General features: G+C 41.0%; 5 protein-coding genes across 11 annotated transcripts in view; 3 read left to right on the forward strand and 2 right to left on the reverse strand.

The window, feature by feature from the left end:
- The first annotated feature begins 773 nt into the window (after positions 1-773).
- Positions 774-5,359, forward strand: cotl1 (coactosin-like F-actin binding protein 1). The gene is made up of 4 exons (XM_027009680.2): positions 774-1,115; positions 1,443-1,525; positions 4,029-4,186; positions 4,481-5,359. Exons 1-4 carry the CDS (start codon positions 1,039-1,041, stop codon positions 4,589-4,591), a joined length of 429 nt encoding a protein of 142 aa, XP_026865481.1. The 5' UTR covers positions 774-1,038; the 3' UTR covers positions 4,592-5,359.
- Positions 5,360-15,059: 9,700 nt separating this feature from the next.
- On the forward strand, positions 15,060-18,609 carry meak7 (MTOR associated protein, eak-7 homolog). The gene is made up of 7 exons (XM_027009659.2): positions 15,060-15,484; positions 15,646-15,873; positions 16,353-16,497; positions 16,771-17,169; positions 17,276-17,394; positions 17,527-17,709; positions 18,027-18,609. Exons 1-7 carry the CDS (start codon positions 15,320-15,322, stop codon positions 18,138-18,140), a joined length of 1,353 nt encoding a protein of 450 aa, XP_026865460.2. The 5' UTR covers positions 15,060-15,319; the 3' UTR covers positions 18,141-18,609.
- A 309-nt stretch (positions 18,610-18,918) lies between these two features.
- Positions 18,919-35,547, forward strand: plcg2 (phospholipase C, gamma 2). Of its 7 annotated transcripts, XM_027009668.2 has the most exons (35): positions 18,919-19,116; positions 19,428-19,467; positions 19,865-19,948; positions 20,338-20,534; positions 22,322-22,471; positions 22,770-22,863; positions 23,058-23,105; positions 23,229-23,313; positions 23,454-23,537; positions 23,701-23,744; positions 24,084-24,156; positions 24,305-24,406; positions 24,519-24,637; positions 24,786-24,871; positions 25,035-25,152; positions 25,351-25,519; positions 25,848-25,943; positions 26,083-26,166; positions 26,289-26,467; positions 26,719-26,937; positions 27,316-27,435; positions 29,948-30,128; positions 30,265-30,333; positions 30,770-30,879; positions 31,084-31,180; positions 31,316-31,382; positions 31,593-31,759; positions 31,944-32,046; positions 32,211-32,414; positions 32,723-32,862; positions 33,233-33,347; positions 33,498-33,677; positions 33,768-33,856; positions 34,223-34,419; positions 35,327-35,547. In XM_027009668.2, exons 4-35 carry the CDS (start codon positions 20,357-20,359, stop codon positions 35,406-35,408), a joined length of 3,849 nt encoding a protein of 1,282 aa, XP_026865469.2. In that variant the 5' UTR covers positions 18,919-19,116; positions 19,428-19,467; positions 19,865-19,948; positions 20,338-20,356; the 3' UTR covers positions 35,409-35,547. The 7 variants fall into 7 exon arrangements, with proteins under 7 accessions (XP_026865469.2, XP_026865470.2, XP_026865464.2 ...); XM_027009669.2 differs by lacking the exon at positions 19,428-19,467; XM_027009663.2 differs by lacking the exons at positions 18,919-19,116; positions 19,428-19,467; positions 19,865-19,948 and adding an exon at positions 19,955-20,036.
- Positions 35,548-38,872: 3,325 nt separating this feature from the next.
- Positions 38,873-60,595, reverse strand: cmip (c-Maf inducing protein). Its single transcript, XM_027009672.2, has 21 exons — positions 59,733-60,595; positions 49,165-49,290; positions 48,658-48,708; positions 48,194-48,355; positions 47,472-47,513; positions 46,951-47,013; positions 46,594-46,674; positions 45,994-46,097; positions 45,596-45,700; positions 44,527-44,898; positions 44,035-44,100; positions 43,505-43,531; positions 41,541-41,589; positions 41,297-41,404; positions 41,101-41,217; positions 40,866-41,006; positions 40,484-40,531; positions 40,122-40,268; positions 39,881-39,986; positions 39,474-39,544; positions 38,873-39,268 (listed from the first exon to the last, which is right to left on the reverse strand). The coding sequence occupies exons 1-21, from the start codon at positions 60,054-60,056 to the stop codon at positions 39,215-39,217; spliced, it is 2,364 nt and encodes a 787-aa protein (XP_026865473.1). The 5' UTR covers positions 60,057-60,595; the 3' UTR covers positions 38,873-39,214.
- A 4,026-nt stretch (positions 60,596-64,621) lies between these two features.
- The window catches only part of gan (gigaxonin), a 10,542-nt gene continuing 4,277 nt past the window's right edge, over positions 64,622-70,886 (reverse strand). The window contains exons 5-11 of the mRNA XM_027009687.2: positions 70,421-70,542; positions 69,624-69,736; positions 68,926-69,078; positions 68,678-68,814; positions 68,205-68,339; positions 67,999-68,108; positions 64,622-67,062 (exon numbers count right to left, since the gene is read on the reverse strand). Of these exons, the coding sequence (XP_026865488.1) occupies positions 66,881-67,062; positions 67,999-68,108; positions 68,205-68,339; positions 68,678-68,814; positions 68,926-69,078; positions 69,624-69,736; positions 70,421-70,542 (952 nt within the window). The 3' untranslated portion in view covers positions 64,622-66,880. The remainder of the gene's footprint in view (positions 67,063-67,998; positions 68,109-68,204; positions 68,340-68,677; positions 68,815-68,925; positions 69,079-69,623; positions 69,737-70,420; positions 70,543-70,886) is intronic.

A 70,886-nucleotide genomic window follows, 5' to 3' on the forward strand; every position in this document is an offset into this window, starting at 1 on the left:
TTTATTTTATATTACCAAGTACATATGACACAATGGATAATGAAGTCTTGAGATGTGCCAGATAATTTTTGGTTTTCGAATATATATCCCGAGACAGGAGGGCTCGTTCCATTTTTGATTTTGTAGATCCTGTCCTTTGAAAACTGAGGCTATTTTGGTAAAGTCTAATCACCTTTCCACAGATACAAAATGGTAAGAGCTTTTAAAAATACTAAAATAATGAAAGCAAGATATGTTTTTGGTTCATTGTCTTAGGCTTATTATAGTTTAAATAATCATGTTGATCTGTTAAGTAGAGAGAGAACCCACAGCAGTACTGCATTATGACAGCAGCACAGCCTTCTGCAGCTTCAAAACAGCATGTGTGTGTCCGAGAGAGAGAGAGAGAGAGAGAGAGAGAGAGAGAGAGAGAGAGATTTAAACGCATATGATAAATATTGCTATATATCCAACAGTAAATAATTTTACCTGCAAGTACATATTTGGCTTTGACCATTGTTCGTTCAGATATTTAGATTATAGCGTTATGGTTACTATTCAAGTTCCAATATAAATCTGAAATTATGACATCAAAAGACTGTAAATCTGCATTGTTCTCAAGCACATAAATAAGACGGGCCATTATCCACAAGATGGCAGAATAACTCACGTAGTTGACACAATAGAATTGGGTGGATTTAATTTAGCCAAATCCTCTACTTGGCCATTAGGAGGAGGTGAGCCCTGGTAGAGAGCACCCCGATTCATTTGAACAAGCATGACTGACAAATTTCACCAACGCCCATAAACTGGCAGTAGGAAATGAATCGTGTAGGCAAAGTAGTCTCTTTTCCGTAGCCTCCAGCTGAGAGAAGACTCTACTCCGGGTACCTCTCCCGATAGTGCAACACTGTCATCGGTTTTTGTCTATTGCAACCGCTTACTCTCATCTGGCTCCTTTTAGGATTTGAACTACTCTTCACGCTGTAGAATTATTTTCTCTTGCGTGCGTTTTATTCATCCTCGGTTTAATTCATTCGTTCCTGGACGCCTGTCAAAATGGCAACACGAATCGACAAAGAGGCTTGCAGAGAGGCATACAACCTCGTCCGAGACGACAACACAGACATAACTTGGTGAGTGAGAGCTATAGTAGAATTTATTGATCAGAACGTTGAGACCTTCGGCTTCGCGTCTCAGCAGACAGCAGCAGTTGCTTAATCTTTTTGAGACGACTGAAAGCAGTTTTAGAAAACTGTAAATAACGCCACAATTTTACCCCAAACTGAAATGGTACCTGATCTGTCAGAATTGCAATCTATGCATAAACTGTCTTTGTTTTAGGGAGCTTCCATGACACGCTCCACGCTCTTGGTTGTAAATGAACGGTAAAATGACTTGACTTGTCGTTATACATTTTGCAAAGAGCATTTGAATTAATATATCAAATCCGCTGTTCAAAGGGCATCTTTCAAGTATGAAGGCTCTACGATTGTTCCAGCAGGACATGGAACCGATTACGCGGAGTTCAAAAGCCAATGTACAGGTAAACCCGCTCAAATGTGTACATTCTCCAAATTCCAAATGATATTTTTGACCTATTTCACAAAAGTGAATCAGATAATAAGAACTACCAATCTGGTACAAAATTAGCAGACCACATCAATAGGGCTTGCTTTGCTTGCCTTTCTCTAGTAAAGTTAGCCAACTCATCGTTTTCAAAATCATGACGCGCACTCAGATTATAAACTTAATTCTGCTCAAATCCCCTATTTGTGATAATTGTATTAACTACGTGTGATTTCCTGGACTCTGTTCAAATTACTAGCTCTATTACTTTTACACTTGATAGCTGCAGACCATACGGAAGTATCCGTTTACAAAGAAGACGTCGGCTACCTTATATGGTTACATGAGCTAGAACGAATTGTTGCAATAAATCAGCTGCGACCTAGAGTGGGCAAATGATGTAATTAACAGGGTTTATCATCTGCACCTGTCAAGCTTGCGAAAGTTAATCTTTGCATCTCAAACCAAAATGTAGGCTACGTTTACTCTGATTGGTTGATTTAATAACGGGGGACTAGGGGTAGCCTGGAGCTGTTCGTCTGAGAGAGAATGATGTCATTGTACCCTATTACCAAGTTGGATTTGGGCGTGGCGCAGCTCCAGAATGAACGCTGCAGCGAAGCTCACCTACGAGAACACCATGATGGTGTTAAGGGCCTTAATTACATGAAAGATCCTTCGCTTAATCGTTTAACTTGCTAATAGTACTATTAGTGTTTAGTTATTTGAATCCTGATCATAAAGTGAAGACTGGGGACCCCTGTTTATATTAAAATGGATGAACTTGCACACAGTTTGTTTATACACAACCTAAGTAGTGTTTGCAGTACATAATTGATTGATATTGATTAGTTGCTTAGCTAGAAGGCTTTCAGACCTTTTGACCAAAAACATATTTTAATTTGATCTGGTATATCAATTAAAATACAATGAGAGAGGACATCTGGCCTAAGTTTGCTGAATGTTTTTGGCTTTCTGTTGTCTGCTAAAGCCTTGGCTAAACTAAACATTTTCCACTCATTGTAGAGGAGGTTATAGTTCCTAAGACTTACCAAGCTGTGATTTCCCCCCCCCCCCCCCCCCCCCCCCCCATCTGAGCATCATAAGAAGGGGTAAAATCATTTGCATTTGTCTTTACTTCATCACCATTGCACTGTTGATATAAAGACAGACTCTGTGTCAACACTTTTCCAAACCATAGCTTTTCGAAAGAAGCAGAACCACAGAAAGCAATGTAGAGGAACAGGAGCCTTTTCAAATAATGGTTATAGAACAAAAAGTGACTGTTTCTTAATTGCAGTCCCTCTCCAATATGTGCTTTTATGGACTTGATCATTTTGAGGTTTAGTTTACTGGTGCTGTGCATTGGATGCTTCCTGGTCTTCATTCAAGTTTGTTGTACAAGTTCTCTCTACAGTGGTGGTCATCTTTGTATTTTCAGGGGTAAATTATGAAGTTGCTGTTCACCCTATGACCTGTTTGTCATCTGTTAGGCTTGTTAACATGGAATTCTGGTAATGAATCACAATATTTCATGTCAGACATACTGCCGTGGGAAGTGGTGCCAGGGTTGCACATCAGACAGGATGCTTCTTGGCAGTAACAGCCAGCCAGATACTTATAAACTGTGGTGGGCATTGATGGGCAGAGCTCAGCACAAAAGATGTTATCATGAGCTAATGTGAGCCAAGCACCTTTTCCTCACATCAGCTCTGTTCCAAGTGTCTACATTCACCATGTACAACTAGTGGTACATTTTGCATAATTTACCAATAACCTTTGTGGATATTTGAATGAAATAAATTTGTTCTTACAGTAATCTGTAGATGCCTTTTAATTCAGTACTGTCTTCAGTGAGCCAGCCGGCTGTGCAGGAGAGAGAAGTTTGCAGGACTGTTTTGTGCAAGATATGAATATTGGCTTTAGGGTGGTGTGGGAAAGCAGCTGGTTCAGATTCCCCTAGTAGCACTGAGGGGGATTTCATCTTTCCTGAACTGAGTCTCAAAGCCCCTGCAATGCAGTACCAGTGTAGAAGGCTGATGGTCAATGTTTAATGTGTCTCAAGTCAGAGAGAGCAATAGAGAGGAGTTATTCATAGTTCTTGCACTTGTAATTCTCTAGTTTAATGACAGGTACCTCTTTCTCTTGCTCATCTTTTTTTCCTCAGTGTTCCCTATTTGAGTTTGGCATATTGCCAATGATTTGTCATTTTCAAAAGCCAGCAGCACTCCTGGGTTCATGCTTATTACACTTCTAAACTGCCTTTGTCCCTTCTCCCTTTACACAAGATATATTATCAGCAACACCTGCACTTATAGCAGCTCCATGTGGAGCACTTTCACAGGACTATAAATAAGCAAACACACACCCTTCAATATCATCTGATTGTCCAGCACACAGGCCAATATCCAATCTTGTTGCAGACCATTCCTTCATGTCCAATGGCAAGCTGCGTTTCTCAAGCTCTGCTTGTCTTGCAGATGACGCGCGTCTGTTTGGTTTTGTGAGGATCCAGACAGGAGATGCCATGAGCAAGCGGGCCAAGTTCACGCTCATCACTTGGATTGGAGAAAACATAAGTGGTCTGCAGAGGGCGAAGATCAGTACGGATAAAACGCTGGTGAAAGATGTCATACAGGTGGGTCTCAAACCTTGCTATAAGTAATCGGAAAGTTCTCCAAGTGTGGTATAAAGCTTGGGTTTATTATAAAGCTGGACAATGCAAGATCAGTGTGCCTCATGCTGTAAACTGATCTGCTGTTACTCCCAAATGCTTCGGGCTTCTGCTCATGCTGTATGAACATGTATAGCTTTAGGATAAACCCAGACACAGTTCAGGTCTCTTGCCCTGTTCTCCTATTTTGCAAATGTGCAGTTAAAGGAGTTCTTAAATGATAGCAGGTTGTAATTGGATCCTCCCTTGTCCTTGCAGAACTTTGCTAAAGAGTTTATGGTCAGCGATATTCGGGAGCTGGAGGAAGACTACATACGTAACGAGCTGAAGAAGGCTGGCGGTGCCAACTATGATGCCCAGGCAGAGTAGAGTTTACCATGGCACACAGAGAGGAATGGAGAGGGGGTCACTTCATCTCACACACCTCCTCAAACACACAGACACAAACACACGCACACCAACATATAAACAAGCACTCCATATCCCTGTCTCCAGTGAGGTCATGACTGATTTATCTGCTGTACTGTGCATCATCTTGCACTCATCTCGACTGGGCTGTGATCATGGACCTCATTTTCTTCTGGGATGTCTTTGTTTTGTATGCTAACTGGTAACTGGAGCCATTAGAGTTTGATGTGAAGAGGCCGTCTAGGCTTTTGATCGGACCTGGTTATATCACATCAGTAGTGAAGTTGAATTATTTTCCACTTTTTTTTTTTTTCTATCTCCGTTTCCCTGGCTACTTCCTCAACGGAGACCACTGTTTACGGCCTTCGTCTCCCGTGGGGAGAGGGGCATCACTGGATGTATGCTTATGTGTGTATGTGTTTGTGTTTGCAGACATTGCACTGTGACTCACTAGGCTCCAAGCAGGGGTGGGATTTAAAGCAGTCTGTAGCTTGTCACTCACCCCAGCTGTGAAGTCACCATTTCTCTAGTGTAGCCTTCCTTATAGTCATTTGAATTGAAAACCCCCAAGAATGTTTCTACAGCAAGTTTTATTTACTTTTGAAATTTTATCCAGAATTTTCCATAGAAATGAATGTCATCAAAGAACCAACAATACAAAAAAATTAAAAAAATACATGGGCACAAACAAATCGAGTCATTTCAGAATAAAAATGTTTTTTCAAGAAATGTTCTTGTACATCATGTCTGTTTTTGAGTGACTGTGTGTATATGTAGCACTCTACTGAGTAATACGTCTTTGACTAGGGCCAGTTCAGGCTGTATTTGAGGTTGGCACTGGCTTAGGTAATACAAGCTGCCCGTCACAATACAACTGCTCACTTCTTCTAACTGCCTTGGGGGACTTGAGGGAGTCCCATGGGTTGTCATGGTCACCACTGCTGTCTAGGTGACATCTAATCACATCTTAAGGCCAAGTCGCTCTGTCTCAAAGTCTGTCAATAAAGACCCCCCTTTTCCTTTACTATCCTTCTACCCATTGATCTGTCACTTCTCCCCCATTTCTTTCTTCCCCCAAACCTCATTTGTGCTCTTCCAGTCTACTGTTTAATATAGCAGATGTGAACTTGGGTGCCTAATTGCTTAATCTATAATCTATAAGCCTCTTGCAGTCTGTAATGCAATAGATGGAGTTCAGATGCTTGCAGAGTTGAAATGACTAGAACCAAGTTAAAAACTGGAGAGAACAGTATATGGAGAGCAGCAAACATAGTCCAGGAGGCAAAGTGGGTCTTAAGTCAGGAAGGCAAGCATAGAGAACACGCAGTACGTTAATGATAATACTTCAAAAATACTAGCACACATAATGTTTAAATAGCCTGAAATAACTGGTTACAGATGGAATTAATAATCAATAGAGGTATATCGTTGGATCACTGGGTGGAAGAGAGATGACAGGGTATGACATGCCCGCCCCCCACCCCCCAGGCAAGGACTGAGGTCAGCTACGGTGATGACCAACCACGCTCTCGGAGGAGGCACAGGAGCAGCGTGCAGGAGCATTGCCAGGCTGGACAGATGAGCTTGAGTGAGAGGGTGAGGAGGGGCAAGGAAAGAGCCTTCTGGGACGGCCTCGTTGGTGGGGTGCAGGACATTCTGGACAGAGTCGGCAGTAGTCAGCCACTAACCCTGGATCCAGGATATCCCATGCCAGTACCCAGCTTCGTTCTTCTATTCCTCCTTTTTCAAAAGGTATAAACCTAACTCCATGGGAGAACCTGTCTACAGTAGTAAGGATGGTGGTGAAGGCTGAGCTGGAGGAGGGTCATTGATAAAATCTACTGCAAGGTGAGACCGTGGTCTTGAAGGACCTGGTAAATTGACTTACTTTCCAGCTGTTAGGGCTTTGGGAATTTTACACTGGGATCACACTCTGCATGTTGCTATGGAAGAGTGTATATCTGGGAGCATGTGCTCCCACCAATACCTTCTGGATAAGAGTTGCTGTGTTCTTGTCTCTCCAGGGTGACTGGAGGATTGGAATGAGTGGGCCCATGTGATAAGTCAGTCTCAACAAGACTGGGGAACATAGTGTTTGTCTGGAGGACATTGCAAGGAAATCATGACTTTCTCTAATTCTTTGTCAATCTCCTATCTGATGGATGATATTATGCAGTCAGAAGGGAGGATAGAGGGGATGACGTTTTTCAGAATTGTTGTGAACCCATGATAATGTGTCTGCTTCAGTGTTGTGTGTGCCTGGGCGATAAATTATTATGAACCAGGATCTGGAGAAGAAATGGGACCAGCGAGCATGATGTGGGTTGACGCATTTAGTGTTTTTCAGATATTCCTTAGTTTATGTGATCTGTTAGTATCTGAAAGGGATGGTCAGCTCCCTTTATCTAATGCCTCCATTCCTCAAGAGTTAGCTTTATAGTGAGGAGTTCCTGGTCTCCAATGCCATAGTTTCTTTCTGTAGGAGTGAGTTTATGGGAGTAGAAAGCAACAGTATAAAGTTTAGGATCTCCAAAATGTTGTGACAATACTCCCCGAGTGCCACCACCTGAGGCATTAACTTCAGCTACAAATGATTTGGAAGGATCTAAGAATTTCAGAATGGGTACCCCAATGCTCTTTTCAGAGATGCAAGTACTTCTTCAGCCTGGGCATTCCATTCCGTCCTCTTTGGAACTCCTTTGAGTAATGTAGTCAGAGGGGCTACTTTGCTATTGTAATTTTTGATGAACCTTCTGTAGAAATTTGCAAAACCTGAGAACTGTTGGAGGTCTTTAACTGTGACTGGGGTATGCCATTGGGTGACAGCCTCAGTCTTTCTATCATGCATGGTTACTCCTTCTTGGCTTATGACATAAGCCCAGGAAGGATACTCTCTGCAGGTAAAACTCACATTTCTTGGCCTTAACATAGTTGTTTCTCTAATAGCCTAGTTAGAACCTGGTGAACATGATAGAGATGACTGTTTAGATCTGGGGGAATCAAACAAAATGTCATCAATGTATGCTATGACCTAACATATTGACAAATGCCTGAAGGGGCATTTCATAGGCCATAAGGCATTACCAAATACTTGTAGTCGTAGAGGAGGTAACAGTTTTCCATTCATCCCCCTCCTTGATACAGATGAGGTTATAAGCACTTCTCATGTCCAGGTTAATTAAGTTTTTGGCTCCATGGAGCTGTTCATGAGCTACCAGAACTAGAGGTAGGGGATAGAGGTATTTTTTGGTAACAGAAGCTGGAAACCAGAAACTGCAGGAGAAGTGGATGGCCTAATTGAAGCCCCAAGCTAGTGCCTCCTGCATGTAAACTTCCATTGCCCTTTGTCCTTCCTGTGTAAGGGGGTAAACTCTATAATTGGGGAGAGTTGCATTATCAGTAAGGTCAATTGCATAATTGTACGGGCGATGTGGTGGAAGTTGAGTGGCATTCTTTTTATTGAAAACTTCCATAAGGTCAGAATAGTCAGAGGGTATGTGAACATGACCTACATATTTAGGGCTTTTTATGGTAGATTATAAGGACAAAGAGTGGCATATCAGACAATTATCAAAACAATGAGGGGACCAGGATTGGATCTCTAGAGTAGGCCAGGTGATCTGGTAATTGTTTTTGTAGCCAGGGAAGACCTAAAATCACTAAATATTCAGATGAATCTATGAAAAAAGTAAATATACTCTGAAAGAAGGGCACTGATTTCCATTCACATTGGTTCTGTTATAGTAGATATCAATCCTTTCCCTACTGGCCTTTCATCCAAGGTGGATAGTCGCATGGGTTTTACAAATTTGTTTGTGGTGACACCTATTTGCTCAGTGAGGTGGGCATGAATGAAATTCTCCTCTGTGACAGAATCTGTTAATGCTGGCATATGGATAGGATCAGGGCAATACAAAGTTACAGTTCACTCAAAGGATTTACATCAGTGGCCCAATATAATGCTGCTTTACCTGCCAAATGAGAAATTAAATATGTGAGAAGTGCTTGATCTGAACTTGGTGGCGACTTAGCAAAATACAAGAAACAATGTAGAAAGAATCCCTTCCAGTCAATTAGGATCTTCGTGATATTTATCGGGTTTGTTCTCCAGGAAGACAGTGACTGCTCGGATAGTCATTGAGGAAGGATTCAGTGAGCTGGGAGCCGCTTCTGGTGTACACGTCGCCAGTACTGCAACAACGCTCAGCTGTTTCTCTTATTCATTTTGCTGTTAGGTGAGATTTAACACTGATTGTTTAAATTCCTCAAACCACTGTTGATGCTGTCTAAGTTGTCTCCCTTGGCTAGCCACTACAGAATTCCAAGTATGGAAATCCACCATCTGCATGTTGGTGAAGCATTCTGTGATGCAATAGATGGAGTTCAGATGCTCACAGATTTAAAGTGACATTGCAGTTTTATTATAGATGGGAATATCCATGGATGTGGTCAATTAGCAGAAACTAGTCAAAAAATGGAGAGCAGAATATAGAAAGCATGCAAACATACAGAGTTGGCAGAGCACAAATGTAATCCAGGAGGCAAAGCAGGTCTTAAATCAGGAAGGCAAGCAGAGCGAATACTAATGATAATCACGGCAATACTTTGCAAAGGTACTAGGACACATGACTTAACTGGAGACAGGTGGAATTAATAATCAGGAGAGGTAGATTGTTGGATTGGTGGGAGTGACTGGTGTGTTGCAATCACTAGGCTAAAGGGAGATAGAATCAGGTACAGGGGGAGTGACACAGACTGCTTTTATGACACCAACATACAATGTTAAATGTTTGAGTTCTGTTCAGGGGAAAACACAACAGGCAATAGTGGACCCATATTGCACTAGGACACTTTAAAAAGGCTGTTGACCAACTGTACATTTTACCATTTACATCTAGTGAGCTGTGGAACATGTCTTCTTTCTAAACATTTGATAACCAACCCAAAGAACATTTCTTTCTATATTTTGACCAACATAATGAGCATGTGTTTTGTGTGTGTTTGAATAAGCTGGGATGGAGCTGTGATTAAGGGTGGGACAGATGTTGCTGAGTGCTTGTTAGAACTGTAGATTAGATTAGTGACTTTTGGGGCTTGATACGTCTTGTCTCAGTGTTGTAAGCTGTGGACTAACTCTGCTTCACACACAGACAAGGCAGACTACTTCTAATTTCCCTGTTTGGTTGCAGTGATACTAGGTTACATGTCCAGACAGCTCCACTGTTTCTACCAAGAGCTTTGCTTGTTTGCTGTTTGATTCCCTCCTTCCTTAAATCCGTGTGTGTGTGTGTGTGTGAATTCATTGCAAAATCTTGCTTAGTGTCTTTTTCACAAAGATTCACAAGGAAGTCCCTGCTAGCTGTTCTGCTCAGATCCTTCCTGCATTCCAGAGGCCTCCCAGATCACAAATATTTTACACCCCACTCACATTGCTGTAGTCTTTTGTGTTGTGTGTGTGTGTGTGTGTGTATTTGTGCATTAGGTAGTGACAATATATTTGTGAGCTTGTCTGTTAGCTCACTAATTGCATCATTGCACACATACTGAGTAGATACTAACAGGTTATTTGAATCTAATGTGTACATTTTATGTGTAATTTATTTAAATTAGCATTCATATTGAGATGTATTTGGTGGGGAATGATTGGAATGAGCTCAGTCCTCTTGTCTTTTCTAGCTGAACTGACCATCCCACACAGAGCTTGGCTGCTGTGCATTTGTTATTGTTACTTGTGCAGCTTTGCAATTCTTAACCCTTGGCATGCACGGGGAATTTGCATGCATCCAAACACATGCATTTACATGTCTTTCGCCTTGGTGAGCAACAGGATGCTCGAAGCGTGTCTGTGCAGGCTCAGGATGCTCAGGGCTACTAAAGAGTTCTGCACAATGGGCTAAAGGGGCAGCCCATGGCAAAGGGAGAGCTGGAGTCTGTTTTGGTTGTGCTGAGGCTTCACAGTGAACCATGGGGGAGTGGAGAGGCTGCTTGGGTGGGGATAGTGCTGGGGGCAGGGGACTTTTTAGGCCCAGTGAAAGGGGGGAAAATTCCAGTGTGAATGGGTCAATTCCCAGTGCTATGGCACAGCACTGCCTTTGTGAGAGGCTAATGAGACTCGCTGTAGCATACCACCTCACTGTCACCAACCTGCTGCTGCTAGGGACTCATCCTCAAAGAGGGACTGCAGACATTTCCAGACAAGGCTGACTGCATTCCTGTAAGAGAAACTAACCAAGCAGAAGTAGCCCATCCTCATTGTCCTACTGAATATTGTTAATCACACCTGCTCTGTATTTATTTAACCTTTAACACCTGAATGACAACAAATATGATTTAGTCTATGAGCTTCAGTAATAGTTTTTTTCTCTTGTCTCTAATGCTGATTCATGTGGCGCAAGGTTTAACTTAAAGTATGCTTATTGGTGGCATAGTTCAGCTCAGCTGGGCATAAAACTTCACAATAAGGAAGCACACTGCACAAACAAATGTTTGAATAACAAATGTGCTAACTAATAAGTAGTACTGAAACGAAGCACAGCAGCCAGACATGCAGTCTACTTATAGCACTCTCTTCAAGCCTGCTCCCTGGCCCCCAGATGCTTGTGGCATTTTCAGCCCTTCCTGGTTAAGACGTTGATCATAAACCTCGTTTAGGTAATACATTGTGTTGGAGTTGCAGAAACGATGACCAGTTTTAGGGAACTTGCCAAAGTGTGGCCTCCTTTGGTCTCATGAATGCCTTGTAGATATGCAGTCAGTGATCACAATAAGGTGATGAGAGGCCAGGAGAAATTTACATTGGAATAAAACAGTCTAGCCTATATACACAGGAAATATGTTTTTCTGTATACTGTTTAAGTCCCCATTCACACAGTCCTCCATCAACACACATACACACAAACAGTTTTATTGCACTGCACATTGCTCATTAAATTAAGATGTAACTTGTGTGTATGGATCAGTTGGCTTGTTGAAAATGCCATTCATTTATTGATTATGGCCATGCTTGTGCACTAATAAGATATGAGATATGCAACACAATGAAAGGTCACAGGCAAATCTAGTAGACAAAGGTCAGGTTTTAGGGTCCTGCAGGCATTTGTGGGATTTGATTAGAGATATGTAATACCACTTTAAATAATGTAATAACATCATACATCACCTTACATTGAGTGAGGTCAGAATGTTTTTTGATTTTTAGGGTTTAATTTGTGAGTCACAGTATTGTCACTAAGGGGCCTTAGGCAGCACATGTAAGAACACAGTTGTATACTCATTAACCGAGGACTGTATTTACAGAGTACTGATAAGAATGTGTAAAAAATAGGTTCCAGGGTTTGGCTGAAGACACTGTTGGTAGTGCAAGTGACAAACTGTGACTTTTCATTTTGTTAACCTTGGCATAGTGCAGCTATTTGTATTGGTTCAGTGTTTCATTCAGAGACCCGAGTGCTTTGACGCTTCTGTGCTACATCAGTATGAGGTGTGCTAAGACAGACATCACATTACATCATAGAGATTTGCAATACAAATGGCTTTTCCAAGTTAAGACTCTACCTGAAAGTGAGATCCTGAATGAGACACTAGTCATGCCATAGTCACATTGCGGTACATATTAGGAGCACTCTTAGAGATGTTTGTATTATTTTTGACTAACACTCAGACAAACAATGCAATACGTTTCGCAAGCAGATAGGGTTTGTAAAAAATATAGCATATTATACTGTGTCTGCGATAAGGGACACAAGACTGTTTAAACCAGATAGACAGAAAATGGGAGCTGATGTGAGACAAGAGAGGTCCTAAAAGTTATATGTTGTTAACATGAGAGATGTTATCTCCCACTTTGAACTTGCAGTGGACAGTCTTCAGTGAAAAGATATCTGGTGTCTGGTCAACACTGTTTGTCCCATAATAAATGCAAATCAGCACACAGTGTTTGTGTTTGTGTTTAAATATAAATATTAACATACACGTATGTGCATGAATGTATATTCATGTATGTATATTCACAGCACCTGTAGCTGTGTTTGCATTTGCATTTTATGTCTCACACGATTGCGTGAGCGTGGGTGCTTCACTGTTTCCTGTACGTTCATATTGCTAAATGCCTTTTACCATATAGGGCTGTGGAGAGAAGGGGGCAGGCGAGGGAAGAAAGAAGAAGTGAAGAAAAATAAGTCTCATGTCTCGGCTTGCACACTGGTGCCGGTGAGAGCAGTGACTGGGGGGCCTCTGTCACAGATACGCATCAAGACAACAATGTTTGTGCTCTCATTCATGTGCGGAGCTGAAATCCTGTGTTTCATTCTGTCTGTACTTGCATGTCACCTGGAGTCAGTGTAGAAAATGTCACCGAGCCATTTTACTGCCTAGCACTAACTTACAATGGCTTAGCAGATAACATTCTCAGTATGTTAGTTTGTTTTAAATCAATGCGTAGTGCAGCATTGTTAAAGCATGAATAATATTTAAATATAGGAAATGTAGAACAGGCTAATGAAATGTTTAAAGGGTTACAATGAGGATATTTAAGTACATTTAAGTGTACGTGCATATATGGGTTTATGGGAACAGATACAAAGTGATTGTAGTATGCAAGGTGTGACTATTACATTATGATAAATAATACACTATTTAGTTAAGTCTTTTGATGTTGGCCAATCATGCGTACTGTCTGTGTAGTCAGTCATTTCTGTCAGGCAGCAAATACAGTACTTTCTCTTCCCTGCATTGTTAGTAAAACACAAAGCTTGTGTGGGTATGACGCATATCATTTGTTTCAGTTTCACTGAAAGTTCTGCTCTGCTCCTTATTGGATATCTGTTCCATTAGCACAGTCATGTTCAGGCATACTCTAGATGACCATTTGCGAGGAGGAACAGTTGCAAGGAGGAACAATGAAAGTGAAACAGAGGCTCAACCTCCTGTACATTATTTGCATGCAACAATGCTAGTACTGTACTGCACAGGTGATGTGGTTTTACCAGGCATGAAGCACTGAGAGACTTCACCTGACATGCCAGACTGATGGCCAGACTCTTCTTGGGTCCTCTTTTTTTAAAAAGAAAGAAAGAAAGAAAGAAAGAAAGAAAGAAAGAAAGAAAGAAAACAAACATTGCATATTAATTCTAATTACTAGAAAGTTTCTAGACCAAACATAATAGATGTTGGGAGGGACCTTTTGTATAGGCTGGAACAGAATGTTGTTAGTGCAGTGTCAGCTGTTCTACAGCAGGTATGTGGACCAGATCAGGTCTCACTTGTCTGCAGTCATATTACAGGCAAATAGGGAATCCTCCCTTCATGGCAAATCTCAGGCCAAATCAAGATTACATACTAAGAGGATGTTTTACATCCCATATAAAATGTCAAAAGTGCTTCAGTAAATTGTAGAAGTTCTAATCTCATTACGCCATGCTAGCTGGACTATTTATAACACGGTATTTTTAAGATATATTTTAAAAATAAAATGTATAGAGTAGGCATAGAGTTTATAGAATATCTGTAGTTAATGTTGCATTTTTAAAAATTTTATTAAACTGTATATTGAACTGTATTTGTATATATCGTTAAAAGCTGTGTTTTATTGGACCTTAGAAGGCTCAAGTCTGCTGCAGTTATTGTACTGCTTTGTAACTCTTTATCACGCCCAGCTCGACACCATATTTCATGCCCTTAAAAGGCATTTTTTTTTCACCGTCTGTCGTTTCGAGGAAAAGCACCGCAATGAACGCTAATAATGAGGACAGCACACCCGTCGCACTGCTTGCACAAATCTGCTCCCTTATGGTGGAGCAGCAGAACTACAAGGGGGAGGAGCCTTTGGAGGCGAATAAATGCTAGCCAATATACAATTTATTTAAATATTTGTATCCTCATAAATATATGGCCAAAGAAAGACAATAAATCTTGCTGTAGGGACGCTACCTTTCAGTATTTCCACTTATACATTTAGCTTTTTAATGTCATATACACCACCTAGGTATTTTTGTAATACTTTCTTTAATCGGGTAAAACCGTTCTGTGATTAGAACTGAAACCAGACAAATCCACTTATATTTCACATATAGAAAAGGATGCACATAAAATACAGAAACGTAACCTACAGGAATATAAACAGGGAATAAAAAAAGTTCTTTAGCATACAGCTGTTACCACGTATCTAAATTTCCAACCTCCCGAAAATTTTATATTTTTATATCTCCTAAAACCAAACAGTATACTATTAAAGGTACTACTTGACATATTTATCATTTATTTAATATCCGAAACTGAAGATAACATCTGAGTACTTGTGCGGACAATCATAATTATCAATGTAATTACGTGGGCTATTGGACATTGACTTGTCAATCAAAATGCGATGTCGATTGCCCCTATTCTTATTGGTTTTACGAGAACAACGTGGTGTACTAATCCGGAAGTGGCTATGTTTACATCACAGGATAAGTTTAGCTTGGTTACTGTTCCAACATAATCTTAGTTTGCTATAATATATGACATTTTCCACTGCTTTTCATCATACGATACATCTTAATTTCTCTACTGTTAATTTGACTTCCAGTCATATAATCTGCAAAAGTCGTACTACTGCTGGTTATATGCTGTGTTTGCCAACTAGCTAGCTAGCTTTCTATTTAGCGAAATATAGTTTAGTTGTGCATATTTCTTGCGTTTCCCTCATGAACGATGGGAAACGCAGACAGTGTTGTAGCACAGAAACGTCTAGACCGCTTTCGCCCAGATGAGCGACCTGTTATAGAGAAGGTCTTTGACAAACTTCAAGATGCCAGCTCCTCTGGAACTTCTGGAAAGGCATTCGGAGGGAAGGTTTTGCTCATAGACACCCTCAAGGTTTAAATGAATTACATTACATATGTAGACCTTGCACGATATCATGGCAAAATACCCTACATGCAATATGACTGGTAATTCGTTAACAGTTAAAAGAAACAGAAAAATTATTTATCGAAATGTAAAGGATTAATGCTAACTAACGATGTGATGCTTTATAGGTAACTATGGATAAAATTGCTCCCGAATCAATGATTTTAAGAGTCTTTGAGGGAATTCGTTGCATTGACCCTGGGGTGCCACTGCCATCTGGTGGTGGGGTGTGTCGAGAACAGCTAGTCATTTTCCTGGCAGATACTCTTCGAGGGACAGCAGAGGAGCGGGCACCACTTGTTATAGCGATGTCACATGGGACAAAGATGACTGCTACTACTGATCAAATTAGAGCGGTAATTATCTTCTATTGTTTCAAAAGATCGTCCTAGTGACACTGATTGGATCACATCTGACTCATCAGATAAAATCTCGGCTGTCTGAAGGCTCCAGTGGGCTATTAAGTTGAGCTGATTAGGTTTAATTAGGACAGAATCACCAAGCGAAGAACTTCAAACTAATGCTCATTACGCAGCAGCTATAAACGTCAGCCAGAAGTTCAGACTAGTACTTGCCTTGCTTATGGAGACGTCAGGAGCTTGGTGTTCTCTTGAATGCATGGAAGGGTTGGGGGTGGGGTGTTCCATTGCAAAATACAGGGAAAATAAAATTAGGCTACATTTAAACTTGGAGAAAATGATAATTTTGACATTTTTCAAACAAGTAAAACTGGCTAGAGAAATCATATTTAGGATCTGATGTTAATTAATAGTAGAGATCTCTTTTGCTATGCCAAAAACATAATGCTGACTAAAAAGTGACACTTTTCCTACAGTTCTTAGAAGACTTGATTTCAGCTGTAGTTCAGACATTGACACACAGGGGGCGCCTTCGAGGTTGGAGACCAGATCACATGGGTGACAGTGCCCAAGGAGTGAAACTGTTGGCAGAGCAGCTGAGCTCAGAGTTAAAACCCTTGGGTTAGTAATCAAACTTGGGTCTGTGGCCACAGTGTTTCCAGTGACCATTTTGACGAAACACCTGATTAAAGAATCTATGCTGTCTACTAGTTGAAATCTAGATTCAAATAATTTTTACTGTTTTGCAGACCTACATTTTGCATCAGAATGATGCATTTAAAATTTATTTTAACAATTTGCAGATAGAGCTAACACTTATGTATCTTCTGAATCATATTTATATTTCACAGTATGTCTGGGTATCTGACTGATTCTCCTGTTTGCACTCTGCAGATAAAAATGTATGTGATGCTGCTTGTCTAGAGCAATGGCTCTTACGAGTCTCAGGTGTAGCTGCATTCTTGGAGCTCCTGATTGGTGAGGGTCTGGAGGTTGGGATGACCTCATGTCCACTACCCACTCTACTGCCCCTGTGTCGAGATGCTCCCTGGGCCAACTTGCACTGTCTGCTTGATCTACCCCTACTTATGTTCCTGACCCCTCAGCTGCCTACAGGAGACTGTGCACCTTGGAGATTGTTGTTCTCCACAAGTTTACACGGGGAGAGTTTTACCCGTCTGGTTGGCAATTGCAAAAGCCAGGGCCCCTCTGTCTTACTGGTGAAGGACACCAAGGGACACATATTTGGAGGCTTTGCTTCTCACAGCTGGGAGATCAAACCTCAGTTTCAGGGTGAGTCAAAGGAAGAGATTACAAGCATATTCGCTATGTGGGTTTGTTCATGATATCTCTTTGCTGCGTAGGTCTGCCAGACCTTTTGCTTATCTTTTTTGGCCAGGTGATTCCAGGTGCTTTCTGTTCTCGGTGTACCCATATATACAAGTGTTCACATGCACAGGATATAACCAACACTACATGTACCTAAATCAGGGTCAACAGACTATGCCCAATGGTCTGGTGAGAGTTCATTTATGTCTATTCTCCAGTTCTCTAATATATTTATGTACTAGGGCTCATTGGTGGTGCTAAGCAAAACTCTAGGGATTTTGTCTTGTCTCAACAATGTCATCCCTCACTGACTTGTCTCAGGGTATGGGTGGTCAGCATGGCTACTTTGGTCTGTGGCTGGACTGTGATTTTGGCCGTGGTCACAGCCGAGCTCAACCACGCTGCACCACATATGGTAGCCCTCAGCTCTCGGGGGATGAGGTTTTCACACTGGACACAGTAGAGGTTTGGGGAATTGGCCTGCCCCCCAAGGAACAGGAACAGGTCAGTGACCTGCCTACAATACCACACATACTGTTACTTTGATTTATTCCTTACCGTTGTGTGTCACTTGAGCACTTAATGCCCCTTTAATCATCTTTCCAAGCCAGCTTGCTTTTCCCTTCTCCAGACGCAGCGCATAATCTTAATTTTTGTCATGCCTTTAACTCTTTTTCTCCCACTTTATTTGTAGTAGTATTTGATGTTCCTATTGACTTCCCAGCAAAACCTGTATATCTCTGTGAGGATGTGGGATTACTGAAGTCTATTTATCTAGTCTGTATTCACTCTAACGTGTGTGTTTTGGTTGGGGTTTACAGGATGAGAATAAGAAGAGTATTCTGGATGTAGATCCTGAGGCTCAGATCCTACTGGAGATGGCTGGGAAAAGTATGCATAGCCAAGGCCTCAGAGAACCTGAAGATCAGGATTGAGTAGATGAAGAAACAACACAAAAGATGGAACTGTTCAATACAGGAAAACGTAAACTGATCAGTAGTACTGCTTTTAGATCAGCAGGTTGGTGATTTGAAGACGCTGGATCTTTTTGTTTGTTTTGGGGCTTCTTTTTTGCACAGTTGAATCATTAAATCATTTGAGTACCCTGGTGTTATGAACACATTTGTCTGAAATTGTATAGCTGTTGAACCAAGTTTTACAACCGAATACATAGTCATTGGTGATGTCATACTACTTTACAAAAGACTTGAGCTGGTTTCCTACTGTGTGAATGACTGCAGAAGACTTTAGTCAAAGTGTAAACCATGGAGAAGTTATTGACTAATGATTAATGTGTTAAGAAAAACATTTCTCTCTGTGAGTAAGCCTAAAGCAGAACTGTGTTCTGTTTTCTGTCTTATGAGGTGCTGTATTGATTAAAGGTAAATAAATTGATAAACGCAACTCTGTGGTGTCTGTATAGATATTAATTAACTACTTAGAATATTAACTTTTCAGCAGTAGTCCACATACATATGCATGATTGATTGTTTATTGCAGCCTGCATGTCTTTTTTTTTTTTTAAATGTCGCCACCAACATCTGAACGTAATAGGACCGCATTACTTTTTGGTTCATATTTCACTTGTCCTCACTAGTCAGTACTCTCTTTTGGCTGACCCTTCATTCAAATCATGGAGAGAGTGACGTTAGAGATGTAAATCGCGAGTTACATACTGACAAGAAATTTACATTGTGACGCTTCACTTTCAGCGTGGTTTCCTATTGCAAGATTACACCTTTCTCGTTATTTTCTAATGAAATGTGGGGGATATTCTGGCTAGCCTTCTAGGATCCTCATTTTCGGACGACCCGATTTCTTTATTGAATATACTGTGAAACACTGGGACAATTAGAGCTTTCATTTTCACATCCCTTCTATAAGAACTTCAGATCGAGTATAGGAAGCCGGGTAAATGATGCGCTTCGTTAAATCCAATTTCTGCTTTTACTCTTAAGGCACGTTTTATGAGGGACTTTAAATAGGTGCTGAGGATTAAACTCTAAGACTTGCATACCGCCTTTTTTGTCCTTTAGGACTTTGCATTGATAATATCTTCACTTCCGTGTAGTTTATTAAGGCTATTCTTACACTGTTCACTTTACTTCCTTGTGTTTAGAGAATAGAGGAACTGACCACTTTGAAACTAAGTTGATCATGTATTTTTTTTGCAATATTTTGCCTCTTTTCATTAAGTTAAAAATATGAATTCATTTGTTCAGAAGGAGTGTATTTTCGATGTGAGAATATATCCTGATTTGGGTAAGTTTCAATTGAAGTGTGTTTAGACTTTTGCAAAAGGGGAAGGATAATTTATTGTCGGCTGCATGCTGGGCAGCCTGTACATATTGGACATGTCGGAGCTTTTTCATATGTTAGGAGAGTGGAGTAAGATTATGGGTATTTATTTAACCATGCAAAACATTTAACAGAGAAACCGTTAGTTTCATGATTTTTCTCTGTAATGTGTGGTACGATATGGTTTCGAGGCTGAGGTAAATACAGAGTAACAGTAATGCAAGACGAAACGCTGTTTGTGTATGGATTTCGCGAGTACATTTCAGATAGACAGGTTCTTTTGAATAGTTTGAATTTTGAATGTCATGTAAAAGGACAAATTTATATGATCTCTCTCTCTCCCTCCCTCCTTCCCCTGCAGAGTGGTTTTCTACAGGCATAACATTGAGTTCACTGTGTTAATGCTTTACTAAAACTGAAGGACTCTAATCTTCCTACTCTCTGGGTCAGTCCCTCCATGATTAGCAGTTCTTATCCATTTGCATTGCAAATACCAGCATCTGTAGTTTTTTCATGCCATGGTTAAACATTAGGTAAATATATCTCTTATGGATATGTAATGTTGATGATATATTTCTGTAGAAATTATAAGTAACTGTGTGGTAAGATATCTTGATACATTGGTTTTTATTATCACAGTTGCCAGCAACATGATGAGTTGTGTTATTCTTTAATATCTCATTTTGAGTAGTTTATATATATCCTTCTTTACTTCCAACATAATTTCAAGCAAAGCATTTTTCTTTGTTATCAATCTTTATGTTGCCAAGGGACAACCTGTGAATCTGTGTGGTCTGTGTGTGTGTATGTGTGTGTGTGTGGGGGGGGGTGCAGTGCGTGGCCAGAAACAGACATGGCGGCCCGTCACAGAGAACTCACAGAGTACAAGAAGAGTCTCATAAAACGAGACTTGGAAATGGGAATCGTAATGACTGTGTACAGGCAGAAGATGGAGAGGCTCACTGTTCAGGTCATTATGGAGACCAGGCAGGTGGCCTGGACACGCACTGCTGAGAAAACAGATGGAGTATGTGAGTAACCTGTGCTGGATTTGATGACAACCGGACTCAACTCTTGATTTAAGATTAGTGTGGACTAGGTTAAAGTAAACCAGATTTAACCTTGGTGTGAATTAGGGTAAAGAATATCTGATTTAACCTTGTTATGAACTGGGGTAAAGAATATCTGATTTAACCTTGTTGTGAACTGGGGTAAAGAATATCTGATTTAACCTTGGTGTGAACTAGAGTAAAGAAAACCAGTTTAAACCTTGTTGTGGACAAGGGTAAAGAAATTTCCATATTTCACTCCTAGTCAAGGAGGACAACAAAACTACAAAATTTAAAAAAAATCACTCTGCTCCATCACACCTGAAGTGAACAATAATTAGCTGAGAAGTTGACTCAGATGACAGATGATGTTTCAATCATTACTATTATTATTATTGTATAGATTTACACCCTGATTAAATTCAGAGTAATTTAAAAAGGGTTAAGTTAGTGGTAAAAGTGAAACACAGTAGGATGTTATGTGCTTATTATAGGTTCCTTTTTGAGACTGCATATTATGTGTTGAGACACTGGCCATAGTTTAGAATGAATGCAACTGAAACCGGATAGTGTAGCGTTGGTGTCATTATACCTTTGCTTGTCTTAAATAATGTGCCTATTTTCCTCTCTCACACTCTCTCTCACTTTTTCTCTTACATATCTAGTTTCATCTCTATACTATTTTTCATTTTCTGTTTTTACCTTACACATCTCAACTTCTGCCTCTTCTTTAACCTGCAATAGCTATTTCATGTCTGGTCCCAAGTATGGTTTTATACACATAGTATAACCAGGGATATTAGAGAATACTCTCACCAGCCACTACACCAACACTTACCTTCACACCTGCCTTGTACTTACACTCATATTTTTTTTAGGTCTGTTTTGTAGTTGAATCTTATAAATATGAAATTACAGGCTGTAGTCTGTCTGTATGCAAACACATTTTGTCAGCTAGTCTATCCTGTTTGTCACTGGTAGGTTTCTTACCAAAGCACCACTGCTGACCGGGTACTGATTGGTGGCATTAACACTGACATGGGAGTAGCATGGATGCCCAGAATGGAGCAATGCAGTGGTTAGCAAAGTGAATTAAAAGGTACTCATTAGAAACTGGGATTCTTTTGATCCAACACTTCAAAAACAAAAGAAAATATCAAAGGCTCTGTCTCCTAAAATGCTTTTCAAAGCATTGAATGACTGTAGAAAATGTACAAAATGCATAAATGTAGAAAATGTAGAAAATTGCAAAAAATGTGGGCTTTTGCATGGCTAGAAAATCAGAACATGCAGATGCATTTCAACTTGTGGGCTTTTCTCAGAGTACAAAAATAAGTGTTTGTAGTGGCATGAAAGTGGGTTGTATATCAGGTATTTCAGGTGCAGCAGTGTTGCTTGGGTTTTTTACATGTGTCGTTGATTCAGCTGCCACCCAAGAATATCCAGCCAACAGTTCAGTGGTCAGAACTTGAAGAAGGTCTAACATAACCTATATGGCAACACAAACTGTACAGTCATGTAGTCTAGCCTACCTACAAGGAAGGTCTTTCTAATAAAATGGCTAGTGAATGTATTCCTGTTTTTTGGCTTGTTTTTGTTTGTTTGCTTTGTGTAAAACCAACTTGTGACCATGTCTTTGATGCTGCATATACTTATGATCTGAGTTGTAAGCCATGTATGTCTGTTTTGTTCTGTGTGTGCATGTACATGTTTGTGTATGGGTGTAATGTCCCCATGTAAATCAGAAAACCTCTAATCTTGTTTTGTAGTGGACCTGTTTGAGATTCGGGAGGTACGCCCAGGAAGGAATTTCAAAGACTTTGAGAGATTTAAGGACAACAAAGACAAGCATCAAGACAGCATGTGTTTCACAATCTTCTATGGCTCCCAGTTTGTTTTGAACACACTGAGCCTGGGAGGTGAGCATCTGCTTTCATACTCCAAGTGTGGTGCATTGTTGAGGTTTGGAAACAGGGCTCTAAGAATTACCTGGTTATATCAATGTTACCTTTCTTTAATAAAATGTAGGATAATAAATTCAAGATACTGATGCTTAAACAGCCTATCTAAATGAAAACCTCTTCTAATTTGTCAATATTTGTTAATATCTAAATGAAAACATCTCTTCTAATTTGTTATTATTAATGAACCAAATGTTGAGTGTGATGAGGTAAAGCTGGGCTGACTCTGGATGTGATTGAATGTGCTGTTTCATAGCTGACTCAGTAGAAGAGGCAGAGAAATGGCTAACAGGACTGGAGCTGCTCAGACAAGAGACAATGCAGGCCTATACACCAGAGATTATAGAGAGGTTTGTGCGCGCACACACACACACACACACACACACACACACACACACACACACACACACACACACACACACACACACACACACACACACACACACACACACACACACACACACACACACACACATATGCTGTCCCTGCGTGTTCCATCCTATGTCATGTATGTGCTCTTGATTTTTTTCCTTGTCCTGCATAGTTGGCTACGGAAGCAGATGTACTCTGTTGATCAGACCAAGAAGAACAGGTCTGACTTTCTTCCACCATGCTCCTGTCATCCACATTCAGTCTGTGCAAGCAGTTGTCATTCTTATTCTGTGTAAAAAAAAAAAGCAACCCATTAAAGTTGGTCTGTGTGCTCATTCCACAGCATCACTCTGAAAGAGGTCAAGTCACTGTTGACTCTGATCAACTTTAAAGTGCCTGGAGGGCGATTCCTGAAGGAGAAATTTGCGGTAAACCATTACACACCGAACTGCATGCTCAGGTTTAAAAGTAACGCTGGCATATACCTCAAACATGCTCTGTTTCATGAGCTTCCTGAAAGATTTGGATGATTGCACAGTATGCTTCAGATGTGCTTCCTATTTCACAGGCTGCTGGGGGGAAGAAGGACGTTCTTGACTTTGAGCAGTTTCACAAGTTCTATAATGATTTGATATTTGATAATCAGAGGATGGTGAGTGGGTCATTCAAATTGAAATGTGCAGTTACATATATATTTTAATATTTTTCATTATTTTATTATCTTCATTTAAATACAATGTCTACTGTATTGAGTATTATGTTGTTATTTTCATACATTACCCATCAGATATCCATAAAGTGTTGTCTTATTTTAGATACTTGATGAGTTTAAAAAGGAGTCCTGTGCCTTCATCCTAGGGTGAGATGTTGTTTATTTGTTTCTGTACTGTTAGGAACTACAATACCCAGAATGCCTTGTGCAAGGGGTATGCATGCGTGGTTGTGGGAGATACAACTAAGAAAAAGCTTCTTAGAGAAAAACTTTGTGTCTCGGTGTCTGTTAAATAAATGCTGTTTGTACAGTTTCTCTCCCTGACTTGTCTGATTACAGTCTAGTTGTCTGATTACTGTCTGAACATAATAGAGGAGTCGTCTGATTACTGTCTGGCCCTGTTAGTGCATAAAGGAGATTTGGGTATTCATTGGTCTCTGGTTATTTTGCTGCCTGAGATTTTAGGTTGTGTGTTTGTTCCTGTAGGAGCACAGATAGGCCAGATTCTTCTGCTGTTCTCCTACATGATTTCCAAAGATTCCTACTCTATCAACAGAAAGTGAGGCTTCTTGCTGATGCCTTTCTGTCTATTCATCCACTCATCTATGCACAAATTTGGCCATTTACATATTATCAACATGAATTGAATGTAATGCTGCTTATAATCCATTTTATTCTGTATGTTCATTTGTGGCTCACTCCTGCAGGAGTCTTGGGCTAACAACTTGAATCAGGTGCGAGAGCTGATGACCACCTTCATTGACGACAACATGAGGAAGACCAATGATCCTGAGTTCACGGTTGGCGAGGTACAGGGCATTCTGTTGTGTCTCTTTTTTTGAGGTTGATCAGTGCCACATAATACCATCACATGCATTTACATCAGTACATTTTGTTTCATTTTTCTTTCATTCTTCACAGTTCCTCAACTTTCTCTTCTCCAAAGAGAACTCCATTTGGGATGAGAAATTTTCAGTGCTGTCTAGCTTAGACATGAACAACCCTCTGTCTCACTACTGGATCAACTCATCGCACAACACGTCCGTATGCCGCCACGGCCTGAGCTTGCACCCACACTCGCACTGACACTCATACTTGCTGCCTTCCTTCGCTGCACTTCCTGTGACAGAGCATGATGTGCATTTTCATCCCCCCCCCCATGCCTCTCTGTCTCACTCTTTCTCACAGCTATCTGACTGGCGACCAGCTGCGCAGTGAATCGTCCACGGAAGCCTACGTGCGCTGCCTGAGACTGGGCTGCCGCTGCATCGAGTGTCAGTGAACCGAGACTGCCCTTGTACTGAGTCCCTGTACAAAACCAGCAGAGTGGCCCATGAAGGGTTGTGGGTGCAGGACCCTGCTCCACCATACTCACCATGCTCTTCTTTGTTTTTGTCATATTTGTTTTTTTTGTTTGTTTGTTTGCCTGTGACACAGTGGACTGCTGGAACGGCCCAGAGGAGCCCATCATATATCATGGCTGGACAAGAACTACCAAGATTAAATTTCGAGACGTGGTGAAGGCCATCAATGAGCATGCCTTTGTAGCATCTGAGTGGGTTTTTCTGCCATGAGCACCATCTCACACAGTGATACATTGCTTTGGGGCCCTTCTTTTACAGAATCTGCTGTTAATAACTTCCATTCTACCAGTGAGCCATGGTGCCATGGTGAACTGCAGGGCTGTGTAGGTGCTTAGTGAGTGTTAACTGTGGTTAGGTACCTACTGTGACTAATTGGCTACTGTGGATAGGTACCCACTGGTACTGTCCATTGAGGAGCACTGTGACCTCCGGCTGCAGAAGATGATGGCCCAGATCTTCAGAGATGTATTCCAGGACAAGCTGCTCACTGACCCTGTGGAACTGGAAGCTGACCAGCTGCCTTCCCCCAATCAGCTGAAGGGCAAGATCATCCTCAAGGTGCAAAGATACTACATACTACAAATTGGAAGATATTAACCTTTAGAGTGCAATCCCTCATCTTTACTTCTGTTGTAGCAAGCCTGAGCGTCTCTGTAAAGTGATTGTTCTAGTTGAGTGAAATTGCTCAGTGATCATCCTTTATGTAATGAAAATATTTGTGTAATTTTAAGTCTTTGTTTTTTATCACTATGTAGCCATGTGTGCACAGAACCTACATGTCCATTGTGTTGGTCCAAACTGAACAGGGCTTCTTGCCATTGGAAGTGTGTAAGCTGCTTGTTTGAACATGGCAAATACATGCCTGTCTGCTCCTCCTTCCTCATAGCATAAAAAACTAAATATTGGTGAGTGCCTAGGCCGAAAAGACCTGCGCCAAGGTGATAAGCAGGGAGAGCTTTTCATCTGGGACCCCATAGATCAGGTGCCCCAATTTCTGCTTCACACAACCCCTACTCCCCATTGAATTATCTTTTGCAGAATTGAAATGGGCTCTGTAGGAATAGGTCATTAGGTGCACATTTGTATTGTTTAAGGTTTCTGATGCATGCATATGTGTTTAGACATGGTATAAGCACTACTGCGTGATCTCAGGCAACAAGCTGTACTATGCCGAGGAGAATGAGCTAGAATATGAATTTGGGAAGGTAAGACCACAGTGGTTCCCATTCTCTCACCTCGCTCATTTTAAAATAATAAATGTAACCCCCTGTGTTATATAGCCAAGCTTATCCTCATGAGCTGCTGATGGTTGTCCTCCCCTGCTCAGGTCTCAGTCTCTATGGACCTGCACCAGGGTGAGTCCTGGTTCCATGGGCGGATGTCTGAGGGCAGGCAGACGGCTGAAAAGCTGCTGCAGGAGTTCTGCAGTGAGTCAGTGGGCAGGGATGGGACCTTTCTGGTGCGAGAGAGCGACACCTTCCTCACTGACTGCACTCTGTCCTTCTGGTATGGCTGACACATTCATGTCTCTTTTCCTAACATGGAAAACAGTATTTTGCACTCAAAAGTGATAGCAAGAGACAAGTTAATCAGTTACTTGATCAAATTTTTTTCTATCAATTTACAACTTCCTTCTAATCGCATCCAATTGGCTTCTAAAGAAATCCAAAATGTAAAAATTTAGATAAGCTATTTTGTAATTTTCCATTAACACAAGTGTTAATAATTGTGTGCGTGTGTGTGTGTGTGAGACACAGGCGTGGTGGGAGAGTTCAGCACTGCCGCATTCGCTCAGCCTCGGAGGGGGGCCACACTGTGTTCTTCCTGACGGAAAACCTGCATTTCCCTAGCGTGTACGCCCTGATCCAGCACTACAGAGAGAACCCGCTGCGGTGCCATGACTTCAACCTGCGCCTCTCCGACTTTGTGCCCAGGCCGAACCAGCACCAGCATGAGCTGTACGTGAACAGTTGTGGGTATGCACAGAAAAGGCTCTATAGGGCAACAAGGAAACATTAGCACAGTCTGAACAGTGGGCTGTAAAACTAGATTTGTACAGTGTCATGCTTGAATTCTCTGTTTTAGATCTCTTGGCCTTTTCACAGTTGTACAGTATCAAAAATGAAAGTGCTAGGAAGGGCAAAGATATCAGCCCTTTGAGTCAAAATATCTACATTCTGCATTCTAAAATTCACATCTGCCAGTGTTGTTTACAGCTATCCACTTTAATATGAAACAAGACTTTGCTCTTCAGGTTTCACTGCAATTGCTTGTAACGCCTGTTTAATTATTGCTTTCTGATGTGTTGATTGTTAAATCAGGGTTTTGTAGAGCTGTGGTTTTGTCCTATGCAGATGGTTTTATAGTAACCTGAGTCGAGGTGAGGCAGAAGAATATTTGCTGAGGATCCCACGGGATGGAGCCTTCCTCATCAGACAGAGGGAAGAGTCAGACTCATACGCCATCACATTCAGGTGCTACCACGCCCTTCCCCCTCCCTTCATTCTCATACACTCACCTGCACTGTTTGCCACGCCCCTTCCCCCTCCCTTCATTCTCATACACTCACCTGCACTGTTTGCCACACCCCTTCCCTCTCCCTTCATTCTCATACACTCACCTGCACTGTTTGCCACGCCCCTTCCCCCTCCCTTCATTCTCATACACTCACCTGCACTGTTTGCCACGCCCCTTCCCCCTCCCTTCATTCTCATACACTCACCTGCACTGTTTGCCACACCCCTTCCCTCTCCCTTCATTCTCATACACTCACCTGCACTGTTTGCCACGCCCCTTCCCCCTCCCTTCATTCTCATACACTCACCTGCACTGTTTGCCACGCCCCTTCCCCCTCCCTTCATTCTCATACACTCACCTGCACTGTTTGCCACGCCCCTTCCCCCTCCCTTCATTCTCATACACTCACCTGCACTGTTTGCCACGCCCCTTCCCCCTCCCTTCATTCTCATACACTCACCTGCACTGTTTGCCACACCCTTTCCCTCTCCCTTCATTCTCATACACTCACCTGCACTGTTTGCCACACCCCTTCCCTCTCCCTTCATTCTCATACACTCACCTGCACTGTTTGCCACGCCCCTTCCCCCCCCTTCATTCTCATACACTCACCTGCACTGTTTGCCACGCCCCTTCCCCCTCCCTTCATTCTCATACACTCACCTGCACTGTTTGCCACGCCCCTTCCCCCTCCCTTCATTCTCATACACTCACCTGCACTGTTTGCCACGCCCCTTCCCCCTCCCTTCATTCTCATACACTCACCTGCACTGTTTGCCACGCCCTTCCCCCTCCCTTCATTCTCATACACTCACCTGCACTGTTTGCCACGCCCCTTCCCCCTCCCTTCATTCTCATACACTCACCTGCACTGTTTGCCACGCCCCTTCCCCCTCCCTTCATTCTCATACACTCACCTGCACTGTTTGCCACGCCCTTCCCCCTCCCTTCATTCTCATACACTCACCTGCACTGTTTGCCACGCCCCTTCCCCCTCCCTTCATTCTCATACACTCACCTGCACTGTTTGCCACGCCCCTTCCCCCTCCCTTCATTCTCATACACTCACCTGCTCTGTTTGCCACGCCCCTTCCCCCTCCCTTCATTCTCATACACTCACCTGCTCTGTTTGCCACGCCCCTTCCCCCTCCCTTCATTCTCATACACTCACCTGCACTGTTTGCCACGCCCCTTCCCCCTCCCTTCATTCTCATACACTCACCTGCTCTGTTTCCCTGCTCAGTAGGGAAGACCTGAAGGCAATGAAGTTTTGCCTATGATGTGGTTTGTCAAATGACAGATATGCATGTCCAGTATTCTGCGAAAGGCTTTGTACACCTATGAAAATTATGTTTAAAGTATTTATCAGGGCAGCAGATTTATATGTACACATAAAAAAGTGGATCAATGGTGAATTCTTCTGAATGTTGAAGCTGTTTCTTTTTGTTATTTGATCAATCTACACAGTTTGAGCCATACTGTTGGTTGTTTGTTGTATCAGCTGTTAGTTGGTCTTAATGAGTTTGTTTTCTTCAAGCTATGTCATAAGAGAGAGATATTTTTTGGAAAAAACAAAATTGATACTTTTGATTGTATTCATTTTTATATTTTTATATATTTTTGTGATAAATACCAGCTAATTAGCCTTTACTGCCCAGGTATCTTATCATTTTTGGTAGCCTAAAACTTTTGCACAGTACTGTATATGTAACAGAAGTGATTATATAGGCATAAATATTTCTGACAAAAAATGGTTGCTGCTTTCACAGTAAAATACGCTAAAATTTGTCATGGTTAGTATTACTGTTTTGAATTTTAATTGCCATTAAAACTGTGGTTGTTTACCGCACTTTGAGAATGTTAAATGCTGTTCACTGTCAACCAGTGTTAGCAACAGCTTTCCAGACTGTGCCCATGAAAACATTGCGGAAGGCGTGACAGCGCTATGGAGATTTTTCAGCCTCCTAAGGAATAAGAAGTGGGGTTGTAAGACTTCACAATGGCGGAAAATTAACTTAATAATTGCTTTCAATGTTACCTACTTTTGTAAGAAAAAAAAACTACACATTGTCAGTCCTCAGAGATAGCTGAATGCCCACTAAGAATGAATTCCATGTATGTTTATATTAGCATTTTCTTGAAAAAACAAAACAAAACACTGTTTGGATCAGTTTATTTCATTGCATTCTCAAATGTGACTGTGTCTGTGAGAGATAATGATGATGAGGATGATAATAATTATAATAATAACAGCAGTACTTTTTGAACATTTTCAGAAAATTGTGACAATATTGCGATAATACTGATAACTGTGATAATTTGGGTCACTACATTTGTGATATTGCATTTTTGTACCATTTCATCTCTGGCACCTGGGTGTGAATGGAGGAAGGACACCTTGATGAATCTTGCGCATGAGTCAGGGTTCACAGTTCGATGTGTGTTATTTGCGTCTCTCTGGCCTTGCAGAGGCGAAAGCATGGTCAAGCACTGCCGCATCCACAAAGATGGTGCCATGTATGTGCTGGGCACCACAAGCGAGTTCGAGAGCCTGGTGGAGCTGGTCAACTATTACCGCAAGAAACCTCTCTACCGCAAGATCAAGCTCCGCTACCCCGTGACACCGGAGCTGGTGGAGCGCTTCTGCACGGTTAGTGCTAGTGCAGAAACAGTCTTGGGCGTCTGAGCAGGGTGAGGCGTTCCCAGGACACTAGGAGCATTTGAGCACCAGTGCGTACCTATTGGTTGTAATCTGCAGTTTTTGTTTCTTGGTCTTTTCTTTGCAGGAGTCCCACTTTGCTTCACTTTATGACAGCAAGCAGTATGTGGAGGCAAATGAAATTGAGCCATCTCTGGTATGCATGTTCACAAACACACACACACACACACACACACACACACACACACACACATACTTTCCGCAGCACGGTGGGAACCATCTGCATTATTTGCATTAGCTTAAGAAGGAAACTGAGTTGTTTGCTATCTCAGTCACTCAGATAGGAAATTAATCTTTACTGAAGGAAGGAGATGCACAGTGTATAATACAGCAATGTCATGCCTGACTGTATTAAGGTTAGACCACAATATATGAAATAAATAAAAAATATTCTCTTCTTCATCTATGTTGCTTTTTTGCGCCTTGCCTTTTCCACTCCTGCCATGCAAAACTGATTCAAAAACATGTAGCTGGGATTCAGTGAGATGACTTCAGTTGACTTAGTTGGGATTATTGAATTGGCTCCAATCAGTCCCAGGCTGGTAACACTGCGTTCATGTTATTCCCTGCAGCCTCAGAGCACAGTGAAAGCGCTCTATGAGTACCGGGCCATGCGGCCAGATGAGCTCAACTTCTGCAAGGGCGCGCTCATCCACAATGTTACCAAAGAGATCAATGGATGGTGAGACAATCCAAACCATACTGCTAATGAAAGATACTGCATGTAAATTAATGGTCACCACTGTACAAGTAGCCTGTACATTAGCTTTGATGACTCTGGGTAGCAGGTATAAGCCAGTTCTGCACACCCCATTAATTCTAGAAATGGCCAATGGATGTTTAAGCTTGAAGCTCTCAGTCTGTGTATCTCCTGATCATCCTACAGGTGGAAAGGAGATTATGGGGGGAAGGTGCAGCTCTATTTCCCTGCTAACTATGTGGAGGAGGTTGCTCACAATGCTGTGGCAGAGCCCAGAGACTTGGTGAGTTCCAGGATGAGGATGGGTCACCTTTCACTTCAAGTCGCATATCAGTGGGAAAAGGTTTCATTACTTGTTGAATAACTTATACAAAATAACTTGAATTCATGTTTACACATAAATATGGTTATGTTTCAGACTGATGAAGATAATCCACTGGGTGACTTATGTAAAGGTGTGGTGGATATATCAAAGTGCAATGTTGGTAAGAGTTTCTCTAACATTTCTATGCCAATATTAAAAATTCAAAATGATATCTCAGGACAATGGAATACATATAAGACTATTTTAAATGATTTGTGTTTTAAAGGCTAAAAGAAGGATTTAACAAGAAGTTTGCAAGACTTTTGCTGCACTGGTGTGTGTGTATGTGTATGTCTTACCAATCAAATCTGCTTTCCTTTGTAATTCTCAGTGCGTTCAGCTAAACATGGCAAGTCTGTAGTGGTGACTCTGCAGAATAAGGATAGCAAGGAAAACATAATGCCCTTCGACTTGTCTACGGAGACCACAGAGGAGTTGTATGAATGGTACCAGGTGGCTTGGGACATCACCCAGAGAGAGGAGACCCGGGAGTATCAGGTAATAATGATGTCAGAACTACAAGCTGGTGGAGTATCAGTATATGCATAAGGAGGGAGTTCCCATCCTTGTTGATTTAGATTTAGACCATGGTTGCCCAACACTTATCCTCACACTCCAGAGATTAGACACATCAGAGCAGCTATTAGGTCATAAATCTCCAACCTTCATCCTCCCCAAACAGCAAAAGAAACAGAAGGAGGTGGAGAGCAGGGATGAGGTGGCCAAAGACATGTCTGACCTGGTGGTCTACTGTCAGCCTCGCAGCAAAGACAAGGACCGCTTTGGTAAGATCTTATCATTTTTCACTAATTTTCTGGACGTTTGTCTGGGTTTCAGATGGTTAGAGTTTTACCAGTGATGGCAGAGGAAAATGACAACTAAATAAAGTACATTAATGTGTTCCAAATTATCACTTTGGCTGAATTGGTGCTGACGTGTCTCCTGTTAGACAATTACGGCTACAAAGAGGTACGCTCCTTTGTGGAGAATAAGGTTCCCAGCAAGAGCAAGTCCATCGAGTTCCTGAGGTATAACCGCAAGGCACTCAGCCGCATCTACCCCAAAGGGCAGCGGGTGGACTCCTCTAACTACGACCCTTATCCGCTGTGGATATGTGGCTGCCACATGGTGTCGCTCAACTTTCAAACCCCCGGTGGGTGAGATGGAAAATGCATTGTTTTTATTTTGCATTTTTCTTTTGGCTTTATTTGGTTCATGTCTGAAAGTTGTTACTGCAACGTTCCTCCAACCCAAACCAAATCAATATTCCTATTAAACTTTGTATGCATTGTATGTATTTCTTAAGTGCATTTGCATTTTAGTATAATTTAAATTTTTAGGGACAATTCAGAATGATAATATAATAGCCCTTTTCTGGTGAGGCCTTTGAACCTGCAGTGCTAGACTTCCAAATCAAAATCAAAATCATCTGCTGTTTTTAGAATTCTCTTTGCTCCTCAGATAAATTTACTCAGCTGAACAGTGCCCTGTTCAGTCTGAATGGAGGCACAGGCTATGTGCTACAACCCGAGATCATGCGCCTTGATACCTATGACCCTCAACAGGAGATGAAGACAGTGAAATTCACCCTTTCTGTTAGAGTAAGGCAGTGCACTGTTATCAATTCTCACAAAATCATTAAAAAATAAATTTTCCATTTTTAAACTCTTTCCAGGACACCTGTGCCATACTCTTTGTTTTATAGATAATAATTCAGTCTACTTTACTCCATTGCTGGAAGTTTAATGTGTGGCTTATGGATGCAAGGCCACATGTACTTGAAGCATTTCTGTTTACTATAAATAGTTACAGTGCATATCATTACCTTTAATTTAGCTGTATGATCACTGTTATTCATTTGACAAATGCTGATTACAAATCTACATGATGTTACTATTCATTAGCTGAATTTATCCTGTAAATTGAGGGTCTGTTCTGTTATAAATCATTTGATGTGTTTGTTTCGTGTAGGTACTAGGTGCCAGGCATCTGCCCAAGACAGGACGCAGTATAGCCAGCCCTTTTGTGGAGATCGAATTGTGTGGTCAGACTGATGACTGCTCCAAGTTTAAGACCACAGTTTGTCGTAAGGGACAGGAGGGGCACAAGTGAACTTCAGTCATATAAAATAGGCTTTGAACTAAAAGTTGGAGGAAGCTATTTTTGCTGTGTGTGGTTTATTTGCACTCAAGCCTGCAGCTGTGTGGTAAGTTGCTGACCACTGGTGTCCCCACAGATGATAACGGACTGAACCCTGTGTGGCTTGGTCCCCACCGGCAGGATGCCGAGATCGTCATGTTCACAGTATATGAACCAGAGCTCAGCTTCCTGCGCTTTGTGGTCTTCGAGGAAGATATGTTCTCTGACCCCAACTTCCTTGCTCAGGCTACATACCCTGTAAAGGGTGTTCGCTCAGGTATGATGCTTAGGGCCCTGCTTTACAGATAATGCAATGGCAGAGCATTTTGAGGTCGTGAATAGGCTAAACTGTGTCATTTTCTATCAGGGTATCGCTCAGTTCCACTAAAGAATGGATACAGCGAGAACCTAGAGCTTGCGTCTCTTTTAGTGTATGTTGACATACAACAGGTTGAGGTAAGAAATCTGTAATCTTTTGTAGGTTCAGCCTGCCTTTTCATGTCATAGGTCTTTTCATGCTTGGTATCACCCAAATTAGCTACATAAATAATAGAATAGCGAACAGTAACCATCTTATTTAAAAAAAAAAAAATGTAATTCTTTACATTTAAATTTTGGTGTAGCTGGAGCCACTTTATCAGTAAAACCTAGCTGGTGTTAGCATAATTAGTCCAAATACGAGTTACATTATGAAAAAATTGACCCAATACAGTCATAGTTATTTATCAGTGGTAAACAAAAAGCAGGCATATAAAATGTCTTTCAGACAAAAATCTCATGTTTAATATATGTTCATGTTGTATATGAATGATTTCTTATCAGGAAGCAGAAGAGGAATTGTACTCGTCCTCCAGCCAGTTGCGAAAGAGGCAGGCAGAGCTAAACGACGAGCTCTTCCTGTACGACACCCACTCCGGTCTACAGCGTGTGGGGCCACCCTCTCGCCGTGATGACCTCCTGCAAGAGTTCAGCTACAATGAAAAGCAACTCCAGAAGATTAATGACACATGCAGACAGAAGTGAGTGCTCCAGGACACTCTAATAATAAAGTCCATACATTACATCTTTCCTTACAGAAGTGATCATTTGGTAGTAAAGAGCTTGAGAAGGACTTCTCTTAGAAATGTCCTGTTTATTTGGAAACCTCGCATACTTACACTGCAGTTTTTACCATCTCAACATCTTGGGGGTGGAGGGAGGGATTATACAGCAACATTAGAAAATAATATATTTGCATATATGTTTTACAGAATGCTAAACTAATGCAGCATGAAAATCTGATCTTTGTGCATAATAGCACACACTTTAAATTTAACTGAAAATTTTGCTTCAATGGTACTGTGGGCTTATCTTAAATAAATACTAAGAGTCTAGGTGTGAGCCTTTGTGAACCTATTTTTTTTAGACTGTTATTGAAACTTAAGCATCTCAGAGCACTTTAACAAGGTGCAGTTTTTCAGTTTACAAGTGTTCCACACAAAGTATTCAATGTAGAGTTAAGGTTTGTTTCTTTGCTTGAAGAGTTTGTATGACCAGTAAATAAGTAATTTAATGGAGCCTGTGTGAAATAGAAAATATGTATAACTTGTGTAAACACAAATAGGCAATTTTGCCGTCAGCTGAAGAATGTCTTTTAGACACATCTGCTAAAGTTATAAAACGTATTTAATACTAAATGGTTATTTATAAGCAGTTGTAGTTTGCTTCTAAAAACCTTCAGTACACTTTTGAGTGGCAGTCGGGTTATTTGGCAAGTGATGAGATGTCTGGCCTCTGCCCCTTCAGGATGAAAGAGAAGAAAATCAACAATAGCAAGTTCTACTCGTGAGGAAGCAGCGACATCTCCACCCACTGCCACACCCACTCCCCCATTCACTTTCAAGGCTTCCCCTCCACTGGCTGCCATGCTTTCCTGTTGATCCTCAGGCTTGAGCATCCAATGGACTCGTCCCCATTTTGCATTCATGGACAGACGCAGAGGAGTGGGGACTGCTGGAACAGTGGCTGATCAGGACTCCATTATGAAGACATGCTTGCCTCTACACAGAGCTGGGACTGCAGAGGTGCCATTAGTCTAAACCAAACCATTTGGCTGAACTAAAATAACTCCCATTTGTTTGCAATGTAATAAAACAGCTTGTTCATCACTTGTTCATTAGTGTAAAATGTTTATCTGATTGATAAATGAGTCATTAGCATTTGACATCCATTTTGATGGACCTTGATACAAGACTAACAAAAGCCATAATGACTCACTTTAAATATCAACACTTGCTTAAAAAGGTAAAAGATCTCTTTGGTCATTAAATTGCAGTTTAGTTTGAAACTACAGTTCTACACTCTGGAATTCAGTGAAATAACAAACTCTGCAGCTTTGCATTTGAAACATATTCACAGACAGTTTATTTTGATTGAAATTATTTCACATCGTAGTTGTCTTATTTTTCCTGTTGAAGGTCTTGTATTGTCATTACAACAGCCACAGAGCAGCAGCAGCGACCCAGCTGTAGAAGCAGATAAACACAGACAGGAGGAAGCAGAAGTTCAATATGCAAAAACTCCAGGAATTATGGGAAATGTAGTTCATTTATGTACATGACTGCACCCAGGAAGGGACTGCAGTGGTAGGCATCCCATTCTTCACCACATTAAGACTCAGTCACAATTCAAAATGATAGAAAGCTTGTTTTTATAAAATTGCAGAGAAAAGTTCTAGTATCTTGAGGAGGGCAAAAAGGTAGGAGGGTGTGAAGAGAAACAAATGCAAAAAGCAGTGAGTTACATAGGACAGAAGTATGACGAATGAGTAGCTGTGAAACTGGTTTCCCCAACTTGTTATAGAAAGTTATCATCATCAACTTATTCTAGCCATCCCTGCTTGTTTTTTTCCCCCCATCTCCCCAAAACTGCAGGATAATCTGAAACACTTTCAACAGAATATAGGTTGGGAAACCTTTCAAAATTCTGCAGATTCCACCAACCCTCAGCTCCCAACTCTAATGTGGTCCACTATGAACAGCAGAACCATAAATCCTTCCTAACATCACTGTAAGGACTTGAGTGGTGCATCCACTATTGAGCTCATTCAGTGTTTTGCCATTGAAGCATCCAGTTCATAGCACAAAGCATCATGCGTTCACTTAGGATGGTAAATACTGAGTGAGTGCATTACTGCTGGATATGCCACACCATGATTTTCTTGGTCTGTAATTTCACACTTACGCCAACCCCTGCCCTCCCAGCCGACCCTTTTCTTGCGTAAGCCTTCAAAGAGAGTTAAAAATTAAGCATCTGCTAATGCATGTACATGCAAAAAAACGTTAAAAAACACAGGCAACAACATATGAATTAAAGTGATTAGTCAAAAAAAAAAAAAAAAAAAAGATTTAAAAAAAAAGCCAAAAAACAAACAACAACAACAACAAAAAAACACTGAACACAATGACAATTAGAAGGTAATTACAGTGCACTTGGTCTGGGAAAAAGAGACAAAAAACAAAAAACCTGACCATACATGTCCATCCTGAAAATGACAGCAAAAACAGTCTCCCAAAAACATAATGAGTAAGTGACAGAGAAATACATGACAGAGTCGGGAGGGAAATTATATACACTTGTATATTATACAGGATGCAATCACACAGAGTCTTGATCCAGACCCCATGATGGTAGAACACAATGGAGCTTGGTGCCACTACCATCAATGGCACACACAATATTAAACTCTTAGTGGACAGTGTCCATTTCTGCGCTTGGTTTAAAGCTACCGCAGAGTTCCACCTCTGGGCAAAGCCACAAAAGCTGGACAAATCAAAAAACAACAAAACTAAACAGTCCAATCAGAGGCTGGTTGAGTAGACTGGGGTAGTGAATCAGAGCACAGTCTGGCTGTCTGTGGTTGGAAATGCAGGATGAAGACACAAGCAGTCCTTTACAGTTTCTGAGGGCTCTGTAATTAAAAACTGGTATAATTTCTAAATAAAGCATTTTATTTTGCCTTAATACCTCTGAGCAATTGGCCTACCACCTATGTTAACATTTGCATATTAATGAGAATGTTTACAGGACACAAATCAATAACATGCTCTGTGATTTCTTTTTTTTTAAACATTAACAAAGAACTCAGTCTGACTTATCAAATAGTAATGTCAAAACAGTTTGAAATGTTAAGCCCATTTTGATGAAAGGTGATAAAAACTGGAAAAACTAATATCTATCTGTACTCAACAATTATAGGATGATGACTGACTTCTTATAAACATGGAAAACATTTTGTTAACCATTATAGTAGGTCATGTATGGTAAAACATACCAGTCACTATAAGAAACCAAACATTTACCAATGGTGATGGATTTACAATCAGTAAGAAATCCTATTAGGTTTGTCAAAGTTAGGTTGACTATATTTACAGACTGCTAGCAAACACAATGCACTTTTTTCTGGTTCCTAAGTGATGCATTCTTTGCAGAAAATGTACTTTAGGCACCATCTTGGTTCATTTGATTGACAGGTGGCGAAAGGGTCTCACAATGAAATAAGTGGATAGGGTGGCATACATGAGGACAGATGGTGAGAGAAAGGGGGAGGGGCCCAGAAAAAGACAAAAAAGCGTCATAAATATTGAGTAGTCCCAGACTACCATCCAAATAGCTATTCACTTAAATATGGGTGCATGAGCAAACTTGTACACTGTACAATAAGACAAAAAAAGGCCCTGAAACCAAAAGATAAAAATCATCCATTTCTAGTAGGCTGTAGATCTGAGATCCTGTATATATCTGCTTTAAAATGTCAAAAGGGAAATTTATATAACACACATATGCGCGCGCGTGCAAACACACACACACACACACACACACACACACACACACACACACACACACACACACACACACACACACACACACACACACACACACACACACACACACAGTATAAACACAACTTATGAAAGCAGTGATGTCTGGAAAAATATGCTCATTCAAGTTGATAAAAATATTTGATACAGACAGAGGGGGTCAGATGTGAAAATGAGTATACACTAGGGTATACTCATCCTGCCACTGTTCTACATCAGAGGCGACAGCAACTTTTGATGGAGGATAGAAATTGGCAGAATCTGAGCTTGGAGGATCAAGAACAAATGCAACAACAATGAAAATTTAAACTTTTGTGGAACGCTTGGCTTTCCACAGAGAGGCGCTATCAAAACTGTATTGGAATGTGGCTCTGGTTTGCTAACACCCTCACCAGTCCCAGTGGACCCCTGGGGAAATGTGCCCCCATGGCAATCAGGGGACAGAGGCAGGAGAGAGAGCTTCTGAACTCCAAGTCTCTTGGTAATAGGAACGGGAGTGAAATCCAAAGTTTTGTTGTTTTGGTCTGCATTTAATTGAGGACAAGGAGAACCAGTTGCAACTTACACAACTAATGTTGGGGTTCAACACACCTCAGAGAGGTGAGGAATATGGGGGGGAATGCAGACACTTGAAAAAGAGAGGGAGCGCTAAAGTCTCCTTCAATGTTATCAACAGAAAGAGGCTCCTCGTCATCTGATGATGTCATTATAAATATTCTCATGTTTTTATGCGACTACAAAGAAGGTCCTCGCACTTGGATGATGACACTACACAACTGCTATAGGCTGATTTCACCGGAAAGGTCCTTGGATTTGAACATGTTCCTATAAAGACAGGCCTCATCTGCAAATGTCTGTGATTGTGATTTCAAAGGCTCTGTGTTCTGATGTCAGTAAATCCTTATGTTTCTATGATGTCAGAAGGTCCTTGAGAATTGATGATGCCAAACACGTTTTACCAGGCTTCTGTGTAACGAACATCCACTTCCTTCAGGTTGGGGAGTTTGGCCTTTTGGGTGAAGGAAGGCAGGAAGAACGCATTCAGACAAGATGCACGGATCCCAATACTCTTTTCATTCTAAATTATGAAAATATTTATCATATAATATGAAATATTAAGCCAATTTGAAAAATACCTTACAACAATAGCCTAGTATTACAAGTATTTAGAGAATATTTAGAGCAGGTTTTCAGAAATTGGGAAAATATATTACCTTCAGGTCCTCGTACGTGTCTGCTGTGAGTTTAGTGCTGTTCATATTCAAACTGCACAGGCTCTTCATAGCTTCAAAACAGAACACAACAAGAAACTAAGTAAGCAAGTATATGCATAATTTGTTGGGGCTGGTAAAATGTGTATATAAAAACAACTTTACTTAAAAAAAAAGATGCCCTGGAGATTTGCAAGTCAAAATTCAGCAGCTATGGGTGACTGGTTCTGGATGTATAGTTATGCAACATTAGTCTTTTGAGAGCAAGCGTATATGAAAGATATGAGCTGTGTGTTTAGTAGAAAATCTTACTTCTAAAAAGGTCAAAGCTTGCATTTATTGGTGTGGATAACTGTGTGTGTGTGTGTGTGTGTGTGTGTGTGTGTGTGTGTGTGTACACATTGGCTTACAGCTGAGGGCAAGCAAGCCTGCATCAGTGACTGGAGTCTCGCATAGGTTTAGAACCTGCAGGCAAGCCAGGTGCTCCGAGAGCAGTCGCAGCCCAGAATCTCCAAACTTTGAAAGAGAAAGAGGCAAAACTAAATACTAGAGCACAACACAAAATGAAATCAATGTATGAAGAATCTTCAGATGAAATTCAGAATTTGGAAGGACCTTATACAGTGTAAGTAGCATGACAACAGGACCCACCTGGGTGGACCACAGGTTGAGCTGCTTTAGGGAGGGCAGCTTGATAAGCTGCTCAGCACAGGCACTCGTGACATTGGTAAAGGCCAGACTCAGGTTCTCCAGGTTCCCGAAGGAGCCTGAGCTCAGCAGGCGAGCCAGATCAGCATCCTGCGCACAAGAGCACAGTGTGGTCAGAGACATGGAAGGCACGGGGGCCGGCCTAATTACGATAATTACATAAAACCTATGAGTTGAAAGGAAAACCAAAAACACAAAAATAGGCTCATTACAAAAAGAGCAAAGAATGTCATGATTTAAAAATCCTCTGCATGGCTGTGTAAAAGGGAGAGATGTATATTAGTGAAATGATGGTAAACACGAACCGTAGACTTGGACGGCAGAGTGAGTCGGGTGGGGCCTCCTTTTCTTTGCTAAAAAGAGAGAGGAGATAAAAAGGTATATATATAAAAAGCCTGAGAGGCACCTCTAGACTAGCAGTTGTCCTGTTGTGTTCCACCAGGAGGTGGCGTGTGAGCTCTGAATGTGAGATATATTTAAATGGGTCATTTAAAAGGTCTGTCTTTGTGGAAATGGGAGCATTGCACTAATCCAGCAGTGTCGATATGACACACTGCTTACTGGTAGAAAAGGTCAATAAAAGCCAATAAAGGTCTGAGGTATGTGGTAATGTCATTAATGCCCGTTTTCATAACCAGCAAACCCTGAGTGTGTATACGTGCAAATGTGCCCTATAAATGTACTCACCAGCTCTTTAAGCTCCCGCTGCCTGTCGCACAGCTGCTCATACATGCGCAGGCCCACCTGAGTGCTCTCCAGAGTGGAGATGATCTGCAGCTGGGTGTCTTTATTCTCTATGATATTATACTCCAGCATCAGGCACAAGATCTAGTGTTCACACACAGACACACACGCGTTGACCTTCCCATATATTTCAACATTGCTTGGGACTTCTGCTGTATGGCCACACAGATGCACATACTTCCACCATGGTTTGGTTCCCTCGCAGAGCCAGTAACATGCAGGGCCCCAGTTTGTTTTCTGCCAGGGACAGGAGAAACTTCTTTGTCTTGTAGCAAGAACCCATCAGGATGTGAACCTGCAATGGCATTAAGGAATCCATCACAAACAGTGCTCTGACTCTCACTCTGTGTTCTACACACTGGGCACATACGCACCATGCTAGCAAACAGTTCCCCGTCATCATCACATGCTACACCTCCTGGACTGTAGAGCTGAAACCAGCCATCCTTTCCAGAACGCACACTGAGCAAGCACGAGTGTACCTGTAACACACAAACACATCCATGAACCATACCAGGTTCATTTAAAAATACTCAAAGAACACCACCAACCTGAATGAAATGGCAAAAGGAATAAATACTAAGCATGGTTAAATTTTGCAGTCCAGTATAAACTCACTTCCTGTCTGGGATCCTCTGCAAACCTTTGAATAACATACTTCAGCTCTCTGCAAAACACACAGTGCCATTAGTCTGGACCAAAGCCAGCTGAGACTGAGATTCATTTTAGTAAATATTTCAATTAGTAGAGACCACAGCTGCATTAGTAATGAGACCAGCTTTAAAACACTTAAAGTACTGTCATTGCTCATTTACGTTCCCTTAGACCACACCATTTCCTCTACATACAGTGCATCCGGAAAGTATTCCAAAATGGATTTAATTCATTTTTTCTCCTCACAATACCCCATAATAACAAAGTGAAAAAAGTGTTTGGAATTGTTACACATTTATTAAAAATAAAAAACCAAAAAAAATATTAAAAAAAAAAAAAAAAAAAAAAAAAAAAAAACACATGTACATAAGTATTCACAGCCTTTGCCATGACACTCAAAATTGAGCTCAGGTACATCTTGTTTCCACTGATCATCCTTCAGTTGTTTCAACAACTTGATTGGAATCCACCTGTGTTAAATCCAGCTGATTGGACATGATTTGGAAAGGCACACACCTGTCTAAGGTCCCATAGTTGACAGTACATGTCAGAGCACAAACTAAGCCAAAATAATTGTCTGTAGACCTTCAAGGCACACATTGGGGGCAGGGTACAGAAAAACTGCTGCAGCATTGAAGTCCCAATGAGCACAATGGCCTCCATCATCTGTAAATGCAAGAAGCTTGGAACCACCAGGACTCTTCCTAGAGCTGGGTGCCCGGCCAATCTGAGTGATAAGGGTAGAAGGGCCTTAGTCAGGAAGGTGACCAATAATCCAAGGGTCACTCTGACAGAGCTTCAGCATTGCTCTGTGGAGAGAGGAGAACCTTCCAGAAGGACAACCATTTCTGCAGCACTCCACCAATCAGGCCTGTATGGTAGAGTGGCCAGACGGAAGCCACTCCTCGGTAAAAGGCACAAGACAGCCTGCACTTGTCCCCAAGACAGCCCGGAGTTTGCCAAAAGACACCTGAAAAACTCTCAGAGAAACAAAATTCCCTGGTCTGATGAAACAAAGATTCAACTCTATGGCCTGAATGCCAAGCGTCATGTCTGGAGGAAAATGGGCACCGCTAATAACCTGGCCAACACCATCCCTACAGTGAAGCATGGTGGTGGCAGCATCATGCTGTGGGGTTGTTTTTCAGCAGCAGGAACTGGGAGACTAGTCAGGGTCGAGGGAAAGATGACTGCAGCAATGTACAGAGACATCCTTTAAGAGAACCTACTCCAGAGCGCTCTGGACCTCAGAGTGGGCCGAAGGTTCATCTTCCAACAGGACAACGTCCCTAAGCACACAGCTAAGATAATAAAGGAGTGACTTCAGGACAACTCTGTGAATGTTCTTGAGTGGCCCAGCCAGAGCCCAGACTTGAACCCGACTGAACATCTCTGGAGAGATCTGAAAATGGCTGTGCCCTGATGCTCTTCATCCAACCAAATGCAGCTTGAGAGGTTCTGCAAAGAAGAATGGGAGAAACTGCCCAAAAATAGGTGTGCCAAGCTTGTAGCTTCATACAGCCTCAAGTCTTTTTGAGTAATTGCTGCCAAAGGTACTTCAACAAAGTATTAAGCAAAGGCTGTGAATGCTTATGTACGTGATTTTATTTTATTTTTTTGTTTTTTATTTTTAATACATTTGCAACAATACCAAACAAACATTTTTCCACTTTGTCATTATGGGGTACTGTGTGTAGAATTTTGATGAAAAAAAAAAAGAAGAATTTAATCCATTTTGGAAGAAGGCTGTAATAAAAAAGAAAATGTGGAAAAAGCGAAGCGCTGTGAATTCTTTCTGGATGCACTGTATATATGGGGGGCTTGTTGCTTGATTTCAGATAGAGAATTACAGAGATGCATTTCTACTCTGTGGACAAGCTGGAATGGTGCTCTGTACAGTGCATGGAGATGGACTTAGTGCCACTTACTTTGTGAATTTGGCATGTGCAAGGGCCCTGAAAGGGAGAAAGACAAACACCAGATAGCAACAGTTAGTGCATGAACACACAGGCGTGTGCTGTGGGTGTGAGCTTGTGGTTTGCGTTGTTGTGATGTGCTCTGGGATGTATCTGACTGTTGTTGCCTTTTCTTAATGATGGCTCAGAGCTCAGTTTTGCATTTGAGAGCAGGTGAGCTCCCTGCGCAGCCTGCCAAGAAATGCTTAATGAGCCCCTAGCCAGACGTGCCAATTACGGTGGGCTCCAAGGGCCCGCAGATGCTGAGGGCCCATCCCCCAGCAGGGCCTAACTTCCACTCACCCACGTCAGCAGTCTCCCCAACCCCACTAAGCCCTGGAGAGCATTACACATAAGTGTCTCCGCTACCCCAGAGACCCGGCACGTGAAGTGCGGAGAGGGGCGGGAGGACCGAGGAAAACAAGGGGGGAAAATCAGAGCTGAAAAGGGGAGAGCAGATGAAAGTGGAGGGGTGTGGGGACCGAGGAGAGAGCAGCACTCACTCTTTGGGGAAGGGGATGGGCTGCAGCAGGCTTGCCAGTGCTGGTCTCCAGTCGTCGTAGTCTGAGCTGCAGAGAGAAGGCCAGAGAGAGGAGGTCAGAGCACCCCATGCAGGAGGAAGAGCAGCAGGACAGGCAAGCAGCTCACTTGACCCAGGAGAGCAAGGGCTGAAACCTGAGCGAACCTGCCATGCTGCAGGACCAGGAGCTAAACATGGCCGCAGTTTAAGGCACAACAACAACCTGCCGTCTCATTGTTAGCAGTTGGCGAGCAGGGTTCATGTGAGTCGCCTGCACTCATATGGAATAGCAAGATACAACAAGCTGAGCGCATGTTAACACACTTGCCATTATGAGACTGCGCTACCTAATGCCAAGCCCGTGGTAATGGTACAGGCTTTGCGTCGTTTATTCCTTTTAATGTTTATTTTGTTCATTACTTATTCATTCTTTGGGCTAGATGAAGCTGAGCAGGGGGACAAACTCCAGACTCACAGCATCTTGAGGATGAGGGCGAAACAGGCCAGCACACGATCAGCGTGGGCGGGGAGCTGGATGGAGAGGGCGTTGAGCGCCGGGCTCACCAGCAGGCAGTCAATCAGGTTGGGCTCGCTGTCACTGCCGGCCGGCGCCTTGCGCAGTGTGTTGGTCGCATTGTTGTTGCGCTCCAGCTCCACCATGATCTCATTGGAGTTGATGATGGAGGGTGGTGGCGAGAGAGGCAGGGGTGGTGGCGAGAGGGGCAGGGGCTGCGGAGGCGGGGTGGGTGGCTCGGGCCGCAGCAGCCTCAGGGGCATGGGGGGCTTCCGATCGCTCTGCTGCTGACAGCCGTTCCTGATCTCCTTCAGACTGGGAGAGTTGTCCCGACTTAGAGAGACACAGACAGAAGGAGAAACAGGTAGAAAGAGAGGGGAAAGAGGGAGACAGAAATGAGGCTGCCACAATTACACAAATCACAACTGGGAACTTACTTAAAATGTACTTATTTGCATAATACAAATTCCCCTTGGTTTGAAGAAGCCCCACTAAATCACATTATTTAAAAGCTTGTGTTTGGACACAACTACGCATCATACCCATTTAGTAGGAGACAAATGCAACTTTTATGCAAACTAAGAGTTTAGGCCCCATGAAGGCATGCAAATGTGTAATTCTAATGAAAGACATAGAACACGTAATGGACAGTGGCTATGGAAACTATTCAAATGGGCAAATGACAATATGAAGAGATGGTGATCAGGGACCAAACAGGTGGACTCTGAGACATATCTCTCTCTAGGGTTGTAGAGGTGATGAAGAGATCACGGAAAATGTGAGCATAAGAATTCCTCCCAGGTATGCCTACAGGGCCCTGTGACTCAGAGAGATGATGTAAATGTTACAGGCAGGACTGAAAATAACCATTGGGATCGCGGAGAGAATTCCCTAAACTACAAAATTGCTAAGCAGGTGAAATGCAGCTCAAGATGCTGGCTGTGTGATCCAAGCACTCCTGCTGGTCTGTAAAGAGTGAGTGGGGGCATCTACGAGTGGCGAGCACTCTGCCCGTGTGCTAGGGACTTGCCTGTTAATGAACTCCTCATAACAGGAGTAGATGGCAGCCAGGCATACCGCCACCAGATTAGGGAGGACCCGTGGATGAGGGCACTGTCCAGTGGGGCCGTGCATACTGAAAAAACACACACACTTTAAAACTCAATGAAACATTATAGCAGTACAACACAGACATCGCCCCCACTCCATATACACTACAAAAGAATAACAGTGGGTACTGGAGGTGAACCATCCTCCCCTAATACTAAACAGGCCATTAGTATGACAGCCTTAGTATGCTAGAGTGCAAAAGACTGCGCACATGAATAAATGTAGTAGCGGCTGTGACCTTGTTTGCTTTGAGCAAGTGTGGGAGTGATTTCACTGCTCTTGGGGTGTGTGTGTTCACTGACATAAGATAACGCTCACCTGTGAATGAACTTTTTGACCACCTCCATGCCAGCATTCAGTTCATTCAGAGCCAAAATGTACTCCTGAGTAAAGAGGCGCAGTCTGGGGCACTTTCCAAAGTCCTGGAGAGAGCGAAAGAGAGTGAGAAAACCCACAGAGCACAGGAAATTACCAATGAGCCACAGCCTGTGAGTACAGGAGGGTGCAGAGTACACCACACACGTAAGCACACAGGTACGCATGCACACACAGGGAAAGCACCAGACTCCACATGCGCGCACACACACACGGCAAGCACAGGACACCACTACACAGGCATATGCGTGCACACACACAGAACTCCTCCACACACATGCGCAACACCACCACACACACAAAGCAAGCACACACCACTACCCCCCCCACCCCCACCACCACACACAGACCACCACACACATGCGACACCAAACATACCCATGGCAAGCACACACCACCACCACACACATGCAGGCCAAGCACAGAACACCACACACAAACACCCACCCACACCCACCACAACCATGCAGGGCAAGCACAGGACACCACAACACATGTGCACGCACACTTACTCACACACTGGACACATGGGCAAGCACTCACCATGTTGTGCTTGAGAATTCTCTGGACCACTGGAGTAAACACTTCAATGACCACCATGGACCGGGGGCGTTCCCGGCAATGCTGTGGAAACAAAGAGATGTTTCTGCATGCTGTACACCACCTAAACACCATCCCACCACAGAAGCAGTACCACCCCCTTGGAGAGACCTCTTCCACTTTTACCATTCTCTCCCTCACATCTGCTGGAGCCATCAGTCTGTGCCTTCAGAATGTTGACCATCAGCAAAAAGGCTTAACCCTGAACTCATCCTAACAACACTGTGTGTGTGTAGTCACACAGCTGTACAACCATTTGCCTGCCTGGGTGCTTGGGGACTGTGCTGGTGGCCAGGTTACCTTGCAGAAGAATTCACACAGGTCAGGGGGAGGGTGGTTGTTCTCCAGCAGAGGAGCGATGGCCTGCAGGCAGATTATAGTATCATTAATCATCTCCTACCCACATGTACATGCACACACGCATGTACATACTTGCACATACATACACACGAACAAATACGTACATACTTGCACACGCATGGACACACCTACACACGTACTTTCTTGCACACACACACACACACACACACACTAAACTAGTTATTTGTATTTTCTCAAATGTGCCTATCCTGAATACTATGCAACAGTATGGCAAAGTAAAGGATTCACTGGCTTAGAGAACCTACATATTAGAAAATACTATTTGTGCTATCTTCACATTTTAAATAATTTTCAAGCTCCAATTTTCATAGATTTAAAATGTAATAAGTACTCTGCTTACAACAGCAGCATTACCACATGCCTTTTTTTTAACCAATCAAAACTTGCAAGTTCATCTCTCTTAAAGCTGACAACAAATTTAACAAAGCAAAACCACTCACCACGATAATGCTCTCATGATCCTGGGTGCTGAGGTTAGTGTTCTGAGAAGGAAGTGACACAAAGACATTACTATGAATCCACAGGCTTCAAACACCAGGGACTAGACAGCTGAGGTACCCTGTTTCCAGTCAGCCTAGACATCCTGCTAAGCTGTGATGCATAACCATCAGTTAAGGGTAATGCTGTTTTTGGAGCCAGTCACCAAGGGATAACAGTCTGTTGCAATACAACCTTTCTTATGGATCTTGGCTTGGGTTTAGTGGTTCACCCAAAGGTCAGCTTTGCATATAAAACCTTGAAAATGCCCAATTTGTTAAAAAAAGATGAGGAAAGAAGCTCTGAAGACAGCATTAAAAATGAAGTTCCAAGTGAAGTAGAGGAAGCACAAATTTTGTGAGAGCCATATAAAGTGAGGGGAGTGTCACTGTGGTCTGTGCTTTGCAAGATTCTGTGTGTGTTACAAAATGAACAGCCCTTCAAAAGCATTGAGTCACAGAGAGGTCATAGCAGGACCACTGCCCTGCCTTGTCTCAAGTGAACTCTGCAGTTAAACTATCCATCCAGCAAAACCTGGTCTTCTAATAGTATTGGAGTTCAGTTGGTTTTAGTGATGTGATGCAGTGAGCAGCTATTTTGACTTTTTCCATCATATAATAAAGGGCAAAACACAGCCCTTTCTCATACCAGCTCAAATGAGGGAGTGCATGTGTGTATGCACTACCTCAGCCAATAGGGTGGATATGATGTGCAGTGGGGCCTGGTGGATGGACTCGTCCTGCAGTGGGGAGGTGAGGGCCATATCCACCAGAGCTCGCACTTCCTTCAGCACCACCTCCCAGCGGCTCGGATTGTTCAGCACCTTACGGTACTTGTAGATCTTTTTCTGTTGATGGGAAAAACCTAATGAGACAATCCATGTGATGCACCAAGGGGAATAAACTGCCACAGTCAACACTGTAGTGGTAGCAAACAATGTTAATGCCACAGAGTGAAAACTTTATGTCTATCGCTCATGTTATGCCTGCATCAATAGTGGGATTGAGAAAAAACCTTCACTGAAATGAATTTATGTATTTGAAAAATAACACCGCTCTCTGTGATTTAAAGGATCTTACACAAAGTGCAAGTACATGATGACACAAATAGAGCTCAAGGCCAAATAAATACTTAAAACAGTAACCCTACCTTCCACTGGAGAGAGTGAAACCACTGGTCCCGCAAATAGCTGTTGGCAGCCTGCGAACATGGATACACACAAAATTATCAGAGAGATAATAAAGAATGGTGTATACATTGTGTGACTTTGTATATATAGACAGGAGCAAGCTCATGAAAATTAACAGGTTTCATTTACAGGTACAGAGAATGTCGAAGAAATGTGAGGACCAGTGAACTGACCAATAGCATACCCACAACAGGTTAATAGCTTGTTTTCGCTCTGGTTAAGGTGCACTATTACAGCATTCCACAGATACCATTAACAATACTGATTATTGCTCACAGTGCTAGATACTGGGAAGAACACTCGCACAATGCACTGCAGACTACTGTGTATGATGCTCAAAGTTCTTTCATTTTAGAGCTATCTGCTGTGTACTTTTGAGTGACTGAGGTGTGCAATAAGGAGTGTTCACTTGAAATGTCACTAAAACTTGGCTTTAAGACTTGTTTCCTTGCTGGTTTGTGTACTACCTGCAGAAGCACGGTGCCTCCAGGGACGCTGAGCTGGACACAGTATTTGGGGGCATTATCCCAAGATAGCAGCTGCAGGTCCTCTACAGAGCTGTAGGACAGAGTGGTCTCCATGTAGCCTGTCGGCTACAGAGACAAAGGAAGAGCAAGGTTTTCATATAGCGTAGGCTTCGCTCGACATGTGTGTACTAGACATTCAATTCATCACATTCACACAAAGCATGCACTATGCAAACCAAAAATGTGTACAAAATATACACTCCATAATATAGAAGTATTTAAAGTAGATTAAAAATATTAAGAAACCAATTGACCTTTGTATGCAGTCAAGTTCTTGTAATGGGGCCAATTAGTCATTCTGGTTTTCTTTGCTGGTTTTGTGGTTCACTTCATCTACTCACTGGTTTTTAATTGAGTAAAACATACATTCTCGTTTTGCATCATACAGGTTGCTGCAGCTCATTTCAGCTTGACTAAGTCCTGACTGTAGTGCTTGTGGTCACATGGCTTCAAATGTCAACAGGCTGTTCCCCGTCTTCATCGCTCTACAATGGAACACTGGAGCTGTTCCTTTATTAGCCTCCCTCCCACCTCTGTAGTTCAGCTACAAGCTCTTCCATTATTAGAACTATCCTCCCTCTGATGTTGAACAAACAAGGCTATTACTTGATTTGCACTGCCCTCCCACTAAACTCAAACCAAACCACAGTTCCTGTATTTGTGTCAGCCACCCAGCTCAGCAGAGCAAACAAGCTGTGCCTTCTTTGACTCACTCGGTCTCTCTGTCTGTCTCTTTCTCTTTCTCTCAAACTTGCAAACAAAGGTACTCCCACCCTCCATATTTCTCCCTCTGAAACAGAATAAAACGTGCTATTCTTTTATTTACAACTCCGCTCCTGGATGACAAGAGCGACAAGAGCTGCAGGCCATTCTTGTGGCCTTCTCTCCCTCCCTCTGCTGTTAGGCCCAAGTGTGTGTCTGCACATGTGAGATGGGAACGATGCTCGTGTTAGGAAAACAGCCCTGCGGCAGAAGCCTGCGCATCCTTATGGGAGGGAGTACAGAAAGTCAATACGCAGCCACGGGAGCCAGCACTGAGACGGGCGCAAGCCTCTCACGTTGGTTGTCATAGTGATAATATCCTGAGCAGTGGCTCAGTGTGGTTAAGTGTGGTTGAGCTTGCTGCCGTGTCATTCTGGGGCTATATCCTTGTCTCCATGTATTTGCTTGTGCACGCACATGTACACGCCTCCTCCCTGGGCTTGCTCTTCCTCCCTGCTTTGGCCGTTTTACCCATGCTGCGATTCTTCCTTAAAGAGTAGCTGAACGGCTCTCATCACCACATTGCCATGTTACCATGGAAACAAAGAGATGAAAAAGAGACACAAGCTTTTGTATATTACCAGGGAGATCCAGATGGGGAAAAAGATGGTGGGGGGGAAACACATTAGTGCATTTGGGTGCTGTCTCTGGAAATGATGAACTCCAAAGATTTAATCATTGGATATTTTTATAATTAAATCAGGAAATATGTACGAACCAAAATCGATGTGACTGGGAGAGAGGTGTTGCCATGCCATTTAAAGTCATTTTACAGTAAACTTCACACCCAGAATACTATGAAAATCATTAGAGGCTTGATAAAAAGACATCATAGCTCTCCAAAATGGCAATCAGTATTGCCATTACTTGACAAACTCATGTGTTAATGCATATACAAAATAAATGCAAATCCAGTCATGTAGCTTGGACTGTCATGTTGAGATGCCTTTATAATGAATGTTCCCTTTTAATATAAACAAATACATATACATACATACATACATACATACATACATAAAAGAAATACAGAAAGAAAATGTGAGCTCCTTCCTCGAGTCTTATTTATTTCCACCTTATTTATTAAACTGCAGAGTGCAGCAGAGACAAAGTACAAAGCACATTGAGGAGGAATCCAAGATAACAGGGCCACAATGAGAGCCAACAGGTTCAACAAAACCTGATGCTTTCTGGCACACCTCAGACAGCAGTAAACTCCTTTGTGCAGGTATGTGCAGGAGAAAGCCGTTCTGGGCCAATACCGGTTTCAGTTCTGGACAATGAGTGCAGCTGTGCGTGTAGCCCGCACGTCACACGCTGTTTAACATATTCCTGTTCCTCTAAAGAGAACAGCCATGAGTGCTCACTGCTACCATGTCATGTGCTATAACTGCTAAAACACTGCCACTGGAGTTCACAACACTTTCAGACATCTTCACACATAGATGTGTACATATGTATCTCACAAGACTGTCAAAATGTAGGGAGGAATGATTTCATAAATCACTTTTAGACCTACAGCAATCAAATAAATCAAATATTTAAATTTACTTTTAAAATAGTTAAACTCTAAAGTATATACCTTTTGAATGCATTTAACTAAAAATAGATAAAAGCACTTAGGGATTATACATTGTAGATCACTTAAGTTGAAGGGTTTTAAGAAGAATAAAAGACGTAATTATTAATTAATCCTGACTTGGCCTCTTTCACTTCAGGCTACCTTTTTTTCCCCTTTTCTTTTTTGTAATGTGATAGTTACTTTGTGTCTTAGGAAGCAGTAGGAATAACTAGTCTTTCAATATGCTATTCCATCAATGTTATTGTTGAGATTAACTAGCATTAACTTTATGTTCAAATGTTTACTTCCTTGTCTCTAGCTCAGGACATTGCTTGTGGCGTTAAAGCCAATTGCCATCGATGCTGTGTTGGACACAAATCTGCTTAAAGGATGGGCTTGACTCTAAGCCAACTGAGAGTGATTAACATATTTAAGATGACAGCTAATTTATTGGGATCATGCAATACCATTTAAGCACAAAATACTAAACCATATCTGACTTACTAAGTGAACATATTTAGATAAATATAAATAACACTGATTCAAATGTGTTTACACTTGTACTCAACATCTTAATGCCTCCACAATGGAAAAACATTTTAGATGTGCACATATGTGACAAATATTACAATTGTTCTGACTGATACTGTCGCTGCAAAATGAATCTTACGTACATACGGTAACTGATTTGAGAGCAGATGAACAAGTTCATTTCTTCAAACTGTTCACAGAACATTTGAGGTCAGTACTGTTTGTTATTAGAAACACTTCAGTTCAGAAGTTACACTACTACTGAACAGTAGTAAATTGGCCGATTTGAAGATATTGAACAGCAGTTTGACACTGCAATATTAAATAACGTCCCAGGTCAAGAAAACACAAATCCTAGCAAGCCAAGATGTCTTAATTTATGAGCATGAGGAAATACCTTGGTTTCACGTTATTAAAAATGTGTCTTATGAGTAAGACAACAAAACAGCATAGTGTATACAATGTGGTCTAACCCTGCTGCTGAGCGCAGGGTTGAAATCTACATTGTAGAAGATACATTCCATTCATAGCTAGTATGTATTTACAGGTAATAAATGAAAAGCATAGCAGACGCTTAGAAAAGCATAGAAAAGGTCATGTTAAAAACTGTTACTTTTCCAGCTTTGATCTCCAACATACAGGCCCATAACTGGCATTTCCCCTCCTCTGCTGCACTGCACATTACACACCCCAATCAGCTCAAGACAGACATGGACCTTAGCTGATGACATAAGCATTCAAGAGTAAACACAGAAATTAAGCACAAGAGAAAAAAAAACAAAACAAAAAAAAACAGTGCAGAGAGGCTCCACAACTGAACATAGTCAGTATGGCTACACAAGAACTTTCATTATCATTTGTGAAATCCAAGTTGCAGCACAAGCTTACTTTTGGTTTTGCAACGATTTTGCCAGGATGTGATTGCCACTTTTGGCAAATTGCCTAAGTGCTCTTTTTTGTTTTTCCTTGGATGTTTATAGAAAAAGAAAAGAAAAAAAAAGAAAAGAAAAAGAAAAAGGTTTCCTGACTTTGTTCTTTTAATTCAGTACTCTTCACTGCATCAAGTCAAAATATTCCCTGAGGTCATTTGTGAGGTTTTATGTGCACAGCTCCACTACCACTCACACTGTAAATTCTGTGCAGCGTGCTAATCTCCCAAATAAAATCTGTGTGATGACAAGCCGTGATTGTTAAATGGTGGGGATGCTGACAAGAGGTCAGTTGTTTAGTTTTGAAATTCAGTGCTTTTTAAAGGAAACTGGATCATGGTTTTTTTTCAATAGCAACTTGCCTCTGGAAAAAGTGAATTAAAAAAAATAAAAATAAAATAATACTACTCTTACTTCCTTATCCCATAACACTACATAAGAACTTTAGACTTGAGTTCCTTTCTTTAGCTCTTCATTTTTTTTGCCTGCCTGCCCAAACACCTGACATTCACTGCAGAATCTAGAAACTCCAATCATAGCTTTTTGTTCTGTACAGCTGACATTTAAGACAAAATTGAGATTTACATAAGGACAGGTTTAGTTAAAAATGTGTGTAGTGTTCTGAGAGGAAGAAACCCTGGCAAGTTTCTTTTTTAGTCACACACTGTATACCAAATATTAAATTATCTGTATATTGGATAAACACAAAGCATTTTTTCTGTAGAAGAGACAAATCAAGCATTATATAGCCTATCTATATCCTATTATATTGTTTATTAATGTATTAGATAAATGTTTGTTAGTTATGTTTCACTTTTATCTCCTCTAACCTCTTCTAGTCTTAGATTTAACTTGGACTCTAGCCTCTGTTCTTCACTCCACATGACAAGACCACCAGCTGTGAAGGGCAGAAATTAAATGAAAACAATGGGCTTTGCAAGACAGTATTTAGGGCAAAAAAGAACTGTATTATTAGGCAAATCTGTCTTTTTATACAACTGTTGAGATTCTGTTCATTTTGAAACTTAATGTTGTGCCTAAATGACTTTTGTGTGATGACATGCATCAATGTGTCATGATTCCACTCTTAGAGTTCACCTTTTCTAGCTACAAATTGGTCATCAATTGATAATGAAAACTAATCCGATGCTTTGCTAATGCATCATTATTGTTTTTCCCCTGATAGAAATGGCTAGGCATAATGACTTAATTGCAACTTAGAGACAGTTATCAGATCATGTCAGATCATTGAAGCCTGTATTGACAATGTATTTTGTTTACTCCAACAACCAAGGCGGCCAATAAAAAGCTCACCTTGGTAACACAATGGGAATCGATCCGGTAAAGCCTAAAAAGCCAGTAGACATGACCACATAATAGTCCTGTAACAAAACTGAGCTGTAAAGAATTTGACAAAATAATGGTGATACAGAATTCAATACCCTATAGTGGATCACAGCATAAAATTCACATGACTGGAAGTGAAACAACAACCAAAAAAACAACAAAACAAATCACCCAGAAATGTCACCAAGCTTGGCACTTAAAGGTGAACTGTCTCGACTTGAAGCCTACGCTATGGTACAGATTTGACTACACTGTTCAATATGCATAAAAGAAACAAAAGGCATAAACCTCCTGTTGCGATCATGTGGTACTTAAGACTACTCGTGTAAAGATTACTAGGATTGCTGGAAGTGAACTCTTGCTTGACTCACAGAGTGTACAATGAGACAAAGACTGTATTCTCACCATCTATTTTCAATGTATTTGTCTTTGCACAAATGTTGAGTTCTTACTGACGATAATACCTAATCCACAGATAATGATCATTCCATTTTAAGAAATAAATAGCATTTAAGGAAACATTGTCTACCAGATTAATTTTGCGTTAAGAATATACAAATGGGATTTTTAAAAAAAGAATTCATATATAAAAATAGTGAAATAGGGATTTCAGCTAATATTCAGAGCTTTTCCTGCATATAGAATAGTAATCTGATGGGTGCACAAGATACATGCATTCTTGTAAGCTGTATTGTTTAGTAGTTTCAGACCATGAGGCTTCCTCCTCCAATCTTAACTGACGACTTCACACACTTTGCATTCTTTCTACATTTTGACATCTGACCAAAACTAAGTTAACTAAATTAAACCTACTCTCTTTGCTAAAGTGCTCTTTAGAGCAGTTCTCCTCCATCCACAAATTATCCTTCTCTGCAAAGGTTAGTCTAGCTATTTGATTTTTTCTGGCTACTGTTGAGTCTGAATTCTCTCAAATGGTGAGCACTATATGCTGAGAGAGAAATTTTCCCTGTTCAGCACTGAAATGGTGAGCAATTCTAACAGCACTGTTGAACCTTCGTGTCATCTTGTTCTGTCATGCATTTGTCTTCCATGGACAACCAGTATTTTTGTGGGACTTGAAAGAATTAGTGTCATTGTAAAGCTTCAATATTCTATAAATCGTGTTCTTGAATGACCAACTTCTCTTACAGTAGCTGAAAGGGTCCTCCCTTCAGCCTTCACCTGAACAGCCCGTTGTCGCAGGGTTTCAGTCACCCTGGAGTGGCTCACCATTTTGCAAAATGATTATGAGTGTGGCCAAATAAACAGAGTTTGTCAGACAATTAAGGAATTGATCACCAGTTGCCAGATTAGTATCCCAATGTGTTTTCTAATTTTGATCACAGTTCTCATTCAAATTTCACATTTATATATGATATGATGTATAAAATGTATAAATTCTGAAACTTGCATCCCTTCTATACAAGTTAGGATATGTTGAATGTTGTGATATACGATGACTGTAAAAATAAAAATATTAGGGCTGAAACTATTCCTTGAAAAACTCGAATAACTCCATTACTAACTCCATTACTCAATTATGCAAATTATTTGCATCAAAACTTCTTTTAACCCATGAAATAACTATATGCACGGTATTCCTATTCCCCAATGTACCTTGCGTGAAATATGTGCAAAACATCCATCAAGCCGAAAACACATTCAGCAGCCAAATACTAAGTTTGCTAACAAAAAAACAAACAAGCAAAAAAATACCAACACAACGTTAAATGAGATGATATTGTATTACTTTTAACATAGAAGGGTGGAAGGATAATATGAAGAAGCCAAAAGTGACATTGTGAAGTATTTTAGCATATTTTCTCAAATCAATAAGAAGCAACAGAGAGGCTATGAATAAGCTTCCAGAATCCAGTATCTTCTTAGCAGTAAGGTCGAGCGAGTTCTAGTGAAGACAATAGACGAATATGTTTACTTAAAAGCAGACAGGCATCGAGCCTATCCAGAGTCCGAACAGTCCGTACCATCATGCTTGGGTTGTCACTGCAGAGACAGGAGAGGTTCACACAACAGGGTGCTCATGCATGACTCAGGAGGTCATGCAGTGATACTGCTGCTATTTTACGGAAGGTTAGTTAGTGAACTAGCTACTCTTCAAGCTATGTGAGATTGTTGAATTGTATAGGAGCAATTCCTCCTCATGTTTATTGGCAGAGACTTTTAATTGTAATGTTTTTGGGTCTATGCAACAATTATTAAAATAAATGGACAGGACTAAGTTACATTACATACAATTGTATTTTGAACAAATGAATGAATTGAACGAATGAAAAAATATGCTGTGAGGGAATCACCTTTTCTATACTGGGGAAGTAATAAACTGCTCTGTGTACTGAGAAATCTACCGACTGTTTTCACAATGTTGAGGCCCACTGGGTTCGTGCAGGCACAACACAAATGTTGAGGCCCACTGAGTCTACTGTAAAGGTCAGGGAAAGTAGCAAATGGCAAATTATAGTTTTACCTGTTTTGTATTTTTCATGTGTGTGAGCCAAACTTTCCCATTCATATCAACGATAAGTCAGCATTGCTACACCAGCTTCATCAGAATAATGTTAAAAATTACAGTTCAAAATGGATGTTCCACACATCTTGAAAAACACGTGAAAAAAAATAAGGTCATGTAAAAATGTCAATACCTTTTTTAGAAATTATAAGAATTGTTTTTTTAAATTACTGATATATTTTTGCATTTCAGAAAATTAACAAATATTTCAGAAAATCCAGATTGTAATATGCCACTTAAATATATTAAGTTTAGTTTTGATACAGTTCAGTTACGGTTTGCATTTTAAGCAATAAAAATAGATTTTTCTGAAACAGAAATCAAGGAGTTGTTCATTTTAAGAGCCCTGTGTTATACTGGCTTTACTATTTACTTTGTTCTTTAATTAAGCAAAAGTTTATATTTACCATTGCTCTGTACTAAAGCGGAAGTATTTCTTATCCAATTAGACAATTAATACATGGGAATAATCGACTGAATACTTGATTACTAAAATAATCTATTGCTGCAGCACAAACAAACAAACAAATAAATAAATAAGGCACTGATCATACTTATGGCAAAATAGACTACTATATAATTCTACAGTATACCAGTATAACAAAGGCATCAGTAGTTAACATGTCTAGAGCTGTGGCTCTGTGACTAGTATACAGCAAAGAACATGACAAGACCGAGAAACGTGCTTTTGTCATCTAGCAGACCAATCCTTAGAGCGGGCATTGTTTGTACAGTTCCTGCCTGTGGTGTTGTATTTGCTAAAGAGGATGTCATAATCTGAACTCATTTATAATTCAGCATGCTTCCCTTCAGAATGGTTAAAGCAAACTGCTAGTAGGCCTGCTCCCACCATCAATATGAGAATGAATGTGGTTTAAGGCAAACACTTTCACAGGAAAGGCATTGATTTATTTATTTATTTATTTTATTTTTTTTTAATTAAAGACAGGAAGCATTTATAATGGGTTGACATTACGCAAATATGATGTAGGTTCTCAGTACTTAAGAAAAAGGGTGAGTCACATCTTTCAGTGAGATCACTTTTCAAAAATGACAGGCAGTCTGCTGAGAAAGAGCCATCACAATGGCAAATGCTTTGCAATCAATTGTAGGTTCAGAATTTTTTTTTTTAGTACTTAAAAATACTGCATTTTTAAAATTTAGATTACATCAGGATAATTATGATAAAACCATAAGAAATGGTAAGCATGTTTAACCTAAAGAAATTATCACTCTGATAAGTGTTTGAAAGGAGTTTTATAATCAAAACACTATCAAATAATAATAATTATAAAACAACAACCACCTTTATATAATTTTCCTTACGATGAAGCTTTTAAATACACAAGATTCTCTCTCAAAGCACAAGGGTAAAATCACAAACATTACAGACAAGTAAAAACATCCTAACCTTTGCCAAAAGAGAACATTAGCCACAGTCAACTACCCTCCTATTAGGTATGGTCAACTGAACACAGGTCAGCTGCTAAGCATCAGTCTGGAGACTTTACAAACAATAGAAAAACTTGATGTGTAGGGAAAACTGGGCAACTAACTTCCAAAGTCAAAGCAGCTGCCCAGCCTACTTCATTAATGCTCGTCAAGCTTTTTTTCCCTTATTTTCAAATCCTAAATTAGGCTGTTACAAATGCAACATACATAGAGGTCCACAACAGTCATTCGAGGCTCATTAGTAAGAAAACCTGGAACTAAATATAGTCCAATAAAAACTTAAGAAAATTAATCTCTGGGTAAAGCACTGATAAGGCTACATGGAACGCTACAAAAGAAAACTCCTTAAACTCACTTCCTGTCTGCAGAATACCCTTCATACACTTCTTGTACTGGGTCTTCCTGGCATGTTTAAACAAAACAGTATCTCGGGTGGATTTACCATGAAATGTGGCAGATTGGACACTGACACTGAGATAAAATACAAAACAAACAAACAACCCAAAACAAAAAAGGTATGTGATATGAGAAAGAGACCAGGATCAGATACTGATCATGGTTGACAACTTGGGGAGACATTAATACCCTGAAAACAACAAATTCAAGTGGGTGAATCCACTATGTCACTGGGATATTTGCATGGCCTCTATAATGGTTCACAAGATCCCCTATGAGTCACACAAAATAACTATTCTGCACAAGAGTAGTGCTGATAATCTAAAAGCAGCTACGTATGTTTAGACAGTTATAACGGTTCTAAAAATCAGGCTTAAGTTTTTTTCTTTTAATCTAAATACCTGTTACATTCAGGTAACCTTCTGAACAGCATCATATTTGTAACATAGTAGGTCCCATTCAGCTTCACATGTGAAATATGTGCCAACAGCATTATGCCTGGACATCTCACCGTACGGTCCAATTTCTTCCTCTGCAAGCATTTTTTTTATTACTATACTGCTGATTGCCTCTATAATGACAAGCGTTCAGATCCAACTTATTGTTTCCTTTCCACTCGGAGTTCTTGTGAAATGGCCCTTCTGACAAAATGCTCAAGATCGTAAACTGGATAAATTATAGAGTGCTGTAAGCTAAATGGATGTCTACCAAGTCGTTGGAGGATGTGTAGGCGTAGCAGCAGATCTCTTACAAAATACAACGAAAAGAACGAAAGAAAGAAAAGGAAAAAATGACAGCGACAAAACAATGAAAAAACCATGTTAAATTACGGGATGTTTTGTAAACCTAATTTAAACCTATTGAGACGTGTTCTACCAAAACATCTGCTTTTCGACATCTTGTTTCTGAAATAAGCCGTTTTGTTATGGTTTAACATGGCTATCACTGTTGATTATCCTGCAAGCCCTGCTTAAGTGAACACTCGCCGTTAGTGAGTAGCTCTTACCGTTGCAGAGGCGAGACTGCTGTCCGTCAAGGTGAGGTGGTGAGGTTCCCATCTCCGTAAAAATTTGGAGGTGAGAATTTTACTGAGGAAGGTTCGTGGGTGTTTTATCACACACACCTGGATATCTCCCTCCTGAAGCAGCTTATATCGCATCCCGCTGCTGCAGTGGAGAAGGGTCCTCCGACACGGCCCTGCGCCCAGCTTATTATTATTATTCCCCTCTAGCGGCGCAGACATCTCTCCCAGTAAAGGTTTGCTTTCTTCAGATTGATAGAACTGATTATTGTGCAGCTCATTACCCCCACCACTACCGGTAAAATCCATGTTTAACCTTTAATGTGGCAACGGACCGAATGCGGTCGATAGTTCGGGTGGAATATTTTAAATTTCAGGCCAAATGGTCGCCTCAGTACTGAGCTAGCATAAGCTTCAGAGCTACCGCGACTCGACCCCAATTGTTTTAAAGGTGGCAAGGGCGTAAAATAGACTTAGGTAAGCGACAGCAAGAAAAGCCATTAAAGAATCACCCGTGAAACTATAGCAGGAAAAAAATGGATTGTGAATAATAGTCCCAATGTTCTTCCTATTCCCTGTGAAATGTCTTTCCTCTCGTTATGCTCCCTCCCTCCAACGAGCTATTCAATATGTTCGGGCCATTGCCATATCCACTCTGTCACTCTCCACGACAACATATTCCACTCAGCTACTCCAGCATACACACAGGTACGGTAATGCAGAAAGATATAATCCAAAAGCGACGGCTTTCTCCGTGTTTTTTGTCCTTTAAACGCTCATAGACATGGTTCCCTTTTCTAGTTTTTTTTTCTCTCCTCTGTATCTTCGTGAAGGAACCGAGCACTTGGACAGGGCTGTTTGGATTGGTCCTGACTCGTTCATGTGATACCAACGTGACGTCAATGGGGAGGCGAACGGATGCGCTGTGCGTCTCTACACGACTGTCTGCCTGATAGGGAGAGCAGCCATGCATTTCTCTTCACACAAAATGGAGAAAGAGGGCGCTCGATTTGCGATATACTGTACTTTTCTTTCCAGGCTAGGTCGTCATATGTTTTAATGCGTTAAATCAGAGAAACCTGTACTATTCTACTACTTATTTTAAGTTGCATTATGAGCACCACCAAAAAGTGTTGAAGTAAGTGGTGGCTACAGCAGGTTTTAATCTATGCCAGAGACAGTTTTGTCTAGATCAACAGGCCTTTCGACATGTCCGTAAACTACACTGCTGCTGTGTTTAGGCTAATCAAAGCCAATTAGTCTACCAGCAGACCCATGACCAGTATGAGGAGCTTGCCCACAAGTCCAAAATTAAAGAGCCCGCTTTTCCAGTGAAATCCTGACAGGCTCTAATTTATTTTAAGTTTATTCTTAAATAAAATTATGCATTTATGATTTATTTTGGTTGAAAAAGAAAAATATTACTTGCTCAGCTGGATGATTTCCCAACACCAGGACTGCTGATGTCAAGATTTTTTCAACCAAGACTGAACATGATTTCTCAGGAAACCAGCAAAGGCCTTCCCATGCAATAAGCAACAACCGTCACTGACACCCATCAAGAATGTGGCAACAATTTTTTGCATTTTGAGAGATCACCAACTTTGCAGGAAGCACTGGTTGTTGAAATTCAGAATATAAAACACTGCATACTCCAACTGTGTACTTGTCCATAAAGTGGCATTTCATATCAGCCAGTAAAAGGGCAAGAAGATTCTTATCACCAATTCAGTGCTGCCATAAAGTGCAACACTGTTTTTGTTTTGCCTAACATCAGCTGTACATATTCAGCTGTATATATTTCAGCACACTTTTAGTTTGTCTCCTATAAGGCAAGCATTCATTATATGCACTTGCCACATTGTATATTACCATTTAAACATCTGTAGCTTGTCTACTGATACAGAGGTGAAAAATGGTAACCCTCCGAAAAATGGCTCCCTCCTAAATATTCCATATGCTGTTTGAACTCATTACAGACAATGACATTGTTGCACCAAGTAAAGGCACTAGCTTGATTAGTACCCATGAGGAAGAGCTCAAGCTCTGGGCACACTGTCCCTCTCCTGTTTTGTTTACAGCCCATTTCATGCATGGTTGCTGAGAAAAGGGCTGCATATTCCTGCTGGGTATGCTGATGACCTAGCCTGTCATCCCATAGAGCCAAGCAAAGCTTCCTGGTCCATCCATTGGCCTTCAAACCTTCTGACTGGCATCTGACAAATACTCTGGACTTCCCAGATAATGTGAGGTAATACCAGCCAGTTAACTTGGTCACATGACCAGTTGCAGCACGGGAAGTAGACCACAGAAAGTCTTGTTATGGGTGTGAAGAGACATGAAAGGTGAGTGTACACCTTAGGTCATGGGTCATAACCTGAACAAAACCGTTTTTTGATTTTTGTACCTAAATGTGAGCTCTTTTAGGCGGCTACTTCCGCTCGTTACACAACCTTGAATCTACTCTGAGCACATTTAGGTCTTTTCTTTAAAACAATTCACAAGCCACAAATTGAAATGACGTTACAGAACTGAAAGTGAAACAGACTGTCATGGTCTGATCTGATGATGAGCCGTTAAACAGTGACCATACTATATTATAGAATAGAAAGTACAAGAAACGCAGTAACCTTTTTTTCCTCTAAGCACATTTTTGATTCTGAGTGTACTAAATAGTGCAAGTAAAAAACAAATACCATATAGATGTACAGTTAAGAGACTATACCCCATCTGTTGCCATAGGCAATTTGCATTAACTGTCCTCTAACACTTCATCATCATTCATCAGTTTTTGGTCACGGGGCTGTTGCTGGCTGGATTTTTTTTCAGTGGCTGACCATTCTTGATGCTGTGGTGACATTGTTAAAAACTCCACACTCCACATGCTTGGTCAGTACCACACCCATTATAATGCTACTACCATGTCAATGTCACTGCTCTGCTCTGCTGAAAATAACCTGGCACCTGATTCATATCCAGTCAACACTGGTCTTGTGGCCAGACATTGACCAGTGATGAATAGAGTGTAGCTGACAAGCAATGAGTAGCAAGAGATGGATATTCTACATGAAATTCATCTCTGAAATGTATCTAAAAATGGGGTCAGTAAGTATACATTCAGTGTAGTTGTTTTTAATAAAGTTGGAGGTAGGTGTATAAGGCTTTAAGTAAATAAATAAATAATAATAAAAAAAATTATTTGACATGATATACAAACACACTTCCAGGACAAAATGATCCCAAAGGGATATTTTGCATTTGGTCTTAACCATGCCTGTTCTGTAATATAGCCAGGCTTCATAGAGGACCTAACTCTCACACACCTAATGTAAGGCACAAGGCCAGCTCTTCTAGGTTTGGTTTTTAAGGCACTGATCAATATCCAAGTCACAAGGCTTCTTGTAAAATTAAAGGAACAATATGTAATTTATTTACTGTACTAAATTATCAAATGACTGATATATCATCAGAGATTAAGGACACATTCTAAATTGAAATATACTCTCCAACAAGCATTTTCTCCTTTCTGGCTATTTTAAATGCTTGTCAGTTTTACATATTGGTTCTTTAAAGCAGCAGTAGCTAGGTAACCCATATAAAAACAACCATCAGATTTTATCACATTTGCTAAAGATGGCATTATATACACAAGATGATCTGGGGAAAAAAAATCTGACTCTTCTAGCTCCACCTAGTTCTCCTAATGCCATCTGCAAAAATCCACCATGCCTGAATCAAACCAACCAATCAGAGCCATGAGGAGTATCTGATGGAACATCAATCACTGCTTTTGCATGTTAACGCACACTTGGTCAGTGCAATCAATGAGCAACCACAGAAACTTTGCAAAGGCAGACAAACAACCAACATCACTGAAAAAACTGCTCATCCCTGCTTTGCCAGCAACAGCTTACACGATGAATACAAGTAATGAAGATGACAAATGAAGAAAAGCAGCCAAAAAAGAATTGGACTGAGCCTGAACATCGGAGCAGCTTTTCAGATGTTGAAAGAGCAACTGGACCTGGACTAAAAACTGATGCTGAGTTAGGCAACATTTGTGTATCCCCCCCTTCCTCCAATTACTGTTAGTGTAATGGTTACAATAACAATAAAGCATTTCTCATTTTACTGTGATATTGCAGTCAAGATAACGTTTGTTTCCAGTGTGAAGGTTATCGTTTAACACTGCTTAATTTGGAGGTTTATGAAAACATCTTTTTGAAGTGCTCAGGCAGTCATATTGGTATAGTGTTTATCCTGATATTTGTGTGTACCTGTGCTCTCAGAGCTAAACTTTCTAATAAGTTGTGTATTGCTTTATTCAGCTCTATTAATGAGTTTCTGTCATCCAGCAAACATGTAAGCACTGAAATAAGCATGTGCTAGTTCCTTTACCAAATAGACATTGCTGTAGATAACTTTTCATATCTAAAAGATTTTCTGCTCGTTTGTTTTGGCGAGCTGTGTTGACATTTCACAACATGCGCAGCACCCTCCTATGCAGGGAGGTGCCTTTGAGGCGGAGCCATAACGTAGCTGCGAGGGAGGGACCTAGTAGTTGCACTCATTTTAATCTTGAAACTAAATCCATTCTCTTCTCAGCCTTACTGACTGCAGCTTTAAATCGTTATGAGAACAACTCCATCTATTTCCATCTTGATTATTCTTCATAATCTTGTTGTGCTAACTCCAACCATCCACATACTGTTTACCCTTGGAAACGGACAGGCTTACCATGTACATACACACATACCCACACACGTGTCCAGACTTTCTGCAACACATTATAATTTATTTTTCAGATCTTAGATGATGAATCCTGTTTTGATGATTTCTGCCACACACAGAAATACACAAAAACAACATTCAAATGAGAGCATTCATTGAATTCTGTTTAATGCTTGTCATTTATTAGATACAAATGCCAAAAGGTGCAAGATTAAGGCCAATCTGTACCTCCTTTAGATACAACTCAAAAAGCTATTTGGTTTTTTTAAAGCTTATGCAAATTTTATGATGTGATCCAACTCAGAAAAATGTAATACATTTAGTAGTCACTTTATTACAATTTTCGATAACATACAAGTCATAATGTAATAATTTTTATGTCTAATGACCCTCTTCAGCCAAGATAGGATGCATAAGCTTAAATGAAAAGAGTTCAGTATACTTTGAGTAAAACCAACTCTTGATTGTATAACTCATCATTCTGAAGGTGCTTGTTTAGGTGTTATGTGAGAATATGTCTCTGATGTCTATGTCAAGAGTGTACTGTAAACAATGGCACATGAAGGAATGTGGAGTGTGTTGATAGTTATCATATGTTTGCACATGCATAAGCACTTTGTGTGTTTAAGGGGTGTGAGCTGTATTGTCAAAGGTGCAGTATTTTATGGCTACATAAAACATCTTTAAATTAGTGCCACTTCATATTAGGTTTACCTAATACATAAAACATACATGAGACATCCCACTATGTGGAATATTATTATTATTTGTGAACACAAAAGGCTATTATCAAATATGCCTATATTTATATATTACTTTTTAAATGGCTGGGTCCTGCACACTTGGTATAATGAAATTACTTTGGTCCATTTTGGTGTTGACAGTCTTGAATATTATCACTAATCATTCACAGTAAAGAGTAAATAATACAAGACAAAAATGTATTGTGTATATTATCATCATGTAGATAACCGCTACATCTTGAGTCATGGGCAAAAAGAGTAAGTTGCTGGTTTCCTTTTGTACTGTTTAGCACGATAATAAGGTTTTCAGATGAGTCCACAATCAAAACTGTTACATGCAGAGATTTCAGCAGCCATAACAACCACCAAACTTGTGGATAACTTTTTTCTTCTTTTTTTCAATGCTGATAAAACAATGGGACTTAGCATACAGATACCTGAGTAAACAAATTCATGACCATAGTTTTGAAAACGTGTTATTCTTTATACTTATATTTCTCATGTCCAGAGAAGCTTTAATGGTTATAGTTTGTCAGTACATCTAAAGCCTTAGAACCAGAATATTCTCTTTAAATCTTCATCTAATGAAAGCCTTGATGAATATAATAATCAGTTTACAGTAACATACTGATCATGGTCTTTAGTTACAATGCAGTAGGGAAACCCAAAATAATGTGAGTTGTATCAGTCACATGGTGCTTGCGAGAGCAGAGATGTTTCGGGAAAAGAGGGAAATGCGTAGGCTGTTGATCAGAATGGGCACTGGGTAGCTCTGATGCAAGCAACACAAACAAGGTCACCAGGTGCTAAACCAGCCTGGTGTGACTGGAAAGCCAGTTCAAAGGTCACGTGCAAAATATACACAGTGAGTCAAAAGTAAGACCAGCTACTCTGTGGCTATTTTTGATGTTATGTACAGAATCCTTAAACAAGATTTTATAAGAACAGATTAGGAGACCATACTTCCAGCTTTCTATGTAAAACTCATCTATCCTAAATAATCCTAAATCTCACTTTAGGCGATTACTGCTATATGGAATTAACTCCATATGCCATACTTTAAATGTAAAAGATTGGTAGCAACACAGTCCCCCACGAGGTTAGTATTCATGTCCTCCTCCATTTCACAAAGAAACACTTTACATGACAGTCTATCATGTCAACATTTTTTTATACAATTCTTACACTGACTGTAAAATGTGTTCCCATGGTTAGTGTACCCATAATTAAGACACCAAGTCGTTATTTACTTAAAAGGGCATTGTCAAAATACCTGCCCTACCTCATCCATTTCTTAAATAAGCAGTAGTGTTGACTTAAAAATCAGCAGCTGCATGAAACCACTTATAGTCCACTCTAACAATATAGTGTTAACCTAAGTTTTTGTACCACATGCTAAAACTAACAAACGCTACTCCCTTTCAGTAAAAACAAACAAACAAACAAAAACAAAAAAAAGAAAGAAAAAAAACCAAAACGATGGTGTTGTCTGCACACGGTCCCTTCAGAAGGCACCCAACAAAGTAAACAAATAAGACCCATGCAACCCCTTTGAGTGCTCTCACCTCTGCGTCTTCACCACGTGGCAATTCCCAGGCCCTCCCCCCATGCAGTTTTCTTCCGAACAGGAGCTGAGTGATGGGGGGGCGTGAACTTGCGCTACATGGATGGCACGCGGATCCTGAAGAGACCCTGTCTGAGCTGCAGCCGGAACAGCTTGCAGTTGGCGATGCGCAGGGCAGCGCATCCCGTCTTGCACAGGTCTGAGGGCAGCAGGGGTCTGGTGGGGTGCCATGTGCCCGTGCTGCGTCGGAATTCTCGCACGTAGTCAAAACTAGTTCCTGCACATGGGGTGGATGGGGGTGCATTCAAGGGATAATGGATAACAGTTGCATTTAACATCACAAAACCAAAATATGTTACTGAAAATAGTAAACATCAAATAGCAAGGGACATTTCTTACAAGAAAGAAGACTAACATCAGGTGATTTTGTCTTTTGTTTTGTCTTTGTTTAAAGAAAACCAGCTGCTGATTTATTTATTTATAGTTACAGGGGAGAATTGGATCTTTGTGCGTTCAATAGTCAGTGACTACTTAAGACAATTAGTTGGTCAGTTGTACCTGTTATATATATATGAACTCCAACTTTCAAGCTCAGAAGAAAAGGATACTTATCAGGCTGTATCATACATACATAAATTTTATTCTAAAATCTTTTACAATGAGCTGAACATCTCATTCTCCATAGCGTGCAAGTAGTCTAACCTTCATTTTACAGTGAGATTAATCTCTTCACTGGTGGTTCTAAAAAAACACCCAAGTGATTATAATAAAGGCAGCCACGTAAATATTGTGGTTCCACCTATCCAACACTATTCAGCCCTCGCTCCAGATGGAAACTGAATTCATAAGCAAAAGATACTAAATGCTTTGTTATTTTCTTTTAAATTATAACTTGACCCATTACACAAATTAAAGAATGATGAAGAAACATGCACACTGACAGAACCCATGTGAATATCTGTCCCTGGAAAGTCAAACTAACATCTGTAATAAGTGAATAACCAACATGATTCATAGTAAATCCAGACACTCAGACCCCTGAGGCTAAAGGCTTTGCCTGATATTTGATTAAAGGAAAATAAGCTTGTATGAGAGAAACAGACAGATCAAGAGAGAAAGCCAAAGATAGACAAATGGACAGAGAGACAGAGAGAGTGTGCCATTGAAAAGTAAAGTCATTGATCCCTACATAAAAGGTGTGTGTCAGGCTTACCTGTGTCAAGCTCTCCCACCACATATATACTGGCACCAATAGCAACAGCTCCATATACAAAGGATGAGGTGGTCTCTATGCACAGATTCTGGTCATCCAGGTGCACCCATCTGCAATTCAGGTTTGATTAGCAGGAACACCATACAATATATGCCATTATGTAGCACCAGAACATCTTTTAGTGAGTGTTATTGTGAGAAGCCTACCTCCTCAGATCTTCATGGAAGAACTCTGACTTGCAGATGGTCATCTGGCTGCTCTCGGGGTTATCTGCATCCCTGCTCCTCACTCCTCCAAACACATAGAGCTCCTGGCCCACTCCGCATGCCACTGCGCCAAACCTAAGGCCAGAGCATACACACAAATAACAACTGACCCATGATCCAATGCCAAGCTTAACAGTGATGAAGTATAATCTTTTTCTCTCTCTTACAAACATATACTGATTTTTTTTTTTTAAAGCAAGATTGCTGCATCCTTCATTCTTCTTAGAAGTGCACTTGTAATTATGTATTTCACAAAAACATTATAGGCAAAATTTCCCCATTCAACTGAAATTAGCAGTTCTCCAAAGATTTGCAGATGATACATGTTATTTTTTTCCTGTTGTGCTCCAGACATTCAGCTTATGGTGTTTTTCATTAATACAGTCCATGAATTTCACTACATGTGCTTTTACCTCCTCTCCATAAGAGGGCAGATTGTTGTCCACTGCTGAGTTTTGGGGTCATAGCATTCCACAGAGTCATAGATTTTCCCATATGATCCTCCTCCCATGATATAGAGTTTCTTCTTCATGGTAGCACAGCAACTAAACTAAAGATCAGAAAGGCATATATTAGTGCAATAGCCCTGCTCAGAGCTGTGATTATTGACTGCCTGACATGCATGGCCTACAACAATGGAAAGTCTTTTTGTGTCTCCCACCTTCCGGACTGTAGTCATACTGGTTTGAGTTGTCCAGTTATTACAGTGAGGGTCAAAGACTTCCATGGTGAGGAGAACTTCAGTGTCCTCGTTCTCCCCTCCCAGCACATAGATCAGCCCATCCAGCTCAGCAATTCCAAAATGCTGCCTTGCCTAACCATGCCATGAACGCAAATGGTAAAATAGTGACACCCAGTGGTAAGTTAGGATATTGTCAGAGCAGCACAGATAAATAAATATATAGACATAGGTAATCGGAGCACTAGGAGCTGTGACCCCCCCCAAACTGGGAAAGTGGCTCCAGCAGATCCTAGGAACAACATCCGAGATCTCTGTCCAGGAGAGTGCAGGCCTGGGAACAGCTAAGATACTATGCAGGACACACAAGCTCCCAGGCCTCTGGTTGTAGACCCACACTTGAAGGAAAAAGACCTCCCGGAGGAGGGCGGGTGGGCAACATTTTACATATAAAATTTGTTTAATATCCAATGAAACAGCTGAAGCAACCATATTGTTTTAACATTTTACTAGATGCACTGTCTGTGGTGGGCATCATTAATTGTAATCTTACAAATAGAAAAAGGCAATGTATGTGGAATGAAGATTAAGAGCTTGGACATTTTCTGAAAATTCACCTACTTTTTTGGCTTGTGCTGTATGTTAATATTTTGTGTATGTTTAAGTTTGAACAATAATACCTGTTTCAGTGGTGGGATTGGGGTCCAGGTGTTAGTCTCTGGGTCATATTTCTCTCCACTACTCAAGATGGTCTTGTTTTCATTCATTCCCCCAATTGCAAAAAGGCACCCATCTGATCAGACACATGGAAAAACAGTAATCAGAGTCCTCAGAAGACAGTGCCCACTTCAGAGTTATCTAAAGTATGAGAGAAACTGGCATTTCCTGTGTACTTGTTACACTGTATAACCTTTCAATTTGAAGTAGCTTGGGGGTTTGTAAAATGCAATTATACACGAGATTGTTTTGCTTTGGAGGATGAGTGGAGGCTGAAGGTGAAAGTGAAGGATAGTGGCGTGGAGTTTTGTTTTTTTTTGGCAGACATGTCCAGGCTGCCAAGCTCAATCACACCCTGCAGCGTGCATTAGATGCTACATGTCGGCATTTTGTAACAGTCCAGTTAAGACATGTCGATAAAGACATTTTCATTTAAGAACTGCCTTAGTTTAGAGTTTTTCTCTCTTCAGTGAATGTTTCCCTTGACACCAAAGAGCACCTGATTCTAACTATACTTAAAACAAAGATTCTTCCATATACAGCACTCCTACTCAACCACATTTAGATTGCATTGGCAATAACAGCACCTGATTCCAGACGCAAAGGCAAGGCCTGAAAGAGACTGGGAGGGCTTATTACTTAAGTTTTAGCATTAGCTGTTACATTACATAGAGATTTACCACATTTGCTATCTGAACATGAAAGCAACTGCACAAGAATCAGCCAGGAGAAATATCTGTGTGGTGGAGGAGGCACTGACCGGCCGTCACTACTCCGTGCCCAATACGCCTCTCGTTCATGGGCTGCAGTTCGATCCACATCTGCCGGTTGCGGTCGTACAAGGGGCACATGCAGCGGGTAGCTGCAGACGGCCTCCGAACACTGAGCCAGACACAGAGCAGTAAATGTGGTCAGGGCAAGCGCACCCCCTGCCAGCACACACTAAGCCCAGCCCCAGATGAAATTACACTGGTGATGGGGCCCTTGGTTCAACCTACAATAAAGGCAAGGCAAGTTTATTTGCATATCATTTCTCATACACAGTGGCAGTTCAAAATCAGATATAGAAGAATAGTAAAGCTTAGTACTTCCCGAGATCTATCACCTCGAGAAGATCTTTGCCAAAAAATAAAACATTAAAAATATAATTTATTAAACTAAAAGTTAAAATGGACAATGGTTAATTTAATTAAATAAAAGATTAAATAGATTAAATCTGAATTAAA

This window comes from Electrophorus electricus, chromosome 4, assembly GCF_013358815.1.
Source record: "Electrophorus electricus isolate fEleEle1 chromosome 4, fEleEle1.pri, whole genome shotgun sequence".
NCBI lineage: Eukaryota > Metazoa > Chordata > Actinopteri > Gymnotiformes > Gymnotidae > Electrophorus > Electrophorus electricus.

Excerpts from the sequence above, each read along its gene's own strand:
- cotl1 (XM_027009680.2), top strand. The coding sequence starts at position 1,039 with ATGGCAACACGAATCGACAAAGAGGCTTGCAGAGAGGCATACAACCTC. Across the intron at positions 1,116-1,442 it reads GACAACACAGACATAACTTG|GGCATCTTTCAAGTATGAAG; the intron begins GTGAGTGAGAGC and ends CGCTGTTCAAAG. Across the intron at positions 4,187-4,480 it reads TGGTGAAAGATGTCATACAG|AACTTTGCTAAAGAGTTTAT; the intron begins GTGGGTCTCAAA and ends TTGTCCTTGCAG.
- meak7 (XM_027009659.2), top strand. The coding sequence starts at position 15,320 with ATGGGAAACGCAGACAGTGTTGTAGCACAGAAACGTCTAGACCGCTTT. Across the intron at positions 17,170-17,275 it reads GATCAAACCTCAGTTTCAGG|GTGATTCCAGGTGCTTTCTG; the intron begins GTGAGTCAAAGG and ends TTTTTTGGCCAG. Across the intron at positions 17,710-18,026 it reads CCCCCAAGGAACAGGAACAG|GATGAGAATAAGAAGAGTAT; the intron begins GTCAGTGACCTG and ends TGGGGTTTACAG.
- cmip (XM_027009672.2), bottom strand. The coding sequence starts at position 60,056 with ATGGATTTTACCGGTAGTGGTGGGGGTAATGAGCTGCACAATAATCAG. Across the intron at positions 48,709-49,164 it reads GAGGCACCGTGCTTCTGCAG|GCTGCCAACAGCTATTTGCG; the intron begins GTAGTACACAAA and ends CCATGTTCGCAG. Across the intron at positions 41,007-41,100 it reads GGAACCAAACCATGGTGGAA|ATCTTGTGCCTGATGCTGGA; the intron begins GTATGTGCATCT and ends TGTGAACACTAG.
- plcg2 (XM_027009663.2), top strand. The coding sequence starts at position 20,017 with ATGCCATGGTTAAACATTAG. Across the intron at positions 20,037-20,337 it reads ATGCCATGGTTAAACATTAG|TGCGTGGCCAGAAACAGACA; the intron begins GTAAATATATCT and ends GGGGGGGTGCAG. Across the intron at positions 24,157-24,304 it reads TCCTACTCTATCAACAGAAA|GAGTCTTGGGCTAACAACTT; the intron begins GTGAGGCTTCTT and ends TCACTCCTGCAG.